Source organism: Mobula hypostoma, chromosome X1, assembly GCF_963921235.1.
Source record: "Mobula hypostoma chromosome X1, sMobHyp1.1, whole genome shotgun sequence".
In the NCBI taxonomy this organism is placed as follows: Eukaryota; Metazoa; Chordata; class Chondrichthyes; order Myliobatiformes; family Myliobatidae; genus Mobula; species Mobula hypostoma.
In genome coordinates, this window is record NC_086128.1 from 22,817,250 (window position 1) to 22,878,197 (window position 60,948).

The 60,948-nt window shown below is 42.3% G+C and overlaps 1 protein-coding gene across 2 annotated transcripts; it reads left to right on the forward strand.

Annotated features, from left to right (window-relative positions):
- The first annotated feature begins 28,727 nt into the window (after window positions 1-28,727).
- dazap2 (DAZ associated protein 2) lies at window positions 28,728-60,566 on the forward strand. Of its 2 annotated transcripts, XM_063037100.1 has the most exons (4): window positions 28,757-28,913; window positions 38,768-38,889; window positions 55,031-55,231; window positions 59,699-60,566. In XM_063037100.1, the coding sequence occupies exons 1-4, from the start codon at window positions 28,901-28,903 to the stop codon at window positions 59,825-59,827; spliced, it is 465 nt and encodes a 154-aa protein (XP_062893170.1). In that variant the 5' UTR covers window positions 28,757-28,900; the 3' UTR covers window positions 59,828-60,566. The 2 variants fall into 2 exon arrangements, with proteins under 2 accessions (XP_062893169.1, XP_062893170.1); XM_063037099.1 differs by lacking the exons at window positions 55,031-55,231; window positions 59,699-60,566 and adding an exon at window positions 53,942-54,268 and having other exon boundaries at window positions 28,728-28,913.
- The last annotated feature ends 382 nt before the right edge of the window (window positions 60,567-60,948 follow it).

A 60,948-nucleotide genomic window follows, 5' to 3' on the forward strand; every position in this document is an offset into this window, starting at 1 on the left:
CCTATTCCCCAACCTCATGCACAGGTCTCTCCAATCTACTACATCTCTCTCTTAAACTCTCAGGGAATCTTATCTTTCTTAATGTGTTCTTATGTGACTTGGTGTCAACTTTTATTTGATAGCAGGCCTGTGACACAACTTGAGATGTTTTTAACTACACAAAGAGGTTTGCAAAGTGTTTTTCTTAATGCAGCTGCTTCTTTGATAGATAGTGAGAAGTGGTTGCCAGGGTGACCCACATAGCAAAATCTTCTATAGTTCAAAAACTTCTATAGTTGTATCGTGGAGAGCATTCTGACAGGCTGCATCACTGTCTGGTATGGAGAGGCTACTGCACAGGACCGAAAGAAGCTGCAGAAGGTTGTAAATCTAGTCAGCTCCATCTTGGGCACTAGCCTACAAAGTACCCAGGACATCTTTAGGGAGCGGTGTCTCAAAAAGGCAGCGTCCATTATTAAAGACCTCCAGCACCCAGGGCATGCCCTTTTCTCACTGTTACCATCAGGTAGGAGGTACAGAAGCCTGAAGGCACACACTCAGCGATTCAGGAACAGCTTCTTCCCCTCTGCCATCCGATTCCTAAATGGACATTGAAGCTTTGGACACTACCTCATTTTTTTAATATACAGTATTTCCGTTTTTGCACATTTTAAAAACTCTATTCAATATATGTAATTGATTTACTTGTTTGTTTATTATTGTTTTATTTTATTTATTATTTTTTTCTCTCTGCTAGATTATGTATTGCATTGAACTGCTGCTGCTAAGTTAACAAATTTCACGTCACATTTATAGCATGTGATAATAAACCTGATTCTGATTGTGAAATTCATTGAATATACTAAGATACAGACACAAACAATACTTATAAAAACAATGGTCTAGAGGTTACAGGTAGGCTGTCAGATGATGCAGATCTCTGCTTATGTGTACCTTAACATTAGCAGAAGGATTTCTTTCAAGTCAATGGGAAGAGGAACTCCAGACAAACAGGTTAAATACACAGAAATGGATATGTCATAGGAAGGGACTAAGGGAAACTAAAAGGGAGAGAGCCACCTGAAAGGAGAGAAGAACAAAAGAATATATTGGTGTTGGTATTGGTTTGTTATTCTCAAATTTTCTGAGATACAGTGAAAAACTTTGTTTTGCATGCCATCCAAACAGATCATGCCATACATAATTACAGTGAGGCAATAAAAAGAAAACAGAATGGAGGAGAAAGTGCTACATTAACAGAGAAAGTCCAATGCAGGTAGACGATTACAGTAGGTGCAAGGGCCATGATGAAGTAGTCTGTGAGATCAAGACTTAATCTTTTGGCATATTCAACAGAATCCCATTTAAGAGTCTGAAATCAGTGGGTTAGAAATTGTACTTGAGCCTGTTGGTTCATAATCTCAGGTTTTGTATTTTCTGCCCAATGCCAGCGGGGAGAAGAGATAATGACCTGGGGAGAAGTTGTTCTTGATTATGTTGGCTGCTTGCCCGAGGCAGTAGGAAGTATAAATGGAGTCAACGGTGGGAAGCTGGTTGAGCAATGGACTATGTTCACAACTTGTTGCAATTTCTTGCAGTCTTAGGCAAAGCAATTACGTGCAGGAATGTGGGAATTCAGCTCCTTTGTCTTTGTTTCAAATTCCTTGAGATCCTTAGTCTTTCATTCTCAACTTCGGAAACTTTAATAGACTCCCAAAATGCACAGCCCAGAAGGTTGTGAAATCCAGATTTATACCCTCTTTTCTGTCGAAAGACTTCTTGTTTCCTCCTGAATATCCTATAACTCTCCCCTTAGGTCTTGCTCCTTTGTTTTGGATTTCTCTGACTATCAGAGGAAATAGCTTTCTCTATATCTACTCCTTCATTTTTGTAGAAAACAGGAGACTGAGAACTGACCTAATGGAAATCTTTAAAGTTATGCATGGTTTTGACAGAGTAGATACTGAATGAATGTTTCAAGTTGTGGGCAAGAGGAAATTGGAAGCCATTAATATAAGATGGTCACTTAGAAACCAAGCAGGAAATTAATTTGTATCTACACAGAGAGTGTTATGATGGGTGCAACTCATCAGCACAAGTGGGTAGTTGAGGTGAAGAATAATGCATTTCAGAAGTACCTCAGGAAGCACAAGAGGGAGGTCAGAATACAAAATTTGAATCATAGTCACATGGCACAAAAAACAGGTCCTTCAGACCAATGATCAAGCACCCATTTACACTCATTCCCACATTCCCATCAATGCCCCCAGATTCTAACCCTTGCCTGCACATTAGGGACAATTTATAGTGGCCAATTAATATACCAATACAATGTGCTGAGATGTAGAAGAATAGGAAAAGGCAGCTGGCTCAGATTAGTTGGACTGAATGGCTTCTTTCTGTGCTGTCATTTCTATGTAATTCTGTGATACTGTATTTGTTTTCCATTGTGTATCAGTAAGCTATGCAGTTAAAAAATAACAAGAATTTCAAAAACTCTCACATGCTTGGTTATACGGAAATAGCATTTATTATCAAATGATAACATCTCATTCATTCCCCACCTCAGCAAATGGAATAACACTTTAGTTAGCAAGTATTCCCTCCTGCTGTTGACACCAAGTTGCAGAGAGTAACTGAATATAGTTGTTTTTGATGTCTCCATTGGAATTACCCGCAGTGAAGTTCTCCTCTTTGTGATGTGCATGATAAAATTTGATTGTATTTTATCAAGAAATGGTTTATGATTTTGCACAAAGAAAAATATCTTTAAAATCTAGTCTGCATTTAATACTAACAAATGTCTTACTACCTTGATTGAGCTTTTTGAGGAGCTGACAAAAGTGATTGTTGAAGGTAGAACAGTGGATGTTATCTGCATGAATTTTAGTAAGACATTTGACAAGGTCCCTCATGGTTGTCTCACCAGAAGATTAAGATGCATGGGTTCTATGGTGACTTCACTGTTTGGATTAAGAATTGGCTTGCTCATGGAAGATAGAAAGTAATTAATGATAGAGTATTATTATTATCATCATTAGATGTAATATTCTGGTTGAGGTCTGCGACTAGTGGTGTTCTGCAGGGATCCATACTAGGAGCTCTGCTGTTTGTATTTTATATAAATTACTTGGATGAAAACATGGATGGGTAGGTTAGTAAGTTTGTAGATGACACAAAGATTGGTGGCATTGTGGATAGTGTAGAAGACTGCCAAATGATACAGTGGTATATAAACCAGTAACAGATATGGGTGGATGGAGTTTAATCTGAGCAAGTGTGAGATGTTGCACTTTGGGAGATCAAGTGTATTGGGAAAGCAGGCAGTTAAAGGTAAATTTTTAACAAAGTTGATGTACAGGGGGATCATGGGGCCGAAGTCCATAACTTCCTGAATGTGGTTGCACAAGTCCATAGGGTGGTAAAGAAGGCATAAGGCATGCTTTCTTTTGTGAGCTTAGGTACTGAGTTCAGGAGTCAGCAAGTTAAGTTACACCTTTATAAAACTCTGGTTCGGCCATATATAGAGTATTGTATTCATTTATGGTCTACTACTACTACTACTACTACTATGTTGACTCAGGCCTAGGGGGCCAGCGTTGGGCACGATGACGGACTCTCCACTTCTCCCTCTCCCTCATCAGTGTGTTCAGTTCATCTACATTAGCCGCGCCGCTGTCTTCTAGGAGCGTGTTAACCACAGTCTTGGGAGGGCGCCCAGGGTTCATCCTCCCGTGCTTGGGCTCCCATATGATGACTAGGCTGGCAGGTAGCTCGGGGTGGCATAGACACTGCCCCGCTAGTTGCAGTCTTCTCGCATCAGTTTTAGTGGTGAGCATCGGTAAGTTGTTATAGAGCTCAACGTCTGTCATGTGCTGTTGCCAACTCACATCAAGAGCCATCCGGAGCATTTGTGTATAGCAACCATCTGGAGACTTTCGCATAGTCTTGGTGAGTGTCCACGTCTCGCATCCGTACGTGAGAATGGACCCTACGACTGCTATGAAAATCCTCTTTTTAAGCCCTCTGGTCAGGTTGGACTTCCAGATTTCCTTCATGTCGTTCATAGCCCTCCACGCCAGCGCCTTCCGTATCTTTATGTCCTTCTCTGAACTCATCATTCTTGATCCGAGGTACTTGTAGTCAAAGACTTTCTTAATGGTATCATTCTTTACGGTCTTGAGAGTACCTTTGTTGCAGTTAAATGCCATGTACTCTGTCTTTTTAGCGTTTAGGTGAAGTCCAACTTCATTGCACTCAATTTCCATTTTTGTCAGTAGCTGCTGTCAGAGAGCAGGACTATGTCATCTGCAAAATCGAGATCTGTGAGCGTAACTGGTCTGACCCTTTTGGTTTGTCCTGGTTTTGTGGTAAAACCAAGCTTGTCATGACCTTTGGTAGCTTGACGTAGAGCGTAATCAAGGACGATTATAAAGATGTAGTGCGCCAGAGTGTCTCCTTGCAGCACACCATTTATGGTCACCCATAAGGAAGTGGAGGCTTTACAGAGGGAGCAAAAGAGGTTTACCAGAATGCTGCCTGGGTTAGAAAGCAGGTGTGATAAGGAGAGGTTGAACAAACTTGGGTTCTTTTCTATGGAGCGGTAGAGGCCAAGGGGAAACCTGATAAAATTTTATAAAATTATGAATCAGAATCAGGTTTAATATCAGTGGCATATGTCATGAAATTTGTTGATTTGTAGCAGAGTGCATTGCAACACATAATAATAAAATAACCTATAAGTTACAATCAGAAATAGATTGTAAAAAATTAAATAAGTATTGCAAAAAGAGAGAGAGAAAGAAAGGACAAATATTGAAGTAGTGTTCATGGGTTGGAGCATTGTCTGTTCAGAAATCTGATGACGGAGGGGAAGAAACTGTTCCTAAAACGGTGAGTGTGTGTATTCAGGGTCCTATACCTCCTCCTTGATGGTATCGATGAGAAATGGGCACGTCCTGGGTGATGGGGGTTGTTAATGGTGGATGCTGCCTTTTTGAGGCATTGCTTTTGAAAGTGACCTGGATTCTAGGGAGGCTGATAGAGCTGACTGAGTTCGCAAATTTCTGCAGCTTTTTCTGATCCTGTGCAGTGGCCCCTCCACACCAGATGGTGATGCAACCAATCAGAATGCTCTCCACGATACATCTGTAGAAATCTGTGAGAGTCTTCAGTGTCATACCAAATCTCCTCAAACTCCTAAAGAAATATAGCCAATGCCATGCCTTCCTTGTGATTGGATCAATATGTTGGGCCCAGGATAGATCTTCAGAGATGCTGACACCCAGGAACTTGAAACTGCTCACCCTTTCCACTGCTGATCCCTCAGTGAGGACTGGTGTGTGTTCCCTCGACTTCCCCTTCCTGAAGTTCACCAACAATTCCTTGGTCTGACTGACATTGAGTGCAAGGTTGTTGCTGCGACACCACTCGACTAGCTGATCTATTTTGCTTCCGGACACCTCTTCATCAGACCTGAAATTCTGCCAGCAATAGTTGTGTTGTCAGCAAATTTATAGATGGAATTTGAGCTGTGCGCAGCCACGCTGTTGTGGGGCTAGAGAGAGTAGAGCAGTGGGCTAAGCACACACCCCTGAGGTGCACCAGTGTTGATTGTCAGTGAGGAGGAGATTAGGAGGTACAGAGGCCCAGGTTTTGAAGCTTGTTAATTAGTACTGGGGGTATGATGCTGCTGAACACTGAATTGTAATCAACAGACAGCAGTCTGACGTGGGTGTCCAAGGCTGAGTGGAGAGCCAGGGAGATTACATCTGCTCTAGACCTATAGTGGTGATAAGCAAATTGCAGAAGGTCCAGGTCCTTGCTGAGGCAGGAGTTGATTATGGCCATAACCAACCTCTCAAAGCACTTCATCACAGTAGATGTGCGTGCCACAGGGTGATAGTCATTAAGGCAGCTCACCCTGCTGCTCTTGGGCACTGGTATGACTTGTTGCCCTTTTGAAGCAGGTGGCAACCTCCAACTGCAGCAGTGAGAAATTGAAGATGTTCTTGAACACTCCCACCACTTGTTTGGCACAGGTTTTCAGTGCCCTACCAGGTACACCATCAGGGTCTGACACTTTGCAAGGGTTCACACTCTCAAAAGATATTCCGACATCAGCCTTTGAGACGGAGATCACAGGATCACCAGATACTGTAGGGATTCATGCGTGCCTAAAAGCTGTTGAGCTCGTCTGGGAGTGAAGCTTCATATCACAGTTGAGTTTCACCTTGTAGGAAGTAATGTCCTGCAAACCTTGCCAGAGCTGGCATGCATCTGATTCTATCTCTAACCTCAAACAAAATTGTTTTTTTGGTCTTAAAATAACCTTCTGCAGAACACACCCGGATCTCTTGTATAGTTCTGGACCACTGGTCTTGAATGCCACAGATCTAACCCTCAGCAGACTCTAAATCTCCTTGATTACCCACGGCTTTTGGTTTAGGTTTGGCTGGTATGTTCTGGAAGGCACACACTCATCCACACAGGTCTAGATGAAGTCAGTGATAACTGTGACGCATTCATTCAGAGTCGAAGATGAATTGCTGAATATTTTCCAGTCCACTGACTCAAAGCAGCCCTGTAAGCACTGCTCTGCCTCCCTTGACAATACCTTCTTGGTCCTCACCACTGGTGCTGAGGTCTTCAGTCTCTGCCTGTACACTGGGAGTAGAAGTACAGCCAGGTGATCAGACTTTCCAAAGTGCAGACGTGGGTTGGCACGGTAAGCATTCTTGATGATGGTATAACAGCGGTCAAATGTGTTGACTCCTCTGGTTCCAAAGGCGATGTTTATTTAGTTTATTTATTTAGTTTTTTTAATTTAGCGATACAGCATGACACTGGCCCTTCTGTCTCTTCAAGCTGTGCCATCCCAGCAAGCCCCGAATTAACCCTGGCCTAATCAGAGGACAATTTACTATGACCAATTAACCAATTAATCATATTGATCCAATCACAAAGAAGGCATGGCAGTGGCTATATTTCATCAGGAGTTTGAGGAGATTTGGTATGACACCAAAGACTCTCACAGATTTCTACAGATGTACCATGGAGAGCATTCTAATTGGTTGCATCACTGTCTGGTGTGGAGGGGCGACTGCATAGGATTGGAAAATTTTTACTGATGCACTATAGAATGCATCCTATGTGGATGCATCAGGGTTTGGTATGGCAACTGTTCCACCCATAACTGCAAGAAACTGCAGAGTGTTGTGAACACAGCTCGGTACATCATGGCAACCAGCTTCTCCTCCATGGCCTCTGTGTACACTTCTTACTGCCTCAGTAAAGAAACCAACATAATTAAACCAACTCACTCCTGGCATTCTCTCTTCTACCCCTCCCATCAGGCAGAAGATACAAAAGCCTCAAAACACATATCACCAGACTTAAGGACAGCTTCTACCTCACTGTTACAAGACTATTGAATGGATTCTGACTTTATGATATACCTCATTGTGAGCTTGCATTTTCACTGTAATTAACACTTTACTCTGCATTCTGTTATTGTTTTCCCTTGTACTACTCAAAGCATTGTTACAATGAAATGATCTGTATGGATGGCATGCAAACGAAGGTTTCACCATACCTCAATGAACGTGACAGTAATAAACCAATTTAGCAATTTACCAATTTGCCAATTTACATCAATATGTAGAAAATGGAGGCATATGGACCACGTGTATGTAGAAGGGATTAGCGTAATTATGCATCATTACCTTAATTAGATTGGTGCAACATCATGGGACGATGAACCTGCTCCAGTTCTATGCCCCAGGCAGACATGAAACCTGCACTTGATGAATTCCTTGGTCAACAGCCTTGAAATGGGATATCCTGAGACCCTCTTCATCATTGTTGGTGACTTAAACTAGACCAACGTCAAGAATGTAGTACCAAAATGTTACCAGCACATCTCCTTTCCCACCAAGGGCCCAAACACCCTTGACCATTGCTGCACAACCATCAGAGCCATCTACTAAGCCACTCCACCCGCATTTTAGTAAATCAGATCACCATACTGTGCTCCTTCTCACTGCACATAAACTGAATCTAAAACGTGATGATCGAGGACAGAAGATCGTACAGCGCTGGTCTGAGGAAACAGGTTCAGCTTCTAGGTGACTGCCTCGAGTCAGTAGACTGGTCCAGATTCAAAGACTCATCAATCAGCCTAGTTGAGTATGTTACCACTATCATGGACGTTATCAGCAAATGTGTTGAGGACTGTGTACCAAAGAGGGCAATCTGGTGTTCCCAAACTAAAAGCCAAGATTAATTGGGAGATCCACTCCCTACTGAAGTCTAGGACTGCAGCATTCAAATCCTGTTACCCTGTTTACAAGAAATCAAATATGACCTCTGTAAAGTTATCAGGGATGCCAAGAGACAATACTAGTCCAATATAGAATCCCAAACCAGCTGTCGTAGCAGGGCTTACATGCCATAATGGACTACAAAGTAAGTCGGGTAGCATCACCAATAACAGTAGCTCCCTCCCCTATGAGCTTAATGCATTGGATGTATGTTTTGAACATAAGGGGATAGGAATATCACCACTACACCTGACAGCCACTAACGTATCTGAATTCACAGTTACTATTGTGGATGTAAGATCAGTCTTCCAGAGAGTGAACCTGCAGAAAGCAACTGGCGTGGATGGTTTTCCTTGCCATGGCCTTAGATCCTGTGCAGTTCAGCTGGTGGTGGTATTTGCAGACATTTATAACCTCTCTCTGGTTTGACATGAGGTTCCTACCTGCTTTAAGTAGACCACAGTCATCCTGGTACCTAAGAAAACAGGGTGTTTTAATGACTACCACCAAGTGGCTCTGACATCCACCATCATGAAGTGTTTCGAGTGGCTGGGGTTGTTACATAAATCAGCTCCAGCATCCTCAACAACCTCAACCCACTGCAGTTCACCTACTGCCAAAGCAGGTCTACAGTGGATGCCTTCTCACTGTCCCTACACTTATCTCTGAAGCATCTGGACAGTAAAGGCACCTACGTTAGAATATTATTTACTGACTACAGGTCTGCCTTCATACTATAACTCCAAGCAAACTCACCTCCAGACTCCTGAACATGGCATTCAACACCTCTCTTTGCAACTGGATTCTTGATTTCCTGACCAACAGACCACAATCAGTGAGGATAGGTAGCAACACACCTGCCATGATTATTCTCAACACTGGTGCTCCACAACACGACACTCTCAGCCCCCTACTCTACTCCCTGTACACTCATGACTGGGCGGCCAAATTCTGCTCTGAGTCCATGCACAAGATTACAGATGATACCACCATAGTGGGCCGTACCTCAAATGGTGATGAGTCAGAGAACAGGAATGAGTTAGAGAGCCTAGTGTCATGACAACAACCTTTCCGTCAATGTCAGCAAAACAAAAGAGCTGGTCATTGACTTCAGGAAAAGGGAAAGTGCACATGCTTCTGTTTACATCAACAGCGCTGAGGTTGAGAGGGTTAAAAGTTTCAAGTTCCTAGGAATGAACATCAGCATTAGCCTGGCCTGGTCCAATCATGTTGACACCATACTTCCTCAGGAAGCTAAAGAAATTTGGGATATCCTCTTTGATCCTCACCATTTGTATTTTTATCATTGCACCGTACAAAGCATCCTATCTGGATGCATTATGATTTGGTATGGCAATTGCTCTGCCTGTGACTGCTAGAAACTTCAGAATATTGTGTTCACAGCTCAGCACATCATGGAAACTAGCTTCCTGTATTGTAGATGCTTAATCTTTGTCCTTCCTTGTTGAATATCTCACCACCACTGTGGCCTTGAATGTAACAGAACTATCTGCAGGAGCTTTGATTAATACTATGGGTGTATAACCATGAGAATGCAATATACTATGGGAACACAGCCGTGGGAACATGAAAGCTAGGTGAATACAGGGATGGGACTGGGAAGAGCGGTGACAAATGGGGAGCGGGGAGAAAGCCCAGAGGATGGGCGAGGGGTATAGCCTCTAACCCGATGGCATGAACATTGACTTCTCAAACTTCCACTAATGCCCCACCTCCCCCTCATACCCCATCCGTTATTTATTTATATACACACATTCTTTTTCTCTCTCTCCTTTTTCTCTCTCTGTCCCTCTGACTATACCCCTTGTCCATCCTCTGGGTTTTTTTCCACCCCTCCCCCTTTTCTTTCTCCCTAGGCCTCCCGTCCCATGATCCTCTCATATCCCTTTTGCCAATCACCTGTCCAGCTCTTGGCTCCATCCCTCCCGCTCCTGTCTTCTCCTATCATTTTGGATCTCCCCCTCCCCCTCCCACTTTCAAATCTCTTACTAGCTCTTCTTTCAGTTAGTCCTGACGAAGGGTCTTGGCCCGAAACATCGACTGTACCTCTTCCTAGAGATGCTGCCTGGCCTGCTGCGTTCACCAGCAACTTTTATGTGTGTTGCTTGAAATTCCAGCATATGCAGATTTCCTCATGTTTACGTTTTTAAATGAAAACTGATAGACTTGGAAGAATGATTTTGTAATTTAATTACCGAGAGATTTGATTTTATAGCATTGTTCATTTCAGTACTATGAGATTGAAAATGAACAGATCCAGAGTGAGATGCAATTGCAATTTCTGAGCGTTTAGGCGCTACTCAGGAAATTTGACTATGCACTTCATGGACTGAGTCAAGCTGGGGTCTGATCAGCCCCGGCTGGGTCACCTGGAGGAAGTTGTATGATGTTGAAAGACCCGAAACACCCGATGATTCCAGGAACATCACTGAAGATGTGTCCAGAAGCATCAGTAGATGTACATACACAGCTTATGCAATTCTTACCTCAGATGTTCATCAACTGTTGTCATTCCTTATGCAAGAACCCGCACCCCCAAAGCTACTGACGCTGTACTCCCTAGTGAAGGTCTTGATTTCCACAACCCTTCCCCTTCAACAATGGTCCGATCATCAGAAGGCCCTCTATCCTTGATTCTCCAATAACTTTTCAGACCTTTGTCCATTTTGCACGCTGCCAGCTCCCAATCTTCATCTTGCAAGGCCCAATCCTCTCTCCCAAATAACTTTTGCCCCATTGACCCTTTGGCACTCTATGGCTTATTGTGTTGCATAGCAAGAAGAGTAAAGCAGATTGAGATGTGGACCTGACAGAAGTTAGCAGTGATGGGTCCTCGACTGAAGTGAAACAGACATTTGTGCCCTTACAAGATATTAACCCTTTAACAACTCACTGCAATATGTTAACATTGGTTCTTTGAATAAACCTATTATGGCCAGGGCTCCATGCAGGAATGCAGGTGGATGAAATTGCACAATTATAGGAAGTTATCATAAGGTGTTTCCTTTATATTTAAGTAAAGTGAAACAACTCCATTAAAACACATGGATATCAATATGGATGAAGCAGAGCATTGTACAGGTGCTCACATGAAAAACAAATGGCCCAATCTTGCAGGATGTTTAGCTAGCCATCAGTTCAATGTTGCTAGAGTTACACCATCATCAAAAGTTAGAATCATCTCCAATTAGAGTAATGTTTAAAATATTATAACAACTTTCTTCGGTCCTCCTTTTACTGTATAAAAAGCAAAACATTGCAATTGTGTCACCCTATAAATAAATTTATTTTTAAAGAAAATTAGCTCTAAGCATATTAAAAGCTGCAACTTAATATGTCATTATATTCTAAATATCCAAAGCTTAGTTCAGAAAATTGAGCAGAAATGATCAAGTTGTTTATTTCTTGTTCACTGGGTCTTTATAATGAAGTGTCATTTTAATAGCTTTGAAGATATCAGTACTCTCCATGTTTTGAAACAAGGTCACAAGAAGCAGATGGTCTTTGTTTTATATGGATTGTTTTCAGTGTTCTTGTGACCATGTGGTTTCCTTTTTCACAGAATGCTAAATCGATTAAGTTGGTTTGGAGAATTTTCCTATAAAAGATATCAGAGAAGTCAGGTATCAAAGAGGAATAATGAAATTAAGGCATGAAGATTAAGGTATACTATCATTGTTCATTTCAGTGATTATGGAATAAGCAAATATTGAGAATATTCACTCCAAATGTATTAAATAACCAAATGACCGAAGGTTAGATCTATCAGTTTACTGTAACTAGTACTGTACTGTCCAATTTAATTTACCTTGTTTATACAGGAATAATTATATCGTACCCCTTTGTGAAAACGGAGAATAGCAACTGAAAGTACCTGTTAGGAAAGGAGGAGGTTCAGCAAGACCTGTGCGTCCTTGCTTACCAGTCGATGAAAGTAAGCATGTAAGTCGAGCAGATTGTTAAAAATAAAAATGGCATGTTGGCCCTCATTGTGAGAGGATTTGAGTATAGGAGCAGGATATCTTGCTGCACTTGTACTAAACCTTGGTGAGACCATACTATGTACTGTGTGGATTTTTGGTCTTGTTATTTGAGGTGGCATAGGCTGGCTGCTGGCGTAGTGGCATCAGTGCTGGACTGCGGGGCGGAGGTCCCTGGTTCGAATCCAGCTGGTTCCCCTGCACGCTTTCCATCCGTGCGGGGTTAAGAGCTGGTGATCTCTTTGAAAAAAAACTCACCCATCAAAAGGCAATGGCAAACCACTGCTGCAACTTGCCTTGTACGCAATTTCCCACTACGTCAGAAAGGCGTGGGAGGAAGTCATCCGCTACCTGGAAAAATTCCAGATGCGATCTACATTATTTGAGAAAGTATATTCTTGCTATGGTGGGAGTGCAGTGAAGATTTACCAGCCTGATTCCTGGGATGATGAGACTGACATAGGAAAAGAGATTGGGATAATTGGGCTTATATTCATTAGATCTTAGAATGAGAGGGGATCTCATTGAAATGTATAGAATGACAGGACTGTATAGACTAGATGCAGGAACGACCTTCCTGATGAAGAGGATATCTTTAACCGGGTGGATAACCTAAGAAAACAGATTAAGCCATTATGGCTGAGATGTGCATATATTTCTTCAACCAGAGAGTGGCAAACCTGTGGAGTTTTCTAACACAGGGAGCAGTTGAGACCAAATCATTAACTACTGTATATTCAAAAAGTTGTATGTAGCTCTAAAGGCTAAACAGATCAAGGGATATGGGGAGAAAGCAGGAACTAGATGATCAGCCATAATCTATTAAATAGTTGGGGGAGTGGGGAGGGGAAATGAAAGCTAAATGGCCTACTCCTATTCCTGTTTTTGGTGATTCCACCTGAGCTGTTTCTCCTTTCCTTTGCATTCGGGCCTACTGTATATTTTTTTAGATTATGAGGACACTCAGTCCTCGTTTATTGTCATTTAGAAATGCATGCATTAAAAATGATACAATGTTCCTCCAGAAAGATATCACAAGAAAAACACAGGACAAACCAAGACTAAAACTGACAAAACCACATAATTATAACATATAGTTACAACAGTGCAAAGCAATACCGTAATTTGATAAAGAGCAGACCATGGGCACAGTAAAAAAAAGTCTCAAAGTCCCGATAGCCTCATCATCTCACGCAGGCGGTAGGAGGGAGAAACTCTCCTTGCCATGAACCTCCAAGCGCCGCCAACTTGCCGATGCAGCACCATTGGAAGCATCTGACCGCAGCGGACTCTAAGTCCGTCCAAAAACTTCGAGCCTCCGACCAGCCCCTCCGATACAGCCTCTCCGGGCACCATCCTCTGCCGAGCGCTTCGACCCCGCCCCAGCTGCCGAGCAACAAGCAAAGCCGAGGACTCGGGGCCGTCCCCTCCGGAGATTCTGTAGCAGGGGCAGCGAAGAAGGCCTTTCAGAAGTTTCACCAGATGTTCCTCCGTGCTCTCACGTCCGTCTCCATCAAATCAGGATTGTGCATGGCACCCTACTTGACAAATAGCAGATATCACCACCGGAGTGGCTGCTATGAGCTGCGCCGTGCCGCCATCTTCCCACCAATATTTACAACATTTTCTGTTTTGATTTCAAATTTCTATAAATTTTTTTGTATTTTTTTCTGTAACAAATGGTAATTTATTTATTTATTTTGTAATTTCATGATCACTAGCTTACAATCAATAAAACTATAAAAAATAGGTTGACTAATGTTAAATTTGAGTGATAAGATAAAATGTGGAGTATGCCTCATTATACAAAACACCTGATTTTTTTTCCCTTCGGCACCTATTGAAAGTTAATGGCAGGGAAAATCAGCTCTTTAGCAGGCAGCCGGTTCAATGTTACCTCTTTTATACATGACCCAAAGTTAACATTGCCTACAATGAAGTTAAAATTACCAACTGTTTAGAATATCATAACATCTTTCTCTGTTATTTGTGCACAATGAATCACCAGATACAATCTAAGAATCATCCTTTCCATTTAAAATTACTCCATGGAGAATCAATCAACCCTATAAATAAGACTGGATTAAGTTGGCAGCAACTGAGCCTGACCAAATCATTTGTAAATGACAAAACCACAAATTGGATTATGCAGCTCCACGTGGAGAAAAATTGGAAGAAACAATGCCAATGATTTGACTCTAACAACAAATTATGGTAGAAGATAAGGGCTGTAATGAAACAGACAATGACTGTAGATTTAAAAAATAGATTGGCATGTTTATTCTATATTTTATACTTTTGATAGAGAAATTAATTGCATATCCAACGAATAAAGGAATCATCTGATACAGTCAACTATATTTCAAATAAAATGTAATATTGTAGTCTCAGAAATAAAAATCAATTTCAAAATGGCACAAACTCATTGTTCTTCTGTACCTCCACTTTGCTTATAATTTGACTCCAGACTCTTGATTGTTAAATTCAACTTAATTATTTTTTCCATTTATGGAGAAGGGATAACTACAGATCAACTTGTCACTAATAAATCCAATAAGGAATAAGAACTAGGAGCAAGAGTGGGTAATCTGGTTCTTCATGCCTGTTCATCAGAACTGCAGTTGAGATTCTATCTCAGCTCTGTTTTCCTGCATTATCCCCACAATCCTTGATTCCCTTTATTTCCAGAAATCTAAAGATCTCTGTTTTGAATGAACGTAATGACTGAACCTTCACAGCCTTCCAGGGTGGGGAATACCAAAGATTATACATTTTGAGTGAAGAAATTTCCCCTTGTTTCAGCCCTAAACGGCCAGGCCCTTGGCCCTTGTAGTGAGATTGGCCTCTGGTTCTAGACTCCTCGGCCAGAAGAATAGCCTCCCTGAATCCATCATGTTGAGCCCTGCAAAAATTGTGTATATTTTAGCGAGATCACCTCTCATTCTGCTAAACTGTAGAGAGTGGGCCCAATCTATTCTGTCTCCCCATCCGGCAAACCCGACATCCCTAGAACCAGTTTGTAAACCTTCATTGCATCCCCTCTGATACAAGTGCATCAATTTTTAGGTACAGAGACCAAAACAGTACACCATACCCCAGGTACAATGGTACCAGTGTCCAATATAATCATAGGAGGATCTCTTTCACTCTTATACTCCAATCATCTCACAATCAACAGCAATGTATAATTTGCTTTACTAGTTGCTTGCTGTATTTGCACATTGGCTTTTAGTGACTTGTGTATGAGGATACCAAGGTCCTTTTGAACATCAACATTAGCCAATCTGTCACCATCTAATCGACATTTTGCTTTTCTGTTTTGTGCACCAAAGGGAATGTCCATATATTTTTTCCATTTAATATTCCATCTGCCATGTTTTTACCCACTTACTCAGCTTGTCTGTATCTCACTAATGTCTCTTTACAATCCTTTTGCTATTCATAATCCTGCCTAGTTTTGTATCATCAGTCAGTTTGGAAATATGACACATTTGGAAATATGGCCCTACCTAGATCATTGATATTGATTGTGAATCCTAAAAAAAATTTCTTTATCTCAACTTTTGTTAGAATGTGGAACCCTCTGCAATACGGAGAAGCTGAGGTGAATGACAGATGTATTTAAGAGGTAGCAATATAAATACAGAAGGAATAAAAGGATTTGCTGACAGGGTCAGATGAAGCAAGTTAAGAAGAGGCTCTTCTGGAGCAGAAACACTAGCACAGAGCAGGATAGGCTGCATGGCATTAAGGATGGAGCTTTAAACTAAATAGTTGGAGGAGAATTGAAGTGAAAGGGAATTTAGGAAGTGAAGGAGAAAGTATAAGTTGTTGCGGTATAGGCATTTAGTAAAATGAGACAGGAAGGGATAAAGCATATAACAATAAGAAACAGTAGCATATAGGGTCAAAGTAGGGGAAATGGTTATAAAGTCAACAGTAAAATCACTTCCTCTATAATTCCCTTGTCCATTTATTCCTCCCCACTAATTTCCCTCCTGGTACTTATCCTTGCAAACAAGCAAAGTACTACACTTGCCCTTACACACCCCCCCCCATGTCCATTCAGGGCTCCAAACAATCCTTCCAGGTGAGGCCACACTTCACCTGCAAATCTGATGCGGTCGTCTATTGTGTTTGCTGGTCCCAATGCGGCCTCCCCTACACTGGTGAGACCTGTTGTAAATTGGGGGACGTTTTTGTCGAGCACCTCTGCTCCATCTGTCAAAAGCAGAATTACCCGGTATCCAAACATTTTAATTCCCATTTCCATTCCCGTTCCAATATGTCGGTCCATGGCCTCCTCAGGGTGGAAGAACAACACCTTATATTCTGTCTGGGCAGCCTCCAACCGGATGGCATGAACATTGATTCCCTCCCACTCCCCTCTTCTTCTATTCCCCACTGGCCTCTTACCTCTTCTCACCTGCCTATCACCTCCCCCTGGGTACCCCTCCTGCTTTCCTTTTCTCCTATGGTCCACTCTCTTCTCCTGTCAGATTCTGTCCTCTCTAGCCCGTTACCTTTCCTACCCACCTTGCTTCACCTATCACCTTCTAGCTAATCCTCCTTCCCTTCCCTTGCCTTTTTACTCTGGCGTCTCCCCCTTCCTTTTCAGCCCTGATGAAGGGTCTCGGCCCAAAACGACAATTGTTTATTCAGTTCCATAGATGCTATCTGAACTGCTGAGCTGCTCCAGCATTTTGTGTGTGTTGCTCCAAATTTCCAGCATCTGCAGAATTCCTCATGTTAAACATTAAAGCATTATTTACTTATTCACAGATACAGCGCTTCCGACCCAACGAGCCTGCACCAGCCAATTGCACGCATATGGTCAATTAACCTAGTAACCTGTACATCTTTGAAACCAACATCAGAGGGAGATCGTGCAAACTTCTTACAGACAGCGGAGGGATATAAATATATGAAGTATTTGGAACAAAGCAGCTAACAAAGTACAAATAGGTGAAGTATTTGTAACAACATGTGTTTTATTGGCACAAGCACATGATTTTGATGAAATGGACATTACAGAGATCTACTAGTGGTGTAGCCAAAGCTGGGAACTGAATATTTCAGAGTACTTGACATTTCAGAAAGATTGGCAGAATGGAAAGGAGGAGTGGGGTGGACATGGGAGAGTACAAGAAAGCAGTGCTCAGGTAAAAGATCGTTCCTGATTTTAAAGAATGGCTGGACTGACATGAACTTTTCTCTTTCTTAAATTCTTATGGTTAGTTTAATTTAGCCAAATCTTACACACCTATGTAATTAGCTTTATTTACAGTTCTCTTCCCCAGAGGTTACTTTACTAATTACTTCAATTCACATCTAAAATAGATAAAAGCATTATCATCTGTTGTTTTACAATCTGGTAGGCTTTAGTGAGATTATCTAGGCCATCAGAAGGAGAGCTGCAACTGAACTGCCCAAGGGCATGATGGGGCAGCAGCGAGGGAGTGCCCAGGCCAACTCTTCATTCACAGCTACTTCTTAAATCCAGCATGTGCTTTAACATGAGTGCAATTGACATGTGACTGTGTGGCTAGGCATAGCTCAAATACCCGTCTATAAATCTGCTGATAATACAACCATTGTTGGTAGAATCTCAGGTGGTGACGAGAGGGCGTACAGGAGTGAGATATGCCAACTAGTGGAGTGGTGCCACAGCAACAACCTGGCACTCAACGTCAGTAAGACAAAAGAGCTGATTGTGGACTTCAGGAAGGGTAAGATGAAGGAACACATACCAATCCTTAGAAGTGGAGAGAGTGAGCAGTTTCAAGTTCCTGGGTGTCAAGATCTCTGAGGATCTAACCTGGTCCTAACATATCGATGTAGTTATAAAGAAGGCAAGACAGTAGCTATACTTTATTAGGAGTTTGAAGAGATTTGGCATGTCAACAAATACACTCAAAAACTTCTATAGTTATACCTTGGAGAGCATTCTAACAGGCTGCATCACTGTCTGGTATGGAGGGGCTACTGCACAGGACTGAAAGAAGCTGCAGAAGGTTGTAAATCTAGTCAGCTCCATTTTGGGTGCTAGCCTACAAAGTACCCAGGGCTTCAGGGAGCAGTGTCTCAGAAAGGCAGCGTCCATTATTAAGGACCTCCTGCACCCAGGGCATGCCCTTTTCTCACTGTTACCATCAGGTAGGAGGTACAGATGCCTGAAGGCACACACTCAGTGATCCAGGAACAGCTTCTTCCCCTCTGCCAAGGTTACTTGCACCAGCATCGCAGTCACGTAGCATCAGATTCACAAGAAAAATATAAACTTGAATTTTACACAATGTTGCACAATGAGAATAAAAAGAAACAAAATGCATTACCGTGCAAGGTGATTAAAGTGTTTATGTAGGCTGTCCACTGACCAGGGTCGACCATGGATGTTGCATTCTGCCTGTCTGGATACACAAGCCTGGGCCGTGAGAAATGGAGAACAAGCTGTTGCCCTTGTAGCAAGCTCCCCCTCTTCACACAGCTGATGAACCCTAAGGAACAGCAGAGTCCAAAAAAGTTTGGCACCAGCAGCGTCACAGGAGTTGCCAGTCAGTGTTGAACTCAAAGTAGGACTGCCTTAGGGACTCCAGCTCTGGGGGTTTCCCCTCGGGGTTTACTCCTGAACCTTTCCAAATTAGTGGCTGTAGCCACAAGGCAGTAGGGGTTTGAGGTCAGTTTTCCTTCTCCCAGATGAGCGACCAACCGCGGCTAATGAGTCCTATCTGCCTGGTTTTATGGTGCCGGTAACTGGTCTTTGCCCCTTCTCCTGTCAGTAGAAACAGTTCTGCTCGGCTTAGTAGCTAAGCCACACGTGAAGTCCAGGAGCTGGACTTGGTTGTCAGAGGCTATTTGAGACACACACCACTGGGAGCTTTTAATAGTTAGTGGGAACTTATCCCCACTACCAAGCCCTAGCTATGACAACATTAAGGAATCAAAGTGCTATCATATTAGGACTGTGCCAGTTGCTTCAAGAACTGAATGGTTGAAGGGAAGTAGCTGTTGCTGAGGCTGGTGGTGTGGACTTCAGGTTTCTGTATCTCCTGCCTAATGGTAGCTGAGAGAAGGTGGTATGAGTGACTCACACCCTCCACACCTGGTGACCTGAAATCAGGACAGTGGCAGCTGAAGTGCAGCTCGAACCTGAGGAGCAGCCCCTCAAAAGATCAAAACTGCTGCTCACAATCTGTATATACATGATACACCATCTCCTCCTGGTCACAGAAATAACAGGAGGCCTGAGAGTGCATCAGCCAACTTAAGCATCAGCCGCACGGTTCTGCTCTGTGCAGCAATTTCCACCTGCCATGATGTATTGGGTAGCGTCCATGACCCTCTGCGGCTTATCTTCCTGCACGTTTGAACTGGCACACCAGAACATGATGCAACCAGTCAGGATACTTTCAACAGTATTTCTGTAGAGGTTTGCAAAGAGTGTTCAGTGATGTTGAACTCCTAAGAAATCTTAACCTCCTCAGAAAATAAAGACACTGGCACACCTTCCTTGTGATTGTGTCTATGTGCTGGGCCCAGAACAAGTCACCTGTTGTGCTAAGGGCCAAGAATTTAATCTGCTGCTGACCCTCTACACCACTGATACCCCAAAGATAAACTGGCGCATGTTCTTTGCAGGGCTATGGGAAGTGGGACTGACCAGAAGTCTGTTTTAGGTGGCTTGAATGCAGTGGGCCAAATAGACTTGGTCTGTTCTTGAAATGTCTGTAGCTTCATTGAGACTTATGAGATGCTGAAGGGACTGTCAGGATGGTGCTGTGAGGAAGCTTTCTTTGATTGTGGAGTCCAGACTCAAGGGGTACAGCATTTGGACCAAGGTTTAGTTACAAAGACAAAGACTTTGAGTAATTTCTTCTCTCAAAGGACTGTGAATCTTTTAAATACTCCAGGCCAAAGGGTCTTGAATGTCAAGGCTGACATAGAAATATAAAAAACCTACAGCACAATACAGGCAAAAACAGATTTTTAATCTATTCAATATACATATACTGTAATTTATTTATTTATTTATTTATTTATTTTCTTCCAGATTATTTATTGCATTGAACTGCTATTACTGAATTAACAAATTTCATGTCACATGCCGGTGATAATAAACCTGATTCTGATTCTGATTCCACCATGGCCTTTTGTCTCTTTCACAAATCAACTTCCCTGCTCTTTGCTTCATCCCTCCCTCTCCAGGTTTCACCTATTGCCTGGTGTTTCTCACTTCCCTCCCCGCACCTTTCAAATCTACTCGTTAGCTTTTTTTCTCCAGTCCTGCTGAAGAGTTTTGGCTCGAAATGTTGACGATACTTTTTTCCATAGATGCTGCCTGGCCTGCTGAGTTCCTCCAGCGTTTTGTGTGTGTTGCTCGGATTTCGAGAATCTGCAGATTCTCTCTTGTTTTTGTTGAGTGAAGTTATCCACTATGGTTCAAGAACCTGCTTTTTGTAGGCTTTTCCATTCAAGGGCATTGGTGTTTCCTTACCAGGCCATGATGTAACCAGTCAATACACCTCCAGCACACATCTTTAGAAGTTAGTCAAAGTTTTAGATGTGATGTCCAATCTACGCAAACTTCTAAAGCAGTAGAGGTGCCGTTGTGCTTTCTTCATAATTATACTGAGGGGCTGGACCCAGGACTGGTCCTCGGTAATGATAACAACAGCAATCAGTAATAATATCTCCTTGCCGACAATAAATACTGGTACATCTCAAGGATGCGTGCTTAGCCCACAAGTTTACTCTCTCTACACTCATGACTATGTGGATAAGCACAGCATAAGCACCATCTATAAATTTGCAGATGGCATTTACAGATGATTCCAAGACTATTGTTGGTAAAATCTCAGATGGCAATGAGGAGGCATGTAGGAGTGAGATAGATTGGCTGGGTCAGTAGTTCATAACAACAGCCTCACACTCAACATCAACAAGACCAAGGAATTGATTGTGGACTTCAGGAAGAGGAAGTTGGGAGAACACACACCAATTGGCAGTGGTTGAAAGGGTGAGCAGCTTTAAGTTCCACTGCGACAACATCTCAGAGAATCTATCTTGGGCCCAACTCATTAACGCTATTATGAAGAAGGTACATCAGCAGCTCTACTTGTGTGGAGATTTGGTATGTCAACAAAGACTCTTGCAAAATTCTATAGATTTATGGTGGAGAGCATTCTGACTGGTTTCATCACAGCCTGGTACAGAAGCTCCAATTCACAGGATCACAAAGGGCTGCAGACGGTTGTAGACAGCCATCTCCATTACAGACACAACCTCTCCACCATCGAGGACAACTTCAAAAAGCAGTAACTCAAGAAAGCAGCATCCATCAATAAGGACCCTCACATTGAGGGCACACTCTCTTCCCATTACTACCATTGGGGAGGAAATACACAAGCCTGACCACCACATACCACAATTCAGAAACAGATTCTTGCCTTCCACCATTAGATTTCTCAACAGTCCATGAACCCATAAACATGACCTCATTATTCTTTTTTGCACTATTTACTTATTTTGTAGTTTAGAGTAATTTGCAGTATATTGCTGCTGCAAAAGAACAGGTTTCACATCATATTAATAAGCCTGATTCTAATTCTGTATTTGCCATCTTTGTATTTAAGCCCCTGCTTTCAGATTGAATTGCATCACTTTTGGTCTTTATGTACAATTTTATCATATTCTGATCATAATACATATACTTGATCAAAAGTAGCTATTTCCTCAATGTACTGATCTAGAAATCCGTCCATTATACACTTCATCAGTTCATCCTCCACTCTGTTGTTGCTAATTTGATTTCCCCAGTTTAACTATAGATAAGTTTCCCATGATTCTTGTATTACCATTATTACATGAATTTTCTGATTTATACTCTTGCCCACTACTGTTTGTAGGTTTGTGTGGAACTTCCATCCATGTCTTTTGCTTTTTGCTGTTTCTTACTTGCTTCTAAGATGACTCTTCTGCTTGATTTTTGGAGCTAAGTTCCTTTCTTTCCACGGCCTTAACCCTATTCTTTCAAAACAGGACAGTCCACCTCCTTTCCATTTTGTTCACCTCTTCCAAAAGTCTTAGAATATTGAATTTCCAACCTTGGTCAATTTGCAGCCATGTCTCAGTAATGACTTTACCCATTTATTTCTATTTGTTCTTAGATGATTTGTATTTAGATAAAGAGCCTTCAGTTTTACTTGCACCTTTTATACCTGATCTGACTCTAAATTAAGCAAAAGTTTATGTCTCTTCCTGAAAGACTTGGCTGTTATTACCCATTTTGCTCCTGAGGACAATTGCTTTATCCTTTAGATTTTTTGAATTTCTCCTCACCAGAACCCACAAACACCCACAATTTATTTTAAAGCTTTAAATGCAATAACAGCCATTAATTGCAATACCAATAATTTTCAACAAATATATTTCTATTGAAGAATAAACCCATTGAGAAAAATGATTAATCAGTGGTTATTGTATGTTCATGGGCTCATAGACTGTTCAGAAATCTGATGGCAGAGGGGAAGATGCTATTTCTGAATCATTGAGTATGGGTCTTCAGGGTCCTGTACCTCCTCCCTGAAAGTAGTAATGAAAAGAAGGCAGGTTGTGGAAGGCGAGAGTCACTTTCAAGTTGCAACTAGTGGGATGCCAAAGGATCAGTCCTTGGGCATCAGCTATTTACAACTAATGTTGAAAACTTGGATGAAGGGACTGTGTGTATTGTATATAATTTTGTTGGAGGTACAAAAGCCACTGCGAACATAAGTTGTGAGGAAGACAAGGAATTTATGAAAGTCTTTGAACAATTCAATTGAGTGGCCAAGGGGTTGGCAGATGACTGTAACATGGGAAATGCAACCTGATTCACTTTGATAAGAAAAATAGTAAAGCAGTTTATTTAAATTATGTACAGCTACTATATATTGAAGTTCAGAGAGATCTGGGTAGGTTACATGGTTGGCAGAATATTGTGGGTTGAAGGGCCTGTAATGTGCTGTAGATTTCTATGTTCTATGTTCTAAAAGTAGGGAAGCTGTAAAGGGCTTTAGCGAGATCACACCTGGAGGACCACACATAGATTCATTGGTAGAAGGATCAAAGGGGAGTTAAGGAAAAAGTGATTTCATTGAACAATTAGTAACTCACTGTCTGAAGTTCCTGGGGGGAGTGGTGGGCGGGGGGGGGGGGTAGAAACTCAGATTAAAAATTACCTGGATGAGCACTTAAAGAGCACACATAAAGTCAAAGCTGAGTTTGTCATATGCACAAGTGCACGTATGCACAGATGCGAAGAAAAGGTTACTTGCACCAGCATTGCAGGCACGTAGCATCAGATTCACAAGAAAAATATACACATGAATTTTACACAATGTTGCACAATGAGAATAAAAAGAAACAAAATGTATTACCGTGCAAGGTGATTAAAGTGTTTATGTAGGCTGTCCACTGACCAGGGTCGACCATGGATGTTGCATTCTGCCTGTCTGGATACACAAGCCTGGGCCGTGAGAAATGGAGAACAAGCTGTTGCCCTTGTAGCAAGCTCCCCCTCTTCACACAGCTGATGAACCCTAAGGAACAGCAGAGTCCAATACAGTTTGGCACCAGCAGCGTCACAGGAGTTGCCAGTCAGTGTTGAACTCAAAGTAGGACTGCCTTAGGGACTCCAGCTCTGGGAGTTTCCCCTCGGGGTTTACTCCTGAACCTTTCCAAATTAGTGGCTGTAGCCGCAAGGCAGTAGGGGTTTGAGGTCAGTTTTCCTTCTCCCAGATGAGCGACCAACCGTGGCTGATGAGTCCTATCTGCCTGGTTTTATGGTGCCGGTAACTGGTCTTTGCCCCTTCTCCTGTCAGTAGAAACAGTTCTGCTCGGCTTAGTAGCTAAGCCACACGTGAAGTCCAGGAGCTGGACTTGGTTGTCAGAGGCTATTTGAGACACACACCACTGGGAGCTTTTAATAGTTAGTGGGAGCTTATCCCCACTATCAAGCCCTAGCTATGACAACATTAAGGAATCAAAGTGCTATCATATTAGGGCTGTGCCAGTTGCTTCAAGAACTGAATGGTTGAAGGGAAGTAGCTGTTGCTGAGGCTGGTGGTGTGGACTTCAGGTTTCTGTATCTCCTGCCTAATGGTAGCTGAGAGAAGGTGGTATGAGTGACTCACACCCTCCACACCTGGTGACCTGAAATCAGGACAGTGGCAGCTGAAGTGCAGCTCGAACCTGAGGAGCAGCCCCTCAAAAGATCAAAACGGCCGCTCACAGTCTGTATATACATGATACACCATCTCCTCCTGGTCACAGAAATAACAGGAGGCCTGAGAGTGCATCAGCCAACTTAAGCATCAGCCGCACGGTTCTGCTCTGTGCAGCACTTTCCACCTGCCATGATGTATTGGGTAGAGTCCATGACCCTCTGCAGCTTATCTTCCTGCATGTTTGAACTGGCACACCAGAACATGATGCAACCAGTCAGGATACTTTCAACAGTATTTCTGTAGAGGTTTGCAAAGAGTGTTCAGTGATGTTGAACTCCTAAGAAATCTTAACCTCCTCAGAGAATAAAGACACTGGCACACCTTCCTTGTGATTGTGTCTATGTGCTGGGCCCAGAACAAGTCACCTGTTGTGCTAAGGGCCAAGAATTTAATCTGCTGCTGACCCTCTACACCACTGATACCCCAAAGGTAAACTGGCGCATGTTCTTTGCAGGGCTATGGGAAGTGGGACTGACCAGAAGTCTGTTTTAGGTGGCTTGAATGCAGTGGGCCAAATAGACTTGGTCTGTTCTTGAAATGTCTGTAGCTTCATTGAGACTTATGAGATGCTGAGGGGACTGTCAGGATGGTGCTGTGAGGAAGCTTTCTTTTATTGGGGAGTCCAGACTCAAGGATTACAGCATCTGGACCAAGGTTTAGTTACAAAGACAAAGACTTTGAGTAATTTCTTCTCCCAAAGGACTGTGACTCTTTTAAGTACTCCACCCCAAAAGTCTTGAATATCAAGGCTGACATAGAAAACCTACAGCACAATACAGGCCCTTCAGCCCATAAAGCTGTGCCGAACATGTCCTTACCTTAGAAATTACCCAGGGTTACCCATAGCCTTCTCTTTTTTTGAGCTCCATGTACCTGTCCAGGAGTCTCTTCAGAGACGCTATCGTATCCGCTTCCACCACCATTGCCGGCAGCCCATTCCACACACTCACCACTCTCTGAGTAAAAAAACTTACCTCTGACGTCTCCTCTGTACCTGCTTCCAAGCACCTGAAAACTGTGCCCTCTCGTGCTAGCCTTTTCAGCCCCAGGAAAAAGCTTCTGACTATCCACATGATCAATGCCTCTCATCATCTTAAACACCTCTATCAGGTCACCTCTCATCCTCTGTCACTTCAAGGAGAAAAGGCTGAGTTTGCTCAACCTATTTTCATAAGGAATGCTCCCCAGTCCAGGCAACATCCCGGTAAATCTCCTCTGCACCCTTTCTATGGCTTCCACATCCTTCCTGTAGTGAGGCGACCAGAACTGAGCACAGTACTCCAAGTGGGGTCTGACCAGGGTCCTATATAGCTGCAACATTACCTCTCGGCTCCTAAACTCAATCCTATGATTGATGAACGCCAATGCAACGTATGCTTTCTTAACCACTGATAGATACATTTTCCTGTTAACTCCAGATTGCCAGTTGTATGCTACCAACTGAGCTAAGGCTAGTTCTATCAGCCGAATGCTAATAGGTTATTTGATTGTCTTGCCCATAATTCTAACATGTATTTTCTGCAGTTGGTAGACGTGAGCAAAAGCACAATATTGTCATTTATTCGTCTCCTTAATGTGGATTAATTTGCTCTCTTATCAGAATTGCAGTTGACTAATGTTTAATATCCAGCAAAGTAAATAGCTGAATGTATTCTATGCAACCCTCCTCCTCTTCATGGACACCCCGCTCTGGTCTTCTGCCAGCTCTGGATCTCTTTATTACTAACCTGCCGACGGGACATCAACCGTCTCGATTTCACCACACCTTGTTCCAATTCCAACCTCACTCCTTCCGACCTCCGCAGTAATCCTAACCTTACTATTAAACCCGCCGATAAGGGGGGTGCTGTTGTAGTCTGGCGTACTGACATCTACCTTGCTGAGGCACAGCGACAACTCGCGGATACCTCCTCTTATTTACCCCACGATCATAACCCCACTAAGGAGCACCAGGCCATTGTCTCCCACACCATCACCGACTTTATCCGCTCAGGGGATCTCCCATCCACTGCTACCAACCTTATAGTTCCCACACCTCGCACTTCCCGTTTCTACCTCCTACCCAAGATCCACAAACCTGCCTGTCCTGGCCGACCTATTGTCTCAGCTTGCTCCTGCCCCACTGAACTCGTTTCTGCATACCTCGACACTGTTCTATCACCCCTTGTTCAATCCCTTCCGACCTATGTTCGTGACACTTCTCACGCTCTTAAACTTTTTGATGATTTTAAGTTCCCTGGCCCCCACCGCTTTATTTTCACCATGGATGTCCAGTCCCTATATACTTCCATCCCCCATCAGGAAGGTCTCAAAGCTCTCTGCTTCTTTTTGGATTCCAGACCTAACCAGTTCCCCTCTACCACCACTCTGATCTAGCGGAATTAGTCCTTACTCTTAATAATTTCTCCTTTGGCTCCTCCCACTTCCTCCAAACTAAAGGTGTAGCCATGGGCACCCGTATGGGTCCTAGCTATGCCTGCCTTTTTGTTGGCTTTGTGGAACAATCTATGTTCCAAACCTATTCTGGTATCTGTCCCCCACTTTTCCTTCACTACATCGATGACTACATTGGCGCTGCTTCCTGCACGTATGCAGAACTCGTTGACTTTATTAACTTTGCCTCCAACTTTCACCCTGCCCTCAAGTTTACCTGGTCCATTTCCGACACCTCCCTCCCCTTTCTAGATCTTTCTGTCTCTATCCCTGGAGACAGCTTATCCACGGATGCCTACTATAAGCCTACTGACTCTCATAGCTATCTGGACTATTCCTCTTCTCACCCTGTCTCTTGCAAAAATGCCATCCCTTTCTCGCAATTCCTCCGTCTCCGTCGCATCTGCTCTCAGGATGAGGCTTTTCATTCCAGGATGAGGGAGATGTCCTCCTTTTTTAAAGAAAGGGGCTTCCCTTCCTCCACCTTCAACTCTGCTCTCAAACGCATCTCCCCCATTTCACGCACATCTGCTTTCACTCCATCCTCCCGCCACCCCACTAGGAATAGGGTTCCCCTTGTCCTCACCTACCATCCCACCAGCCTCCGGGTCCAACATATAATTCTCTGCAACTTCCACCACCTCCAACGGGATCCCACCACTAAGCACATCTTTCCCTCCCCCTCTCTCTCTGCTTTCTACGCAACTCACTTGTCCATTCGTCCCCCCATCCCTCCCCACCGATCTCCCTCCTGGCATTTATCCTTGGAAGCGAAACAAGTGCTACACATGACCTTACACTTCCTCCCTTGCCACCATTCAGGGTCTCAGACAGTCCTTCCAGGTGAGGCGACACTTCACCTGTGAGTTGGCTGGGGTGATATACTGCGTCCGGTGCTCCCGATGTGGCCTTTTATATATTGGCGAGACCCGACGCAGACTGGGAGATCGTTTTGCTGAACACCTACGCTCTGTCTGCCAGAGAAAGCAGGATCTCCCAGTGGCCACACATATTAATTCCATGTCCCATTCCTATTCTGATATGTCTATCCACGGCCTCCTCTACTGTAAAGATGAAGCCACACTCAGGTTGGAGGAACAACACCTTATATTCCGTCTGGGTAGCCTCCAACCTGATGGCATGAACATTGACTTCTCAAACTTCTGCTAATGCCCCACCTCCCCCTCGTACCCCATCTGATATTTATTCATGTACACACTTCCTTTTTTTCTCTCTCCTTTTTCTCCCTCTGTCCCTCTCACTATACCCCTTGCCCATCTCTGGCTTTTCCCCCCCTCCCCCTTGTCTTTCTCCCTGGGCCTCCTGTCCCATGATCCTCTCATATCCCTTTTGCCAATCACCTGTCCAGCTCTCGGCTCCATCCCTCCCCCTCCTGTCTTCTCCTATCATTTTGGATCTCCCCCTCCCCCTCCCACTTTCAAATCTCTTACTAACTCTTCCTTCAGTTAGTCCTGACGAAGGGTCTCGGCCCGAAACGTCGACTGTACCTCTTCCTAGAGATGCTGCCTGGCCTGCTGTGTTCACCAGCAACTTTGACGTGTGTTGAATGTATTCAATGTGTGGTATTGTCATATCCTATGGTAATGCAAGTTTTCAAAGGTGCTTTAAGACAACGGATCTTGAGTCTCAGTTGTTTCCGTCTGTCTAAATTTGACACCGCAAAACAATGTATACAGTAAACCATTAATAAATCTTTTTACTTTATTAATAGTTTAACAAGATCAATCCCCCTTTAAGAATCTGGGATCATTTCCGTGCGTCAAACAAAATATTGCACGTAATCTTGACAAGGAAGTAAGAGCGAAAGCGGCGAACAGTAAGCAACAGACTCTGACCTCGACAATTTGCGAAGCTGCCATTTGTTACCGTGTTTTGCCGCATCATGAGTAAAAAAGGTAACGCTGGGTATTTATTAGGATTACTGTACGGCCTCATTACTGAGGAAGGGATCGGAGATAATCGGGGTCTGTGCGACCCGCGGTTCTCTCCTTGCTCAGCAAACGATGGCTCAAAAAAGCCTTGTGCCGCCTAGCGTTGGGCGACTCCGCTGATCCAGCTGACATTTTCCTCGCTTAGATTATAAAGCGTTTTATAAATGAGATAAATACAGCTGGAGAATAATATCCTTTGTTTAAGTTATTTGCACGAACATTGTTTCTAACGTTTATTTTTGCAGTTGGTGGCCTGTTTGACATGAATGTATGTGCAACTTTTTTAGCCGTTGAAGAACATTGTTGCGCTTTTTTCAGTTCTCCCCTGAGGACCCTTCGGGGGAAAAAATCTGCAGATGCTAGAAATCTGAAGTAAAAATAAACACATTGGACTCAGCAGGTCGGGTGGCATCTGCAAAGAAAGGAATAGGGTCAAATGAGAAGGGTCTCCAATCTGAAACCATGTTGATGACTTTCTGCGAAGGAAGTACAGTAAGTGTCTCTTGGCATCTATCTAGTGTTGTTGTCGACGATAAGCAACTTTACCACAGGGAGGATCATCGTAGCTGACTGTGATTTCTAAATGTACGTGTGCACTTACTAGAAGGATGAGAATGAGAACATTATTTTTTCTGTGTGTGCTTTTCTCCCAGGATGCATACCTACACAACTTAATAAACAACACTCAGCTTGTATGTGTGTGTGAGGGGGGGGCGGGGGGAGGTTATACTATTAACTACTAATGAGTAATTATTGGATACGTAATAAACTGTTACATTGTGCTCAAAGAACAATGTTTCATGTCTTCCAGTCAGCTCAGAAGACTTTACAGCTATTTTACACTTTAGCTGTGTAATCAGTGTGGTAATGTAAGAAAACAGGTGCCAATTTGTCCACAAGAAAGTTCCATAATTTCCATGACATAATTTCACTATAAGCATGCCCTTGCAATACAGTGCTGTTCTATTAGGTTCAATTCACAACCTGCTTTCTTTAACCAGTTGCTTTATTTTTCACATTTCTTACTAATTCTTGGAAAGTGGGTATCCTTGAAAGTGACTTAGTTACTTACTTACTTACTTAGTTACCTGCCTGTTCTTAGTTACTTTTTAAAAATGTTATGGTGGGCTTTCTTGAAATGTTGCATTCTTTATGGTGAGGATACTCCCCCAGTGCTATTCTGTGGGACATTCAAGAACCTTAACATAATGACAATGAAGTGATGATGATATTTTCCCAAATCGGGCATTATTTGAGAAAAGGTGAATGGAAAAGAATAATGTACATTCTTCAATGAACATGGAATATTATTGAAAGAGCTGCACTTAGTGCACTCAGGAAACTCCTCCAAAATGCCCCAGTGCTGAGGTGACAGGTTCTCAATAACAACCACGTTCTTTTATGCAAGGAATGACAGACTCTAGAAGTGCAGAATTTCTTAGCATACCTACCCCTTCTCCCTTGTTGACCAGGTTACTAGATTTCCTTAGTGCCTCAATTGATATTCGTCTATTATTGCCACATGTACCAAGATACAGTGAAAAGCTTTGTCTTGTATAAATGCTGGTGAAATGCTGTCTTGATGTCAAAGACAAGCATTCTTGCCCCAGATTCATATAGCACAGGAACAGCCCCGTTGGCCGAACTGACCCATGCTGGCCATGACGACCATCTAAGTTAGTTCCATTTGCCCATGTTTGGCCCATAACCTTCTAATCCTCCATAACCTTCCTATCCATGTACCTGTCAAACTGCCTTTTAAATTTACTTGTCTCAACCACTTCCTGTAGCAGATTGTTCCATATATGTACCACCTTCTCTGTTTTTTTTTAAGTTGTTTTTCCAGTTGCTGTTAAATTTCTCCTCTCTCATCTTAAACCTAGGCCCTCTAGTTTTTGACTCACCAATCCTGGGGAAAAAGTACTGAGTGTATTCACTCTATCTATGCCCTTCATGATTTTGTACACCTTTATAATCTCACCCCTTAGTCTCACACACTCCAAAGGGAAACAAAAGCGCTAGACTGTTGAGACTCTCCCTGTAATCCAGTCCACCAAGTTTTAGCAACAACCTTGTAGATCATCTGGAATTCTAGTCTTTTGTCCAAGCCCTAATGAGATCTGACTGAGGCTGAGTTTTTGTCAGCTTATTTATGATGCTTCTTTCAAAATAACATTTGGGAGCAGATTGATAGGGTAATGATTAATATGGTTGGGTTTGTCTTGCTTTTAATACACAGGGTAGACCTGGCCAATGTTCCACATCACACTCAATATTTTTGTGGCAGCTTTCAATATTTTAAACTTTATAACTATTAAATATCTTGCTCTGATTCAAACCTACCACATTGGTGCAGTGACTTATTGCTTCTAAGTTATGTCACTGAGCAGTGCAAATACGTTTTACTGTGGTTCTTTAACCATCAGCTACGTCATCCATAAGCCTGTCCTGACGAAGGGTCTCGGCCTGAAACGTCGACTGCGTCTCTTCCTAGAGATGCTGCTTGGCCTGCTGCGTTCACCAGCAACTTTGATATGTGTTGCTTGAACTTCCAGCATCTGCAGAATTCCTGTTGTTTGCCTGTGAATTAGTTATTTTTCTCCAGAGGGGGAAAAAAAAATCTTACTCTACCGTGGCAGTATCCTCTTGCAACAAGACTTACAGCAAAAAATACCTAGAGGGATTTGGATATATCACAAGGAAACAAAAACAAAATGTCTTGTGATACAATGCCCACAGGATTTACAGTGTGGATGGATACGATGACTTCAGAGTTTTGAGCTCCTAGAATTGGAGTTGCAGGTGATGAGTCTTTATTTATTTTGAATATAGGGAGGCTACAGGATGGAGGAAGTGACTTTTGAAAAGAAAATGTGGGAGCAATAACCGTGGTATTGTGAGCAAAGTACAAAACAAAGTGCAGACATTTTCTCATGAGGAAGAAGCAATTTTCAAATATCAAGCTTTTAAGTCGTCCTGCTATAATCAAGGAGCCAGAGAATGGAAGATGACTGTGGTATTTTGTTTTAGATGGACTGAACTTGGGCCTGAAAGGTGGTGAGGAAGAAAGAACTGTGTAGCACAAAGGGGAAATGCAACTTTTTCTAGCTGACTCTAGTAAAGGATCAGATGTGGGTGGACTGAATTATTGAACTGTTTTAGATGTGTGGTCCTGATTTCAATCCTGCCCAGATGGCAAAGTTAACAGTTGGCTGTGAAAATTTCTGCATGAAGGAGAATTTTTGTCAATTCAGCCCAGAGTAAAATTTCCTCCGCTCTGCTCCAACAATAGGAGATTCGTTTTGTACTGTATAACCAAGACAAACTGTTAATAATGATCCAGTTTATCGTTAACCCTAAATCCCCCATTACTGGAGCAAATTGCAGATAGTTTTGCTCTGCAACTTGCAACATGCTCCACCTAATCTGGGAACACTGCATACTGTTAGAATGAAATTTTCCATTCACTAGTTATCCATTTTGTTTCTCTGCACAAAACAGCAACTCCATCCAGTGGCCAGTACTTATAGTTTCACTTTCTGTTTCCCTCACTGACTAGCAGTTTCGAGGAAATACTTCCTTTAAACTCAGGAAATCCAGAATGAAGAGTTGGGTCCAATAGAACAGAGCATCTATATAAGTGCCATCGGGCTATTAAAGCACAAATTTCACACCATCTTAAAATCCAGGCAGTTAAATCTGATCAACCATTCTAATTAGCCCCCTCCATCTATAATTTTGGTCACTGCAATGTACTCAAAACACTTTAAACCACCTTTTATGATGCTGTTTACATTGTAAATACATGTTGGTGCGTATGCACATTTTATTTCATATCTGTACTTTAACCTCTAACTTTATATTTTATATACCGTGGATTCAGGTTAATTGGGACACATCAGGACCGGTACATTTTGGCGCAGTTAAGCTGCCCCAACTAGCCAAAGTTTCGTAAACTTGTTACAAAGGAATAAAAAAGACAAAGTACCATTTAGCTGAGGAGCAAATGATGCATTGAAATAAAATACTGACTGAACAAATGAGAACATTACCAATGCTACTACATTATTATAAAACTGTGATTTAGTTCCTAATAGTTAACAATGGAGGAATTCATCCATGTTTGCTGTAATGTATAGGGTATCCAGGGGAGGAGTAGCACCTCTGGTGGAGGGGCTTGTGTTCATTCTAGGGCAGCTCACTCACCTTTGGTCCCCACTGTACACTCAGCTCTCACCTGTGGCTTCAGGTAACTGTTGGCATGTGACAGCAGTCACACCCTGGTACACCGCTTCCGCAGTTGGGCTAAACCAGGTGAGGGTCTCGCACCAGAGAAAAGGGACACGCCTGTCCTCGCATGTGAAATTAGCTCTGGCGGACTGGGTGGATGAGATTAATGGTGAGATCCAATGGCAGGAAGGCAGTACTGCAATGCTCCGTGGTATGTGAAGGGCATGACAAGGCACATGATCATCCACTACAACCAAGAAAGACCCCAGTTGTGATGTCTTCTCGTAACACTGAACCCGGATTTCTGAGGTCAAGAGAGTGGAACTGTCCAGTGCAATGGCACTTCCACTTTAAAATCTCTCTCGCACAGGTTTCACTGTCATCGTCGGATACGACAGGCAACCAACAAACTGCCATGTTCTCTTGATTGAATATAAATGAACAAAGTTAGTGCAGGCACCTAGTGCAGATAATGGACTGCATACATACAATGCTTTCAATGATTGCATCCTCCAAATTTTCATTGTAACGTTCATGATGATTGTTGATACCTTCAAATTCTTTGTAGCTTTTAACCTGTTGAAGTAGTGAAATTCGCAAACATGAGGAAATCTGCAGATGCTGGAAATTCCAGCAATACACATAAAAGTTGCTGGTGAACGCAGCAGGCCAGGCAGCATCTCTAGGAAGAGGTACAGTCGACGTTTCGGGCTGACGTTTCAGGAACTGACGAAGGGTCTCGGCCCGAAATGTCGACTGTACCTCTTCCTAGAGATGCTGCGTTCAGAAGTAGTGAAATTGTTTCATTTTCACTCCTGGCTGTTTTTGGCTTCTCCAAGCCTGAATACTTGAAACTGCAGTGAGCAAAACAGTTCTGAATTTTTTTACTGCTTATTTCTCAATAACTATCAGTAACAAAAATCACTGCTTTTTGAACACAAACAGATGCAACTGGTGCTATTTTAAAAACTGTTCGCTCTGAGCAGTGTAATGTCTAATGGCCACACTAGTTCATGTGACTGATGCCAGTTAGAAGCTGTTTGGCACTAGTCTCCTGTCCCAATTAAGCAGCATAGTGCCCCAAATAAACAAAGGGAATCCCAGCTATTCTCTCAATTAGTCTTTGTTCTTTAAGAGTTGTCCCAAGTATGTGGCTGCCCCAATTAACCAGAATCCACTGTACTATTTCTTTATACTGTAGTAGATGAATGTTTTTGTTGCATGTCATGCCAACACACCACAGCAGCAAATCCTTAACACATGTGTATGGCAAATAACGTTTATCCTTGATAAGGCTAGTGCCTTATTGTATATTTGCCATAAAGAACTAAAATCCCAGTGCAGATTGGTGTGATATAAAGTTGTGGCATTGATCCAACTTTTTCTCAATCCTTCCTCCTGCATTGTTGTCCCTTGTATCCAACTTGCTTTCTGCTGTACTGAAACTAATCTGCAAGAAAGGAAATTGTTCAACCAACAAACCCTCCCCTCCAGAGCCAGATACCCCCACTTCAGTTGATTTGTTGTCTGCAGCCGATGTTTGCATATGCATGTATTTAGTGTGGAGCTCCAAGACATCGTTGATTCATTCATTGAGACATACAAAAGTATGGGTCCTGGACTGAATATCCTGCAAATCAAGGGTCCCCTATCAGCATGTCCTCACTGAACTACACTGCCTTCTGGCAACAGAGACTCATAATGAGACTCCTGAAAATTCCCGCATCTCTGAGACACCTCTTGGAAAAGGTGTTAATTGACAATGAAATTCACCATCTCCGTCAGGTACATCAACACAACCTTTGGCCTTCTGAGGAAAAGAGTGATTGAATATGAAAATGTCAGACCTGGTACAATTTTATGGTCCTGTCCATCTCTATGCTTTTGAGATTTGGACTACAGAGGCATTGAAGAGATACTATCAACAATGTCTCTGCAAAATCCTCAAAATTGACTGGCAGATAAATGAACCAAAGTCAAAAGTCCACTCACAGCACCAGGGTCCTAATAACACTTGGCATTTCTATTGAATGGGCTCCATCCTTCCATGTGCCCAGCAGCAGAGTTCTGAAACAATTTCTCTGTTCCAAGTTCTGTCACATTTTCAATAAGACAGAGGCAGTTCAGTTCAAATAACTCAGTTATTTGTGGCAAAAATACAATAAGGCATCAACAATATAGGTAAACATGAGGAATTCTGCAGATGCTGGAAATTCAAGCAACACACATCAAAGTTGCTGCCTGGCCTGCTGCGTTCACCAGCAACTTTGATGTGTGTTGCTTCAACAATATAGGTGTTCTGTTCTATTGGTTTTATATTCTCCTCATTTATCCCTGCTCTGTCACAAGGATTCAGGTTATCAAGTGAACAGAGGAACTGACTCAAGGTCGCAGTTTTTTTCCGTGTGGGTGTGGAGAAATGTCTACTTGTTTATTTTGATTTCTCCATAGTATATGCTGATTTCACAGGTGCACATTTTTCCCCTTACCTATATAGAAAATGAATAGGTAGAGGTTAAGAAGTTATCAGCTCTATATAGTGGATTCCGGTTAATTGGGGCAGCCACTTAGTTAGGACAACCTTTAACCTTTAAAGAATAAAAACTAATTGAGAAAATAGCCAGGATCCCTTTGTTTATTGGAGACACTATGTCACTTAAATGGGACAGGAGACTGTTGCCGAACAGTTTCTAACTAGCGTCAGCTGTGTGTACTTGTCTGGCTGTTGGGCACTACACTATGCTTACACTGGATGAATTCCTTTGTCAATAACACATTTAATTGGGCCAAAATGTACTTGTCCCAATGTGTCCCAGTTAAACATAGAACATAGAATAGTACAGCACAGTACAGGCTCTTCGGCCCACAATGTTGTGCCGACCCTCAAACCCTGCCTCCCATATAAGCCCCCACCTCAAATTCCTCTATATACTTGTCTAGTAGTCTCTTAAACTTCATTAGTGTATCTGCCTCCACCACTGACTCAGGCAGTGCATTCCACGCACCAACCACTCTCTGAGTAAAAAACCTTCCTCTAATATCCCCCTTGAACTTCCCACACCTTACCTTAAAGCCATGTCCTCTTGTATTGAGCAGTGGTGCCCTGGGGAAGAGGCGCTGGCTATCCACTCTATCTATTCCTCTAATTATCTTGTACATCTCTATCATGTCTTCTCTCATCCTCCTTCTCTCCAAAGAGTAAAGCCCTAGCTCCCTTAATCTCTGATCATAATGCATACTTTCTAAACCAGGCAGCATCCTGAAATCTCCTCTGTACCCTTTCCAATGCTTCCACATCCTTCCTATAGTGAGGTGACCAGAACTGGACACAGTACTCCAAGTGTGGCCTAACCGGAGTTTTATAGAGCTGCATCATTACATCGCGACTCTTAAACTCTATCCCTCGACTTATGAAAGCTAACACCCCATAAGCTTCCTTAACTACCCTAACTACCTGTGAGGCAACTTTCAGGGATCTGTGGACATGTACCCCGAGATCCCTCTGCTCCTCCACACTACCAAGTATCCTGCCATTTACTTTGTACTCTGCCTTGGAGTTTGTCCTTCCAAAGTGTACCACCTCATACTTCTCTGGGTTGAACTCCATCTGCCACTTCTCAGCCCACTTCTGCATCCTATCAATGTCTCTCTGCAATCTTTGACAATCCTCTACTCTATCCACAACACCACCAACCTTTGTGTCATCTGCAAACTTGCCAACCCACCCTTCTACCCCCAAATCTAGGTTGTTAATAAAAATCATGAAAAGTAGAGGTCCCAGAACAGATCCTTGTGGGACACCAGAATCCACTGTAATATTTTTCAAATATAAAATGTTAATGTTCACAGTTGAATGTGTTCATGTTTTGAATTTTCTTTTAAGTACATAGCTAAAAGTTCATAGCTCCTTGAAAATAGGTCGATAAGGTGGTTAAGAAAGTTTATGGACAGATCTGGTCACCTCATGACAGGAAGGTGGACTTTGGAGAGGGTGCAGAAGAGGTTTAACAGGATGCTGCCTGGTTTAGAGGGCATGTGCTATTACATCTGTTAGTCTTGTGAGACCATGGATCTGCGCCTGGAAGGTCTTCACTCTCCAGGGCGCAGGCCTGGGCAAGGTTGTATGGAAGACCAGCAGTTGCCCATGCTGCAATTCTCTCCTCTCCACAACACCGATGTTGTCTAAGGGAAGGGCATTAGGACCGATACAGCTTGGCACCAGTGTCGTCGCAGAGCGCTGTGTGGTTAACTGCCTTGCTCAAGGACACAACGCGCTGCCTCGGCTGGGGCTCGAACTCACGACCTTCAGGTCGCTAGTCCAATGCCTTAACCACTTGGCCACGTGCCCACTAAGAGGCTGGATAAACCTGAGTTGTTTTCTCTGGAGTGCCGGAGGCTGAGGAGAGATCTGATGGAGGCAGCACTGACTGCTGCACAACTGTGTTGGCTTAGAGTCAATTTCTATGCTCAAAGTGAGTAGGGGGCAGAAAGGTACATACTTCCATGTTTCCTGCCCTACCTGAACTGGCAGCTAATAAGAAAGGAACGTGTCAATCTGTAATAATGTGTCAGAGGTATTGTGAAGCTGCCACATCTTTCCTATGATTGGCCCTTTCATGCAGAACATTGTTTTATTTTTAACAAACATAACATCTGGTGTGTTTTTTTTAAAAAAAAGCTGAGCAAAACAGGTGCTGGTGGATTGGATGTTGACTGTGATGATTTTCTGAAAACCAATGGTTATGATATTTCTTAGTAAAATTAAAATGCAAGTTCTGATTCTTGTAGTTCATTATGATGCTGTTATTAGTTTATCAAATGGCATTTAGGTCACCTAAAATATTTTTGTCAATTCACACTCTGACATCTTCCTTTTAAAATATAATAATGCATTTTTCTAAAAAGGGGATGCTGGTTATGATTTTTATTTTCCTTGTACTCTCCCCTTGTCAGAAATTCGGCTGTTTTTGGATACCTTTGTAAGGCTTGTTATGGCTATGATCTGCGATACATTTTTTTCCCTGTTTGCCTGCTGTGAAGTTCATTCCTAGCTTCTGGAATGCTGCTGCACTGCTAGTCAGGTTGACACCTTGAAACACAGTTGATATTAGAGAGTCATAATCATAGAAAAGTACAGAACAGAAACAGGCGTGTCGGCCCATCTAGTCTGTGCAGAACCATAAAAACTGCTTCCTCCCATCCTGCACCTGGACGATAGCCCTCCATATCCTTACTATCCATGTACCTATCCAAACTTCTCTTAAATGTTGAAATCGAGCTTGTAGGCACCATTTGTGTGAGAAGTTCATTTTACACTCTCACTACCATTATTTGACATATTTGCTAATTTCTTTTCAGTGGGTGTGGGGAAATATCTATGCTGATTTATCTCGATTTCTCCATAATGTATGCGAATTTCACAGGGCACGTTTTCCCCTTAACCTATATGTATAAAAATAATGGGTGCAGGTTGAGAAGTTATCAGTTCTATATTATTTTTCAATTGTAAAATCTTAATGTTCAATGTTGAATGTCTTCAGGTTTTGAATTTCTTCACCCTCCCTGCCCCAATCCCAATTTTGTTTTAGGTTCATATCCTCGGCAGGCAAGTTATCCCAGACAACCAGCTGTGATTCAGCCCCAGTGTGTGCCCACTGTTCAGTTTCCTCAACCACCATCTTATACTGAACCACCTCCATCTTATGCAGAGGTGAGCGACCTAGTTTGCATCAACTTTTCATGGGGATGACATCTTATAATGCAATTCCAGCTTATTTCACTACAGGGCCATGTTTAATCAATTGTATGGTAAATCGTACTATAGTTTAGAAAGTTAGCTCCTTTACTCCTGACTCAGAGAAAATGGAGGGGAACTTAACTGCAGAGTAGAATTTGAGCTAGGAGTGGGTCTCGAGGGAGCATTGGCCTGTGGCAATAGCAACCGTGAGAGCCAGGTATATTGGATTTGGAGGTGGTGCAGAGGAGGTTCACCAGGTGGATTCTGGAGATGAGGGGGTTAGACTATGAGGAAACATTGAGTCACCTAGGATTATACTCGCTGGAATTCAGAAAAATGAAAGAGGATTTTATAGAAACATATGCAATTCTGAAAGGGATTATGTAAGATAAAGGTAGGAAAGTAGTTTCCAATGGCAGTGGGGACAAGACTAAGGGACATAGACTTAAGATTCAGGGGAGTAGAATTAAAACAGAAATGAGGAAGAACTGCTTTTCCCTGAGAGTAGTGAATTTGTGGAATTTTCTGCACAAGGAAGCAGTAGAGGCTACCTCATTAAATATATTTACAACCCATATACTGTATAGATTTTTACATAGTAGGGAATTAAGGGTTATGGTGAAAAGGCAGGTAGATGGAGCTGAGTTCATGGACAGATCAGCCATGATCTTATTGAATGCGGAGCAGGCTCGACAGGCCAGATGGCCTATTCCTGCTCTATTTCTTATATCCTTATGAATAATAATATGTTAAAGCTCATGTGGTCAGTATAAATCGATTAAATCTGGAGGAGACGATGGACTGTTACGGATCAAATTTTGTGTGTACAGTACTGTGCAAAAGACTTGGGCACCCTAGATTTTCGTATATATTTTATTTTAGATGTTTATTTTTTGTCTTCTGCATTAATGTGTGAGCAGAAAAGAACAAATTTTAGATTTCCAAACATTCATTTCCATAAAATTAAATGCTAAAGTAATTTTTTGTTATTTTGTTAAAGAAAGTAACATATTAAGTAATAGATCACTTTTCAAACAAAAACTTGATGACTTTGTAGGTGTACAGCCCAGTGCATGATTAAACAAAGATAACAAGCAGGATGCTATTGATCGATGATATTGAATTGAATGAACTAAAATGATTAACTGAAACAGAAACAGGTGCAGAAGGAATCAAACTGAGCAAAGGCCAATCAAGCTAAAAGGTGAGGGTGTGGCAGATGTGACAGTTTAACCTTCAAGTCAACAATTCTTACACCAGGGCAAGAGTGAGCGTAGCAACAAGGTGGTCATCCTGCATCAGCAATGTCTCTCCCAAGCAGAAATTTCAGGGCAGACTGGAGTTTCAAGATGTACTGTCCAAGCTCTTCTGAAGAAGCACAAAGGAATGGCCAAGGTTGAGGACCAGAAATGCAGTGGTCAGCCATGGAAACTGACACATCAAACTGACATTCCTTCTAAATCAGAAAAAGTCCAGCACTGCTCTCAGATCTGAAATCTCGGAAACCAGTGGAACCCAATACACCCCTCTACAGTTTGGAGAAGTCTTGTCAGAAGTGGTCTTCATGAAAGAGTTGCTGTCAAAAAACCATTCCTCCAAAATGGAAACAAAGCCCAGAGACTTGCCTATGCACAAAAACATAAGGAATGACGAGTCAAAATGTAATTTTTTTTCTTATCTCAAACAGGAGGCAATTTGTCTATAGAAGAGCGGAAAAGTGCTATGTTGATGAACGTCTGCAGCTAACAGTGAAGCACAGCAGAGTTTCCCTGCAGGTTAGGGGCTACATTTCTGCAAATGGAGTCTGGTCAGAATTAATGGAATTCTCAATGCTGAGAAGTACAAGCAGATTCTCATCCATCACAGGATACCATCAGAGATGTGTGATCAATCCCAACTTCATTCTGCAGCACGACAATGAGCCCAAACACATGGCCAAGGTCATAAAGAACTATCTTCAGTAAAAAGGGGAACAAGTTTTGCAAGAGAATCAGAATCAGGTTTATCACCGGCATGCATTGTGAAATTTGTTAACTTAGCAGCAGCAGTTCAATGCAATATGTAATTTAAAAGAAGAAGAAATAAATAAATAAGTAAATCAATTACAGTATATGTATATTGAATAGATTAAAAATTGTGCAAAAACAGAAATAAATATATTAAAAAAGTAAGGTAGTGTCCAAGGATTCAACGTCCATTTAGGAATCGGATGGCAGAGGGGAAGAAGCTGTTCCTGAATTGCTGAGTGTGTGCCTTGACTTGACTTGACTTGACTTCAGGCTTCTGTATCTCCTACCTGGTGGTAACAGTGAGAAAAGGGCATGCTCTGGGTGCTGGAGGTCCTTAATAATGAACGCTGCCTTTCTGAGACACCGCTCCTTGAAGATGTCCTGGGTACTTTGTAGGCTTGTACCCAAGATGGGGCCGACTAAATTTACAACCCTCTGCAGCTTCTTCGGTCCTGTACAGTAGCCATCTCTCCGCCCCCCCCCCTCCACAGTACATCTATAGAAGTTTCTGTGCGCTTTTGTTGACATGCCAAATCTCTTCAGACTCCTAATGAAGTATAGCTGCTGTCTTGCCTTCTTTATAACTGCATCAATATGTTGGGACCAGGTTAGATCCTCAGAGACCTTGACACCAAGGCACTTGAAACTGCTCACTCTCTCCATTTCTGATCCCCCTATGAGAATTGGTATGTGTTCCTTCACCTCCTCAGAGCCTTGATCCCAACACCATTGAGGCTGTCTGAGATTACCTGAAGAGACAGAAGCAAGCGAGACAGGCAAGTTCTCCAAGATGCTTGGAATAGCCTACCAGCCGATTTTCTTATAAAACTACAGAACAGCGTATCTAAGGGAACTGATTGAGTTTTAAAGGCAAAGGGTAGTCACACCAAATTTTGTTTTAGCTTTTTACTGTTGACTGCTCTTTATAGTCAATCTTTAAATATTTAGAAACTTTTTCATTTCATTATTTTTGAAAGCTTCTTTGCTTTACAGAGTTTGTTTTTTACCTGAACCTAAGACTTTTGCACAGTACTGTATACGTGTGTATATTATACATCTCTGAGCAATTTCCATAACCATTTTTGAATGCATGCATCTATCCATATTTATATATAATAGCCAGCACTTTCTTCCCTTGCCCCTCATTCCTCAGACATTTACCTCCCTTCCATCTGTACATTTGTGTCAAAGATTGTCCTTATACAAGTTTCATTCTTCTGAGGCCTTACAATATAATATTACCAAAGGTGCAGACCACAACAATCTTAGCTCAATGGCTCCCAGTTTCTTCTGAAATTCAAGCATTTAGCAGAAATAAATTCTCCGAGAGACAGGAGAATGGGAGGTAATTGTTCCCTGTCAAGAGACCTGGGACTATTCATTGTCAAGGGAGGTGTAGCAGTTGACAAGCTTCTTTACAGCATTGGTGAGAGTATTGGATTGATACTGGTTTATCACTATACCCTCTACATGTGTGAAGCAGAAATGCTGGGAGGGCCATTGTGGAAGCATGCAGGGACATCTTTGTTCAGCAGAGACATTACAATCGAGTGGTTAGATCATGTTGTACTGTACATTGCTTTTGTACTCTGCAGTATTTGTTTGTGACTCTGACTGATGGAGGTGCTTAAACTGGTGATATTGATTACTTGACATGTGTGGTTTAGTGGCCCCATTAGCCTGGTTGTTTCTGCACAAGCAAAGATAATCTTCCTGAGATTTTGGCCAATGCAATACTGGATGAGGATGGTGTGTTTTGAACTGGGCGATTGTAATGTTTCCTTAAAGAGAGAATTCATGTCTCTGTGTGGCTCATATTTGAGATTCCAAATATAAAAAATAAAGAGTATCAGCTGAATTGAGGACATTTTATACCATGCAGCACAGTCATGACTTTTGGATTTGTTTATTGCTCTTGACAGGAAGTGTGCTCTTAGACAAAAAGTGTTGATGATAAGCAATTCATTTCTTGATTAGTCCCTCCATTCTGCAAATTAATTTCCTATGGAAATGTTAGGGTGCTTCTACATGTTTATACCTCTCAAAGTAGCAAACAACTGAGCAATTGCCCACTCTAACCTTCTGATTGGTAGGAGGCACTGAGATGCAAAATTTACCTTTTTATGTATCAGACTAGCCAAGTGAAATTTAGATTCAGTGTCCAAAGTCTGTTTGGAAAATCTTGGACTCATCGTTCTAAAGTAGCTGAATAAGATGGATATCTTCACCAATACTAAATGGACCAGCAAAGGTATAGTAGATCTTGAACACTATTTCAAGTAGAATCTCGAGTGCAGGGCAAAGGGATACCTGTACAAACTGGTAAGAAACAGGTTCATGAGTAATGTCAGGAATGGTATCTTTAGTACTTAGCATGGTATTTGCATTGGGGAATAGTGACAAAATCCTGGAGGTGACAAAACTGTAGATTTCCAAAGACAGACTGAATAACCTGGCTATTCTTATACTTCTGTTTTGGGCAAGTACAATTACCTTTTCTACCTAGTCAACACATCTATGATGCCTTTTAGGGTTGCTGGAATACGCTGGGTCCTTTAGCTGCTGATATTAGCGTATTGTTAGCTTTAATTGCATTGCACACCAGTTGTATTCTGTTACCAATGGGACAATGTTATATGCTACTGGCTTGGTCTACTGAGAGTTCAAATGCAATGGTAGGATCTCACCTCTCATTATTCCCCATGGTAGCATTGTTTTTGAGAGAACACATTGTTTTTTTTTTCTGAATGTGTTTTGTCTCAAATATAAGGATGTTTGCATGAGGTGAGGTGGATATTCTCTGCACGTTGGGGTAATGTCATTGTGATGGAAGGAAAATTTGGCAATTTGGATAGTATTTTAAGATAGGATGTAGAGTTTTAGTCAAGTTTTCTAGTTTCTTGTAAAACAGCTTTCTGTCTTCAATGACTTGGATCCAGGTGCTATGTTTTTTAACTTTACTTTATTGTCGCCAAGAGCATACAATCATCACAGCGATATTTGATTCTGCGCTTCGCGCTCCCTGAAGTACAAATCAATAGTAAATATTAAAAATTTAAGTTATAAACCATAAATAGAAAATAGAAAAGGGAAAGTAAGGTAGTGCAAAAAAACCGAGAGGCAGGTCCGGATACTTGGAGGGTATGGCCCAGATCCAGGTCAGGATCCGTTCAGCATTCTTATCACAGTTGGAAAGAAGCTGTTCCCAAATCTGGCTGTACGAGTCTTCAAGCTCCTGAGCCTTCTCCGGGAGGGAAGAGGGACGAAAAGTGTGTTGGCTAGGTGGGTTGTGTCCTGGCAGCACTGCTCCGACAGCGTGCGGTGTAGAGTGAGTCCAAAGATGGAAAATTGGTTTGTGTGATGTGCTGGGCTGTGCTCACAATCTTTTGCAGCTTCTTCCGGTCTTGGACAGGACAACTTCCATACCAGGTTGTGATGTACCCTAGAAGAATGCTTTCTACGGTGCATCTATAAAAATTAGTGAGGGTTTTAGGGGACAGGCCAAATTTCTTTAGTTTTCTCAGGAAGTAAAGGTGCTGGTGGGCCTCCTTGGCAGTGAACTCTGCTTGGTTAGACCAAGTCAGGTCATTTGTGATATTGACCCAGAGAAACTCTAAGCTTTTGACCTGTTCCACTTGCGCACCACCGATGTAAATTGGGTCGTGCGGTCCGCTACTCCTTCTGAAGTCAACAACCAATTCCTTCGTCTTGCTGACGTTGAGGGATAGGTTATTGTCTTTGCACCATGCCACCAAGTTCTTAATTTCCTCTCTGTACTCAAACTCATCATTACCCGAGATATGGCCTACAATTGTTGTGTCATCAGCAAACTTATATATTGAGTTTGATGGAAACTTGGCTACACAATCATGGGTGTTGCTGTTCAAAATCAGATTTATTATCACTGACTTGTACTGTATGCCATGAAATTGTTGTTTTGCAATTGTACACTACAAAGATATAAATTACAAAATAATTAGGCATTAACAAGGAATAATGAGGTAGTGATCAAGGACTGTTCAGGAATTTGATGGTGGAAGGGAAGAAGCTGTTGCTAAAATATTGAGTGTGGGTCTTCAGGCTCCTGTACCTCCTTCCTGATGGTAGTAATGAAAAGAGGGCATGTCACAGATAGTGAGGGTTCTTAATGATGGATGCTTCCTTCTTGAGATACTGCCTTTTGAAGATGCTCTTAATGGTGGGGAAGGGTGGAGCTGGCCAAGCCTATCATCCTCTGCAGCCTCTTTCGATCCCAGCCTCTGTAACAGGCTGGGATACAACCAGAATGCTCTTCCCTGTACATCAGAAACTTGCAAGATAAATTTGTTATAGAATTTCAAAAGGCTTTTCATCTTTTTAGTAGCTCTGAAGAATGGTTGATGAAAATGAGATGAAACAGTAATTAAGCATATTCTTCCTTGAGATGGACAAAGTTTCTTTTGATGGAAGCTTTGATTAAAAGTGCATGAGCCAGCCTGAAATGATGAAAATGTTCTTTGAGCATACTATTGAGGTCCACAGAACACAGGATGTTCTGTGTAGCTAGATTTTCTAAGGAGCAATGAAAAATAATTGCATTTGTACCTGGCTAGTTAAGTTTGTTCACTTTTCACAGCTGTCTCTACTACCTTGAGCACTTGTTCTAATAGGCTTCTGTCACACGCACTGAAATGAATCTCCAGTTTATGTAATTCGACTATGGCCTGGGGTCATGTACTTTCTGGGAATTGTGGATATTTTCATCAGGACTGTGAGCTTTCTTGCTTGGGGTTGGAGTGGTGCTGGTAGTGAGGCAGGGATTGGGGATAGGTAATAACCAGGTGGGATTACCAGTATAAAAACAAATGCTGTGTTCCTCTTTCAATATTGTTTGCATTCACTTTTAAAGTTGCAGTCTATTTTACCAGCAAATCTTTTATCACAAATTGGTTTTGGTGACATGCTTTCAAATAGTGTTTTGTGCTGGCTCCAGTGTACATGGAGAGAATGGGAAATGATTCTTGAGCTATTATTTCCCAGTGGAACTTCTGTTCTTTAGCCCTCTCTCTTCACTGCATCCCCTCCAATTCACCAGCCATCACTTCGTACTTTTTGATTTTTTTTTAGAAAAAGAAAAAATTACTTGACTTATCTATAAGTTAAGGATGCATAGTTGGGGGTGATGTATTAGCATGGATAGAGAATTGATTAACCAATAGAAAGCAGAGAGTTGGGATATATGTGTGTTTCTCTGGTTGGCAATCAGTGGTGAGCGGTGTGCCACAGGGGTCAGCGCTGGGCCCGCATCTGTTCACGATATACACTAACGATCTGGAAGTGGGCCAAGTATAGTGTATCTAAGTTTGCTGACAACACTAAATGGAGTGGAAAAGCACATTTTGCAGAGGATACGGAGAGTCTGCTGAGAGATATAGGTAGGTTAAATGAGTGGGCAAGGGTCTGGCAGATGGGGTACAATGATGGTAAATGCGAGGTCATCCACTTTGGAAGGGAAAATGGAAGATCAGACTATTATTTAAATGGTAAAAATTGCAGCATGCTGCTGTGCAGAGGGACTTGGGAGTGTTTGTGTATGAATCACAAAAGGTTGGTTTGCAGGTACAGCAGGCTTTCAAGAAGGCAAATGAAATGCTGGCCTTCATTGCTAGAGGGATTGAATTTAAGAGCAGGGAAGTTATGCTGTAACTGTGTAGGGTACTGGTGAGGCCACACCTGGAGTACTGTGTGCAGTTCTGGTCTCCATACTTGAGGAAGGATATAATGGCTTTGGGGACAGTGCAGAGGAGGTTCACCAGGTTGATTCCAGAGATGAGGGGGTTAGACTATAAGGAGAGATTGAGTCACCTGGGACTGTACTCGCTGGAATTCAGAAAGATGAGAGAAGATCTTATAGAAACATATAAAATTATGAAAGGGATGGATAAGGTAGAGGCAGGAAAATTGTTTCCACTGGTAGGTGAGACTAGAACTAGGGGACATAGCGTCAAGATTTGGATGGAGATGAAGAGGAACTGCTTTTCCCAAAGAGTGGTAAATCTGTGGAATTCTCTGTTCAATGAAGAAGTGGAGGCTACCTCAGTAGATATATTTATGACAAGGTTGGATAGATTTTTGCATAGTAGGGGAATTAAGGGTTATGGGGAAAAAGCAGGTAGGTAGAGTTGAGTCCATGGTCAGATCAGCCATAATCTTATTGAATGGCAGAGCAGGCTCGACGGGCCAGATGACCGACTCCTGCTCCTGTTTCTTATGTTCTAAATATGTCACAGTTTTGCTAAACTGTAGTGCTTAAGGTTGTTCTGATTGGTTCAAGGACCGAATGGTTGAAGGAAATTCTTGCCTGATGGCAGCTATGAGAGGATGGCATGGCCCCAAAGGTGGAGATCTTTGATCATAGATCTTGCCTTCTTGAGGCAGTGCCTCTTGTAGACACTACCAATGGTGGGGAGGGACGTGCACATGATGTATTAGGCTACAGCATCTTGTACTCCTGTGCATTCAAATCGCTGTAGCAGACCATGATGCAACCAGTCAGGACACCTCAGCAGTACATCTTTAGAAGCTTATTCAGTGACAGGCTGAACTTCTTTAACCTCCTAAAAATTAAGACGCTGGTGTGCCTTCTGTGTGATTGCATCAGTGTACTTGTCGCAGGACAGTTCATCTGATTATGTTAACAGCCAGAAGTCAATGTTCTGATGATGAAAGGTGAATCGTTAACTCTGCTTCTCCCTGCAGAGATGCTGAGTATCTCTGGCCTTTCTGTTTGCTTTGGATTTCACACAACTGTTTTTTTTGCCTTGAGATTAGTCTTTAATTACAATGTACAACATTGAAATAAATAGGTGCTCTAGCTTTTTTTACAACTTAGACTAAAATTAATATCTTCAGTTGTAATCACAATTATAATCTTGTTTTTGTCCAATCTTTGTGTAATTTACATAACAATAAAGGATTAAAAATACATTTATTATCAATGTATGTATGCAGTACACAGTCCTGAGATCTGTCTTCTCCAGACAGCCATAAAACAAAGCAAACCAAAAAAGACCATGGAATCTGTTCAAAGAAAAAACACCAACCCCCCCCATGCACAAAAAAAACAAATAGCACAAATGGCAACACCAACCCCCTGTTCAAAAAAACAAAACTTTTACTGATTGTATTTTGTAGACTGTATTTTGCGCAAAGTTAGTCATACAAAAAACTTTAACAAAGTTATTTAGAAATAACAGTACATAATCCCCATGAGTACATATTGATGTTTAACTTCTCTGTGAGTAGTAGTCTTTAGATTCATGCAAAGAAACTAGATGCTGGAGGAACTCAATAGATCAGGCAGCACCTTTGGAAGAAAATGGACAGTTGATATTAAAGGTCAAGACTGAGACATTTTGCCAGTCTAGATAATGCATCATAACCTAAAATGTTAACAGTCCATTTCCCTCCACAGATACTGCCTGACCCACTGAGTTCCTCCAGCAGTTCTTTAATCCAGATCCCAACATCTCCCGTCTTCTGTATCTCCTCTTTAATTCCAAGTTCACATTTCTCTTTCATTTTCCCTTCTGTCGCATTGTCTCAGATTCAGATTATTTATTTATCACATACATCGAATCATACAGTGAAATGCATTATTTGCATTAACAGCCAACACAATCTAAGGATGTTTTGGGGCAATCCACGAGTGTTGCCACATATTCCAGCACCAACGTAGCACACCCACACTACTCAGTAACAAGCAACAACAACAGCAAAACAAGCCCCTTTCTTTCCTCCCACCCACTTGCACACAGTCTTCCAACCCCAGGACAAGCCGCCTCTGTGCCTCCAGCCTCTAGTGGAGTTAAAGGAAATGAACTGTCTGCATTTCTGGTCAAGACTCTTCAACTGATTAAATCCCGTTGACTGTCCATGTCCCTCCAAAGATGCCTCTTGTTTCACGGAGTTCCTCCAGCAGTTTGTGTGTTACCCCAGGTTCCAGCATTGGCAGGTTTTGGGCAACAATTGGTACTTACCTCATTCAGAATCATCAGTATACAGCTGCATACCTCCAGAATCAATAATCTAACCGAAAATAAATCTTCATAGCCCCTTGGTTAAGTAAGTAATCGACTTCTTAGACAGACACACACCAAGCCTGTAATGACTATCAAGCACCTACTTTTACACTAATCCTACCCTAATCCACTTTATTCTCCTCAAATTCCCATAAACTGTTGATCTAAAGAAGCTATTTTGCATCCATCATTATCAATAAATATCAAGGTTCTTGAACTATAGCTGCTTCTGTACCATTGCTCCACATCCCCAGACTCTCAAAATGTCAATTATTGCAAAGTGAGAAGTAAACTGTGTTTTGCAAGGATTCCTCAAAAGATTGCCTGCAGATCAGGCAGGGTCTAGGTAGATAAAGGAGGTCGTATATTTATAAGTGGGTCACCTCCTCTCCCTCCTGGGTGTTGATCCTGATTTGGACAGTCTCATTTCCACAACAGGCAGGGAGGACATAAAAAGAACAAGAAGGATAGAGGCCAAGGCTTATTTGAATCACTGTTGCTTTCTCACCCATCCCTAGGTGTGTGCAACACTACTATTAAATGGCCAATCTTTGTCACAGAAACTATGAGGTGAAATATTATAATAAGATTCAGGTTTTCTCCCTTTGCCTCTCTTTGAGTCTCCAGCTTCAGTCAGAAGCTCAAATTCCTTCTCCAGATCTCGCTCATTCTGAGAGCTGCCACAACTTGGCAGTTCAGTTGTGTTGGAAGAAATCTCAGTGATTACCCAGAGGCCTTTTGTAGATGCCAAAGGCAGTGATCTTTGTTCCCAACAGTGTGGTGAGGGATGATGACAGAGAGGGGCCAGTGAATAGGCAGTCGGAAAGTCGCCGGCTTGGTGAGCAGTGTTCTCTTCCACCATATTCCTAATCCGACCCCCTCTGTCCTACCACCAAATGTGATGACGAATAATGTTTTCAGTAAAGAAGTCATCACTCTGTTTATATCAGTACAGGTGGCTACTAAAATATACAGAATATCTTGACCACTGACTAGAATATGACAATGTAGTTTCCTATTCCACTTCATGTGTAACGCGCTCAGTGAAATGTGTTAAATTTACTTCAAAGATCATTAGTTGATATTGGTACACTTCTAAAATGGGAGAATGAGGTGGAGTTTGTGGTAAGGAGGATCTGTAATTCTGCTACTTTGCCTGTTCTAAGCACAGTTATACAGACATCCTTAAAATGGCAACCCTTTGTTTAAGGGTTAGCTTTTATTAAACAGTTTGAAAAGGGTAGAGAGCTACCTTCTGGTTTATGGTTAAGGAGACAATAGATGTTTTACAACAATTGGTTATTTATCAAACCAGGCTAATTACCAGGCTTGGCCAAACTAGCAAGCCGCTATGATGCTGATTCTATAGATGCTGATTCTGATGAAGAGTCTTCATTGTGCAGTGTTAACTCTGTTTTCCTCTCCACAGATGCTGTCTGACCAGCTGAGTATTTCCAGCGTTTTCTGTTCTTGTACAGCAAGACAATTTATAGTTAGTCCATGGAAGTTAATGGTCGGGGTGGGGGGTGGAGCTTGGCAATATAGTCATAGTAATACAGCCCAGAAACAAATTCTTTGGCCCAAATGGCCCATCCTTACCACTGAATTCTCCCTGCTATCCCAGTTGTCCGTGTTTGGCCCATAACCCTGAAAGCCCCTTCCCTCCATGTACTTATCCAAATGCCTCTTAAGTGTTGTAGTTGTACCTGCCCCAACCACTTAAGTCATTCCAAGTACTCACTACCTTCTATATAAAGAAGTAATCTCTCAAGTCTCCTTTAAATATCTCCCCTCTTGTATCCGTGCCCTCTGGTTTAGGACTCCCCAAATCTAGGGAAAGACTATGACTGTATACCTTTTCCATACTCTTCATGATTTTATAAACTCCTTTGAGGTTCTCGTGCATTCTTCTGTGCTCCAGGGAATAGAGATCCAGTGTGGCCAACCTATTCTTGCAATCCCATTGAATGTCAAGGGGCCATGGTTAGGCATTCTCTTATGTGATATAGTTGTTAGCTAATACGTTTACTGACAAGTAGCTTAATGTTACTTGGAACCTGTGGTCTGAATGCAGTGGTTCATCGCCTGAATGTAGTGTGATTGTCAACAAACACCCCCACTTTTGATCTTACGATGGAAGATCACTGATGAAGCAGCAAAAGATGATTGGGTCTAGGCCACTGTCCTGAGGAACCATTGCAGGAATATCCAGGGACTGGTTGGATTCACCTCCATCAACCATAACCACCTTACGTTCACTTCTCTTTTACCAGGACTCCATACCGCCACACTGGATCAATGCCACCTCTTTGGCCATTAGTGAGCAAGGATTACTTGCTTCACTGTGAATGACGTTTCTACCATTTTCCTGCTGATTCCTGATGGCGGATAGCTCAGGTGGATTTGTCTGACAGCGCTGGACAGATCACATTTAAGCATTTTTGGTTTGATGTCAGTCTTGCAGTTGTAGTGGAGCAGCTTTGCTATAAACACAGCTTGTTTTGGAGCACTGCTCTACTGTTGTGGACAGCTGAGAGTGAGGACGAATATTTTACAAAAGGCAAGAAAACATCAAAGATGCTGCAAATCTGAAATAAAAATAGAAAATGCTGGTCAGACAGAAAAAAAGGATTAATATTTCAGGTCAATAACCTCTTATCAGAAACAAGAAGAGTTAAGAAACCTTATTTTAAGTGGTAGAGAATGGGGAGGGGTGGTGGGAAATAGCTATGATAGGGTCGAGACCAAGAAAGACTGAATGCTGCGCAGTGGTGGTGCTGAAGGCTCATTAATCACAGAGGATCCGCCTGGATCAGGGGTCAATAGAGGGAGATGAATGAAGAGAGAAATGACATTGAACCTATGAGACACAACACTGCCTTTGCTGGAAATCTGAAGCACCAGAGAATACAGGATCTACCCAGTAGCTCGGGCGGTGACTGTCCCCAGGGAGATAAATGTGAGTTACAGTCACACGTTGATGATCTTTCATCAAGACTGGCCAGTTCTGATACAAACTGAAAAGACTGATTTTCTGTAATTGTTGAGTACCACAACATGCCTAGTCAGATGTGTTATTAAGTCATTAATATATTATCAGAGGTTACAGTGCTAGCACTGATCCCTGTGATATTCCATTGGTTATGGGCTTCCACCATTGCCCTCTGCCTTTTGTCACTAGAAACATTTGGGATCCAATTAGCCAGTTTGCATTGGATCCCATTTTCCTTAACCTTCAGGGCCAGCCTACAATATGGGACCTTGTGAAATGCTTTACTAAAGTTCACATTGACAATGTCTGCTACTCTCCTTCATCAATCATCTTAGTTACTTTCTCAAAAAAACACACTCAGAATCCGAATCAGACTTAATATCACTGGCATATATCCAGTTCCTGGCTTTCATGTGTGGTTTAGCTACTAAGCCCAGTGGAACCATTTCTACTGACAGGAGAAGGGGTAAAGTTGGGTTACTGGCACCTTAAAACCAGTCACTTTGGGCAGATGGGACTCATCAGTTGTTGTTGAAAGTTCATCCAGGAGAAGGAAAATTTTTCTGATCTCAATCTTTGCTGCCTTGAGGCTACTCACTCAAGTGGAGAGGGAGAGGCTGCTACGTGGGCAACAGCTTGCTCTCCGTATTGTACTGCCCTGGCTTGTGTATCACGTAGACAGCTAGGACGCAACATCCATGGTCGACCCCGAATAATGGAGGGTGTCAACGTGTCATGAAATTTTTGTTTGCAGTGGCAGTACATTGCAATATATAGTAATAAAATGCTACAATAAATTACAGTAAGTGTAAAGATTAAAAAAGAAAATAAATTAAATAAATAATGAAAAAAGAGAGGGGAAAAATATTGAGGTGGAGGGGAAGAAGCGTTTCCTGAAACTTAAATTAATGAGGCAGGATTTCCCCACATAAAGCCATACTGACTAACTCTGACTACTCCCTGCCTTTCCTACATAAAATCTGTCCCTCTGAATTGTCTGCAGTAATTTCCCTTACCACTGACGTAAGGCTCACTGGCCCGGCTGCCATTTTTAAATCTAAGAACGCTTTCTATCATTGAGCGTTCTGGTACCTCACTTATAGCTAATGGAGATGTAAACATCTCCATCAAAGCCCCAGTAACTTTCTGGCGTTGATCTCATCCAGCCCTGGGGATTTAGCCACACTTGAGCATTTGAAAACCTCCATCACCACCTCATTAAGGTTGACATGCTCTTAGACTATTAACACACTCCTCTCTGAATTCGCGATCTTCCTGGTCCTTCTTGATGAATACAAGTGAGAAGTGTTCTTTAAATATCTCAATCACATCCCCTGGCTCCACACACATTATATTAGATTATGAGAGCACTCAGTCCTCTTTTATTGTCATTTGGAAATGCATACATCCATTAGGAAATGATACAATGTTTCTCCGGAGTGATATCACAGAAAACAGGACAAACCAAAGACTAACACTGACAAAGCCACATAATTATAACATATAGTTACAGCAGTGCAAAGCAATACCATAATTTGATGAAGAACAAACCATGGTCACGTAAATAAAGTCTCAAAATTCCCCAAGTCGATCGACTCCCGAGTCTCCGATAGTGGGTGGCAAATGGGAGAAACTCCCTGCCATAAACCTCCAGGCACCGTCAACTTGCCGATGCCTTGGAAACAGCCGACACTGAGTCCATCCATCCGAAAATTTCGAGCTTCCGACCAGCCCTCTGATACAGCCTCACGAGCGCCATCCTCTGCCGAGCACCTTCGACCTCGCCCCGGCCGCTGAAACATGCAAAGCTGAGGATTTCGGGGCCTTCAGCTCTAGAGATTCCGGTTACCACACAATAGCAGCAGCAGCGAAGCGGGCATTTCAGAAGTTTTCCAGATGTTCCTCCATGCTCTCACATCTGTCTCCATCAAATCAGAATTGTGCACGGTCTCAGATCCTCTCAGATCCAACGTCCACCAGGATATGTCCATGTTCCACCTTATGTGCCAGTCTCAGCGCAAATGCAAGTGAATCCAACAGGGGCAGGCACTCCTGTGAGGTACTATGCAGTACCACAAATAACAGACATCACCACCGAAGTGGCCGCGCACGCTGCCATCATTATGATCACTCTTCTCAGAAGGCTCTTTTACTATATGATCATTAGTCTTGTTTTACTATGCGATGCTCAATCTAAAGCATTTGTTTCTCTGGTCTATAATTGGAGTGAAGTTACAGCCTCCAGTTTTATCAATGACTGTATAAGAGGTGCATAGACAGAATTTTCAGAGGAAGAGCAGGTGGAAGAACACAAATATTGGAAATTGGGACTATATATTGGGTGGACCTCCCCATTTCCAAGTTATCCTCTATGTCACAGACCCTCCATAAGAAAATGATACATGAATATGTTGTTCTTTACAAGCACTGGTGGGCCTGCTGAGTGTATCCAGACTCGTTTCCTTTTGTAGTACTGTGTGAAAGTCTTAGGCACCTATATATAGCTAGGGTGCCCAAGACTTTCACATGATACTATAGTAATTTTATGTATTGCACTGTGCTGCTGCTGCAAAGAAAACACATTTCATGACATACGTGAGTGATGATAAACCTGATTCTGCTATGGGCCTCTGTTGTGGACTGAGATTGGGAAGGGGGTAGGGAGAAGGGGAAGGGAAGGGAGAGGGGAGGGAGTGAGAAGCACCAGAGAGACAGTCTGTAATAATGAACAAACTAGCTGTTTGGAATCAAATGGTCTTGCCTCGTGTATCAGGGCTAGGTGTGTTTGCACCTGTGAGCCCCTGCCTCTGGCGCTCCTTCTCTGGCACCTGCCCCACGCCCCTGCCACCGCGCCCCGCTCTCGCCGTTCCCAACATCCTTTGCACCTGCCAGATTTATAAACTCTCTTTCTGCTTCACGTTGAGAAATACAGTACTGTGAAAGAGTCTTGGGCATCCTAGCTATATATACGTACCGTACACTTTCAATGAATGCATTGTAGCATCGAGATTTTAGCTTTATGATAAATTGATTTGAATTTGTTTACCTCTCAGATCCAACGTCCACCAGGATATGTCCATGTTCCACCTTATGTGCCAGTCTCAGCGCAAATGCAAGTGAATCCAACAGGGGCAGGCACACCTGTGAGGTACTATGCAGTACCACAAGTGTTCCCTCCACAGTCTACTGTGGTCATGGAAGGTGCATTTGATGCAGGTGCCAGGTTTGGGGCAGGAGCTACTGCTAATCTCCCGGTAAGTATTATGGACAGCTAGCATTGTATGCCACAGTACAACTTGCAATCTTACCTAATGTGCTCTCTGGTTTTAACTTGAAAGCATTTCACACGAGTTTATAGGTGTATTCTGACACAGAATCAGCTACAGATATAAAACAACTATGATCTCCCAAATAATGATGCCTAATAATCTACTGGAATAAAATGAAATATAAATGAAAACCTTTATGCACTGTCCTGCATTGCCTGATATTCTTTGTGCTTTTAATTTAAGAAAAGCATTTTATATTGTCTTCAGTTTAACATAGAAAAACATTTGAAGCAGTATCAGTTTCAGCAATATTCACGACATGTTAAGGAGCAAAGTTGAACTGTACCCCATGTATTTCTCTGGTTGTATTAACCTACAGGAGACAGAAACAAAAATAATGCACAGCACAGAAAGCTGTGGCAAAGTTTTGAAAAATACTTCTCTGATTTTCTTAAAGCTGTGAACCACGTTCCAGAAAAGCATGGTTACACATCATTGGATATCCAACCTCCCCTTTCAACTACGTACACCATTCTATGTCTGTAGTCTCAAAGAGCTACACGAGCCCATTTCATTTCTAAGAGCCTAGTGACAATGGTGTTGCAACCTTTTCCTCAATGTCAGCAAATCAAAAGAGCTGGTCATTAACTTCCGGGAAAGTGAGGAGGGGTTGCAATGCAGACGCCCCTGTTTACATCAGTGGTGCTGTGGTCAAGGGTTGACAGCATCGAGCTCCTAGGAATGAATATCACCTATAGCTTGTCCTGCTCCAACCACGTTGACACCACAGCCAGGAACGATCACCAGCACCTCTACTTCCTCAGGAGGCCAAAGAAATGTGACGTGCCACCTTTGACCATGACCCATATTTATCAATGTACCATAGAAAGCATGCTATCTGGATGCATCATGGCTTGGTATGGCAACAGCTCTGCATGAGACCAAAAGAAGCTGCAGAGAGTTGTCCCAGCACGGAAACCAGCCTCCCCTCCATGGACTCTGGTTATACTTCTTGCTGCCTCAGAAAAGCAACCAGCGTAATCAAAGATCAAACCCTGGACATTTCTTTCTTTTCACCCCTCCCATTGGGCAGAAGATACAAAAGCCTGAAAGCGCATATCATCAGGTTCAAGGACCTTTCTATCCTATTGTTACAAGATTATTACATGGTTTCCTAGTATGATAAGATGGACTTGTGACCTCGGAATCTACCTCATTGGAGCCTTGCACCTTTCTATCTACCTGCACTGCACTTTTTCTGTACTACAACACTTTATTCTGTTATTGTTTTACCTTGTATTACCGCAATGCACTGTTACAATGAATTGATCTGTACAATATGCAAAACAAGCTTTTAACTATACCTTGGTACATGTAACAATAATAAACCAATTTACCCTCTTTTAAAAGAAATTGTAACATCATCTATTTCTGTTTTCAATGGGGGTAGGTTGTTCTGCGTTGACCGTCCTGTGAAAATGTTCTGACTAAACTGCATGCTTACATTTTATTGGCCTGGAGCTTTTTTGATTGGCTTCTAGGATACTCTGGAATAATTTTCTGTTCCTTTGAAGATCTTAAGTACCTTATTCCAATGTAAAGTCCTCAGGGCAATCTTTTCCCCTTGCTTAAATGCACCTATCCACTAATCTAGTTGTTTCTAAGGTCACAGTGTCCCCTGTGAGTGTGATACTGCGCCAAAATTGTACACCATTTTCCACCTAGGCATGGATGAGTGTTTTATGTGAGGCAGCTGTCATATCTTGGGATTTGTGCTTTTTCCCTTAAGCAATGTTTGCCTTTTCCATTGATTTCTGCACATTGTGCTGTAAAATCCAGATTTCCCCCACCTGCATCAATTCATGTTGAATATCATTTATTGTTGCACTCTATTTTCCCAATTATACTTGGTGTCAAAATACAGGGCAACTGCTGACATAATATTTCAGTTTGCAATCTGCAATGTAGTGTTTTTTTATTTGCTCATTTATGGGATCAAATCAAATCAAGTTTAATTATCATTCAAACCATACATAGGTACAGCTGATCGAGACAGTGCTCCTCTGAGGCCAAGGTGCAAAACATTCAAAATAGCAACCAAGAATTCAAAAATAGTGAGTAACATAATTCAAAATAGCAAGCAAAGAAGCATCTTCACTCAAAAAAAATATGTATATGGTCCAAGACCTTGAGCGACAATGTCCAGCAATCAATGGTACAGTCTCCTGGCAGTATACAGACGCATGCAATCCAGCCTGTCATTCCATCGATCGAACGCGGGAAGGCAGCACCAACAGGAGAGGCCAGGCCCCAGCTGAGCTTGGATGCCACGCTGTAGCGCTTCTATGTCTCTCACTTGGTCTACAGCAGCAGGCAAGCCCGAGGCTTGAGACCTGGTCCTCGCTACAACTGAGGCTACACAGCTCCCATTTCGTCTGTCCCTCCACCAGACAAGGGTAACAGGCTTGCGGCAACTTTCATCATCACTGTCCAACAGTCTTGCGATCGCAAGTGAAATGTCCAAGACAACCTCCTACGGTTGTTCTGCACCAACTCCGATGCTTCCAAGTAGTGGGCAGCAACACAGTCTCCAGCCAGGTCAGCTCCTCCGAACCCAAACTGGCTCCTCTGACATCCCAGCGATCCCCTTCGATATCCCGACCAGGATGATGATGTCGCTGGCAAGAACTCATTGCCCATACCTAAATACTCTTAAGAAAATGGTGGTGAGCTTCCTTCTTGGATTGCAGCTGTACCTTCTGATGAAATTTCTTCCACAGTGCTCTCAAGTAGGGAGTCCTAGCAGTTGTTGAGGAACGATAATATATTTCTGAGGTGAGAAGGTGTGCACCTTGGAGAGAAACCTGGAGATTGTCTCAACCCAAGACATTGACTGCTCATTTCCCTCCACAGATGCTGTTCGACAGCCAAGTTCCTCCAGCATCTTGTTTGTTGCTCCAGATTCAAGCATCTGCAGTCTCTTGAGTCTCCAACCTGCAGATTGTGCTGCCCTCCTTTGTAGTGGTTGCATGTTAGGGAGGATAGTTTAGGAGCATAGTTTAAGAGAGAGATAACAAACAATCTTCACTCTCTGGATGGTGAATATTTAAATTTTTCTACCTTGCAGTGGTAATGGCTCAATCTCTGAGGACCTAAGTTAGAAATCGATACATTTCTGGATGTTAAGGGATACTCGGATAGTGCTGGAAAGTGGCACTGTGGCAGAAGGTATGAATGAATAGCAGAGAAGCCTCAAGGGACCAGTTAACCTACCCTGCTGCTCCGCTCTCTCATGTTCAATTAAGTGGGCTGCTTTGTCATTGGGATTCTTGAGTGTGATGGGAACTGCAGGTGGAGAGTATTCTATTATACTCCTGATTTATGCCTGGCAGAGAATGGAAAGACTTCAAGGACTAGTCAATTCCACCCTGTTCTCTGAACTTTCCATTCTGCAAATTCATTCTATAGGACCACCTTTTTACTTTGATCACTGAGTTCATATTACAGCAGCCTAGGTCTCCCACTTGATTTCAGATTTGTGTTGGTGCAGTGACCCTTAGTGTAAATGGGTTTTGAACCTAAATCAGTCAGTTCTGACTGACCATAAAAGTTGCTGGTGAACGCAGCAGACCAGGCAGCATCTCTAGAAAGAGGTACAGTCGATGTTTCAGGCCGAGACCCTTCGTCAGGACTAACTGAAAGAAGAGATAGTAAGAGATTTGGAAGTGGGAGGGGGAGGGGGAGATCCGAAATGATAGGAGAAGACAAGAGAGCATGTGATGAGCTATCAAAATGCGTTTATTTGCTGAAATTGATGCTGCCAAACTTTGATGTAATCAATAATGCTACTATCCAACAGTGCAGGAGACTCTCAGCTTTGCAGCTTTCAAATTTCACTCTGCTTCTTGAGTTTGTGTCTGAACCAACGTGTTATTCTTCGACTAGTGGCTCCTTTAGCATGACGGATCAACGTAAGTTGTGCTTTAGATGAGCCCTATGGAAGACTCGTTTTATCTGGATCTTTTCAGCTTCCTTGCTGGCACTAGCATTTTTTGGGTAAATAAAATGTCATCACCCACAAATAACTCGTCTCTTAAATGTCTTGAGGCACAACGAGACCACCCTGAACAATGACAGTGTATCAAGTGTTATGCACAAAATTAGGAAGTGTTATGAAGTGCAGCCAGAATGCAATCAAATGGCTCAAATCAGGCTTTGGCTTGTTACCCCACTATAAAGTGCCTTCACAACAGGTTGCTTCCGCAACCAGTTGACTTTTGCCAATGAAAACAGGGAACTTGCCAGGCTGGAAATGTTCTGAAAGGAGAAAATAGGAGAGAAAAGCAAATTAGAAACTCAAAAGTGTATAATTTAAGATGAATGCTTTTTTATACATACCAAACAATGTTTATTAAGTTTAAAAGCACATTTTATTTTTGTTTCCTTATTTAGCCACCTCCACCTGGTTGTCTTCCCAATGCAGCTCAGATTGCAGCCATGCAGGGTAGCAATGTCATCGTAACCCAGAAAAAGGGCAGCTGGGCTTCCGGAGGTTCTGATGGTGGTTACACTATCTGGTAATTCAATGAAGGCCTCTACAAGAACATACAGTGGAAGAAGCAATGAACTAAACCAATTATTTAGACAAATAATGGACTTTTCTTGATAGCTTGGCCTCTTCGCACTTTGTTTGATCCAAAATTGTAGTACACCTCTGCAGCAGGAGGAACTGCTAACAGAACAAAATGGATTGAATTGAATCAAAGTAACTGCTTTGTTTTGTGCCTTAGCATTTTAGAATTAAAACAAAAAAGCCTAAATCATCAATAAGTAGCATTTATTAAGGTGATTGAATGTTAATATTTATCAGCCAGTAGTACTTCAAGATCACAGACCGCTGTGTGTAATCCATTTTCACTACTGATTTGGCAATGTTACAAAGATTTTGCATGTAACCACGGCACAGTGACTTTATGTACAGTATATTGCTGGTTAACATGAAAAATTAACAGTGATAATATCTTTCATTTTAATAAAAGCTGCAAATTTGATGGCTATTAATGCCGTGCTCAAAAGATTTAATTGCGCTAATTCCTGAGGTCTGTGGAAATCTGAGCTTTATTTTTAACTTGTTAAATGCATCTGAATTCTCTTACTTGGATTCTTGTGCAAATAATTAATTGAAGGGGAGGCAATTATTTCTCCTATCTTGCTCACTTTCTGATCATCATATTATGCTAGTTTTCTTTCTGATTTGCTCTGTTAAATTCCTGTATATGAAAATAAAAGATTCTAGTGCACTTATTTGTTAGTGTTTATGGCCCAGTGCGTTACACTGTAAGTTCAACTCTTTGGAGGAATACCTCAGTTATTTTGCTTTGAAACTTATTGTTGCAGGGTGAGGGTAGTTGTCTGCCTGTTTCTTGGCTTTTTCTGCATCACAGATTATAATTTGTGCTTTGAAACTAAGGCGAACAGAGTTGGCCAATAATTTCTGCGCTTCTGAAGTGAATTACTGATTTGAATTTTCTGTCCCAAGGCTGGAACAAAAAAATCTGCAAATTAGGGGCCAACTTTTAAAGTTGGGAACTGGCAACATTAGCAAAAGAACAAAGTCACCTGCAATGGAGAAGTTATCGTGTTCAGTATCATTACAATCTTCTTTGTGTTGGTCGACATGTTTCCTGTATCCCAGATAGGTC

What these genes read in the sequence shown, in the direction of transcription:
- dazap2 (XM_063037100.1), top strand. An exon ending in CACCTCCATCTTATGCAGAG is followed by an intron (nt 38,890 to 55,030) that starts GTGAGCGACCTA and finishes TTTACCTCTCAG; the next exon opens with ATCCAACGTCCACCAGGATA. An exon ending in GAGCTACTGCTAATCTCCCG is followed by an intron (nt 55,232 to 59,698) that starts GTAAGTATTATG and finishes TTCCTTATTTAG; the next exon opens with CCACCTCCACCTGGTTGTCT.